At 37.9% G+C, this 72,089-nt stretch overlaps 3 protein-coding genes across 3 annotated transcripts; 2 read left to right on the forward strand and 1 right to left on the reverse strand.

Annotated features, from left to right (window-relative positions):
* Positions 1 to 26,521: 26,521 nt before the first annotated feature.
* On the forward strand, positions 26,522 to 28,494 carry LOC131605082 (uncharacterized). Its single transcript, XM_058877479.1, has 2 exons — positions 26,522 to 28,005; positions 28,398 to 28,494. The coding sequence occupies exons 1-2, from the start codon at positions 26,522 to 26,524 to the stop codon at positions 28,492 to 28,494; spliced, it is 1,581 nt and encodes a 526-aa protein (XP_058733462.1).
* A 19,359-nt stretch (positions 28,495 to 47,853) lies between these two features.
* LOC131605083 (protein MAIN-LIKE 1-like) lies at positions 47,854 to 53,427 on the forward strand. The gene is made up of 2 exons (XM_058877480.1): positions 47,854 to 47,967; positions 52,780 to 53,427. Exons 1-2 carry the CDS (start codon positions 47,854 to 47,856, stop codon positions 53,425 to 53,427), a joined length of 762 nt encoding a protein of 253 aa, XP_058733463.1.
* Positions 53,428 to 56,338: 2,911 nt separating this feature from the next.
* Positions 56,339 to 59,851, reverse strand: LOC131601895 (double-stranded RNA-binding protein 2-like). Its single transcript, XM_058873824.1, has 3 exons — positions 59,397 to 59,851; positions 58,827 to 59,046; positions 56,339 to 57,675 (listed from the first exon to the last, which is right to left on the reverse strand). Exons 1-3 carry the CDS (start codon positions 59,640 to 59,642, stop codon positions 56,732 to 56,734), a joined length of 1,410 nt encoding a protein of 469 aa, XP_058729807.1. The 5' UTR covers positions 59,643 to 59,851; the 3' UTR covers positions 56,339 to 56,731.
* Between the last annotated feature and the right edge of the window lie 12,238 nt (positions 59,852 to 72,089).

Here is a 72,089-nt window from a genome sequence, read left to right on the forward strand (position 1 = left end):
TGTTTATATAATCTTAATTTGATCACTGAAGGAGAAGATTGAATTGTCAATATATTAGAAAAGCAGTAAAGCTCTCAATTTTATCAAGTCTGCTGCAAAGTCTGTATGTACTAAATTTTATCAGTTTGCTGTATATTATTCACCAAGCGTATGGTATTTTTTTGTAAGAAAGTGGTTGTTATTTCTACAGGTGTTTGCAAATAGGAAGGGTTGTCTTTCTATTTGTATGAAAAGTCCATTGAATTAAGATGATTCAAAGTCCATCATTGTTTTTAATGTTTTTGGGAATCAAAGAAGTGGTGTGCTTATTTATTGTTGTTAGAAGATTTTAAGAAAAGTCTTAGTGGTAAGCTTGTACCAAGATCTAAAAATAAGTGAAAATGTCTCACAGGGTGTGTGTAACGCCACGAATTTAATTAATTATTTAATTAAATTAATTAAGGATTTAATTATTGGAAATTGTCGAAGTTGAGATTTATCGGTATGATTCTAAGAGGCGTAATCGGATTAGTATGTTGATTTGGAACTGTTAAGTTTAAAGTCGGATGATTTAATCGGTTGGTCGGGAAAATAATATTAGAAATAATATTATTATATTATAATATTTTATTTAATTGAGTTGGTTTGGTTAGTGTTAGTAATGTGGAGGTGTGCCAAGAGTAAGCCCAATGTGAATGATACAATTGATATTATTTTAAGTGGAATTATAATACTATAAGGAAAAATAAGAAATAACAGAGAGGTTAAGGTTTTAGTGCTATAGCAAAAAGAAGAAAGGAAAAGAGGAACGAGGTTTGGTGGTGATACGGAGAGCTTTTCCGTGAAGAAGAAAACAGAAGAATTATGCGAAGCCGGAAGCTAGGAAATTTGACCGGAAATTTTAGAGCGGTCTCCAATACAAGGTAAGGGTGGGGTTATTGCTCTATAAATATGGATATGATGAATCGTATATGGGGTTTGGGGTTATAATTTTATCTCTAGTATAATTTTTGGTGTTTGTTTTTGTGTAATTTTTCTGGAAAATTGGTACGATGAATCGTTGATGCGTTTGTATGATTTTGATGTTTTACTGTTATGTGATGTTTCTGAAAAATTATACGATGAATTGTGTTTCTGTGATGAACGTCGAATGACTATGCTTGATCCCTAATTCTGCTAAAGATGTGCTATGATTAATTGAATCGACGATTGTGTGAATGATGATTTTCTATGTTGTTGAATTACTGTAAAATATGAAGCGATTATGAGAATGAATTGAATTGGGATGAAGAATAGAAGAAGTAGGATTATGTGGTGGGTGCCACATGATTATGGGATGGGCACCCTGTATGATGAACAAATGAGGGTGGGGGGCCCATAAGAGTGGGGTGGGCGCCCTAGTCACAAGAAGAAGAAAAACTAAGAGTGGGACGGTTGCCTTAATATTAAGGGGTGGGGGCCATAGATATTTTCCATTAATAATTATCTACCTTAGTGGTAGTAGCCATGTTTAATATAATTTTGGTTATACTAAATGACTTAACTAATTTAATTAATAGCAATGACAACTATGCTATTATTTAGTAGAGTAGTTGGTATAGTCATAGGAGTTTGGACTTAATATATTCCCATCATTTTCTTTTAACGAATTCAGTAACAATAGAAAAATTAAAATGAGACTAAAAACGAATTTAATTAGGAGAATTGGGATGACTTAGCAGGATTTTAGATTACAACAGTAAATTACTCGTGTGATATTCAGTAGCGGATGATCAAATTCAAATAGTAAAATAAGTAAATTTAATATAGCAAGTAAAGGTGAACAATAATAGAAATGGAAGTATTAGTAGCAGGATTTGTTGCACATCCGTAAATGACTAGTTGCATAACAGAGATAGTAAGGGGTGGTAACAAGTAGCTGAAACTATCCCCAATTATTATTATAACGGAAATGAATAATAATAGCTAAAATAATCTGGGAAGGACCGTTTAGGGGTTAACACGCCAACCGCTATTTTCTTGTGATGTATTGCGATGTTTGTGTGGATTAATTGTGTTGATTTGTTATTGTTGAATTGTTATTGTTGATCGGTTGTTGGGATATATTGCGAGGTTGTGATGCGACTATTCTCGTGGATATTGTGAAGTGCAAGAATTATTATAACGATGTATTACCTCTAATTATTGGTAATAATTGTGATATAGGTGTATGCCTCGTGAAGATGTTATTGTGATTATGTATGTGACGTTGCATTCATCGAGTCACATACATATGCATTTTTGCGACGGCCTGGATTGGCAAATAGTGACGAAGGCTTATGTCTGTTTTGATGCCTCTAATAACTGGCAATTAGCAATTGGGGATGAAGCCCTGGGTACCACATGCATGTGCATTTGTTTGAGTCTCATTTTTTGTTGTGCATGATTATGAAGTTATGTGAATTCTCGTGATATGAATTATGAATTCATGTGAAGTATTGTGTGGCGTGTATTGTGAATCAAATCGTTTTGGGTGAAACAATAATATGAAGTGAAGTGTAACAATTATATCGCGACGTGATGAATTTTATGATTTCTAACTCTAATATTCTGTTTATCATAACTTTATCTATGTGGTTAGATATCTCACCCTTTCTTTTGTTTCGCCATTACCTTTATACTGGTAACGTGCAGCTGATTGCAGTGATGAAGATTTAGTTGTCGTGAGTTCTAGTCGGTGTTGTTGCTCTGATACGTAACACTCGAGGGGATGAACGGTTGATGTTTAGATGTTGTATTTGTTTTGCAATTCTGAATTTTAAATATTACTTGATGAAGTACCATGATGTTTTCAAGTTGTTTTAGTTGAATAAAATAATATGTTATTTAGACTTGAATTTTGTGATTCCGCTGCATAATTAAAATGAAGATGTTTAGCCTTAAAGCTTAAAGTATGATGTTATCGGTTCATCCGAATGCAAAGTGTTATGTATCGATTGAAATAAATGAGCAGGTTGTTTATGATGTATGTTTTGATGTCAAGTGTGACATCCCGTTGTTTGATAAAATTTTGTATAACTCTAATTTTTATTATAATTACTGTGGGTAGAATCGGGGTGTTACAGTGTAAGGGACTGAAGTACTCTTGTTTGGAAAGAAGAACCAAGATATATCTTTGAGTTATTTACTTTTCCGCACTTTATTCTTCTGCATTTCTTCCATTGTTAAACCAGAAAAATAAAAGAAATATCCATCTGCAAAAATAATTGGATAATTTCATAAAACCTAATTCACCCCTTATTAGGTTGCACTATGAACTTACTAAACCTTGAAACATAAATCTTCACGTGAATGTTGTTTGACCATGGTGTTGACTTCAACGGGATGACTTGATCTTTTAATAACATCTTTAAGAGGATAGCTTGATTCAATAGGATAACTTGATAGAACATCTTGAGTAGCTTTGATCGCGTGAACTATCTTTAATAGATAAGAACTTCACTGAACATCTTTGATATCAGGTTTTGACATCATCAAAACCAAACAGCTAATCAGTTGATTGCAGCTTTGCTATCAACAAACTTAACCACCTTGATAATACTTACAAGCACATAAATCCATATTCTTCATCTTTTTGATGATGACAACCCCTCCCACAGGAAGGTGGTAAAAGAGAAAACGAACATGTAAATTTTGGAGTGGTTAAACTCCCTCTCACATGAGTAGAGAGTATACTCTACTCTCTCTAAGAGTATACTTCTTCCCTTTTTGCATAATAAATAAGGTGGAAATTTTAAACACACTTAAACCAAACATGATTAACTAAAAACAGGAAAAATCAATGCTTTATTAATTTTAAAGAGAATTCAAAATATAAAAAAGTAGGAAAATGCATAAATTTAAACACACTTAATTGATAAAACTTAAGCACATAAGTGAGACTTCTATTTAGTATCCTCATCACCAATGGTGAAAAATCCAGAGGTAGATACTTTATGTCTTAGGCTAAGTGATGGGACAAAAAGTTGATCTTCTTATCACTCTACTTCTATCTCTTAATGATGTCCTTAAGTAGGTCTTTAACAAAGGATGCTTATGGGATACCATAGTCAAAATATTATAGATTTACATAAGCTGCTTACTTAGGATATGCATGTTGTTATATATATGTTTTATTTCATTTGGAAGGTTTTTGAAATATCTCCCCATTGACAATCTCGTATCGCATTAACCATGTACTTGCAAAAAAAGTACAAATAAGTGACACCTCAATGATAGTAGGGGTGGTAAGAGTTTATAGAATTTGTGGTTATTTAGGGAAAGATCTTGATGGTGAGAGGCCCTATTTTGAGGTGTTTTCGGTTAAGTGAGATCAAGCTCACAAGGGTGAAAAGCTCTGTATTTTTTAGGTATTTCATGGTGAATTCAGAATATTCTTCTCAATCTTAAGGATGAGGTATATATAGAGACATATGGGCCTGGATTTGGAGACTCCAAAGAAGTAGTAACCACTTCACCTTAACTAAGAAGTCTATTGGTTGCCTACTTCTTAGGGAATCATGACCAGAACTTATTTCACATGTGGTTAATAACTATTTACACGTTAATGTTTACACGTCACCGTCTATGTTCCATATCGAGGAGAGTTACTTGGTGTGTGAAGATCATGCGTAGGTGACGTACTATGGGATGAGCGTCGTATGGTGAATGGCCTCATATCGCCCTATTATGCATTTTTATGAATATATCACTACACATTCCCTCAAGCATGAGGACTTGCAAAGAGAAAAGTGATTTAACTCCTCCTCCACGGAATTCCAGACCCTTCATTCCCCTCGAGAAAATTTAATAATTAGAGGCGAGTCCCTCAATTAGGGGTGATTCATTCTGTTATGGGAGATTCCTTGTGTTAGGTGTAGATGTTTTTAGATTGGCTTTATGTTTGGTAAAACTAATTTAGCAGCAATATGATAAATAGAATTATAACTTGTAAGAGAAAGCAGGTTGAAGTTCTATTTAATGGAAAAACATGTTCTGTTGAAATGTTACAACAGCTAGAACAACATGTCGAAGACGATGTCGTGACATCGGAATTGAGCTGACAATTTGGATTATGTTATAATAGAAACAAAATATTCCTAAAACATTGAATCCTATGTGGAGCTATATCTAAGGATAACATTTAGGGAACTAAATGTGGAAAGATTTTATAGGAGAATCTGTTGCAAAAGTGTAACAATTTATTGTTGTTATTTGGAGCATATTTTATGGAGATATTTGTGGTAAATATCTTAGAGATATTTGTGGAGAATATCTTGGAGCTTATATTGTGGAGCAATTTTAGCAACAGTTTGTTATGTCAGTCTTTAACGATTTAAAGGTCAAAAGAATCAAGTCAGAATATTGAAGATTATGCAGTTTCTAGTTATGGAGATAATTTAGGAAACTTATGATTGAAGACCTTTCTTTTAGCAGAAGAATTTTGCTGATTTGTAAAAGCAAGGAGTGCTGCGATTTGTAAGCCCAAGTCCAACTGGGATCAGGTTATAAATAGAAACCTTTGTAACTTAGTTTAGCAAGCTAGCCGGATTTTAGAAAGATGTAGTCTTTAGGGTTAGCCGCGTAAGTGAACCACCCGGGTTGTGGGATGGTTACTGATTTGTGCCTCGAAGCCTGTAGGTAAGAGGTTTGTTTTACTCGCTCAGAAGCTGAGAAGCAATGAGTGAAGTTTTTGTTCTTGAAGAAAGCTTGTAAGCAACTTCAAGTTAACTTTATATTTAGTTGTGTTTAGATTGTTGGAAATTAGGCCGTCGATGCAGTGGCTGAGGTGTTGACTGCTAGATATCATTGCTATGATTGGGAGTGGAATGGAGATATTCCATATCTAGGGAGAACCTAGGTAGAGAGGCCATTGGGTAGTGATTAAGTGAGGAGTTGTAAACTGGGAGTTTAGCTCTGAATTGATACTGCTAATAGTGGACTTCATCCCTGGCTTGGTATGCCCCCAGAGTAGGTTGATTAAACCGAACTGGGTGAACAATTTTATTGTGTCCTTTATTTTCTGCATTGTGATTATGTATTCCTACCTTTTCTATTTTCTTAATGTCAGATCAGATGTCACGACATCCTATATGACATCTGAGTTCTGTCTTACCACAATTTCATTAGGGGCAAGACCTTCGGTTAGGAGCGAGTCCCTCAGAGTGGGATGATCCCTCAGTTAGAGGCGAGTACTTCAGTTAGGGGTGAGTACCTCAATAAGGGGGTGCATCATCAATCACCTACAAGGCCTCTCCCGTGCAGCTTGTGTGTCAGATGAAGGATATCAAGCATTAATCATGTGATGGAAGCTTGTGATTACATTTAATGTAAGCAATGATGATTTATCCTTGAGATGCTAAATCGACATGGTCCTTGCACATGTCAGGGGCATTTTGAGCTTTTTGAGGGAAATCCTAAAAGACTTATGAGCATAGTCCAAACACTCATGTAAAAGGACCCATTTTGTTTGCACAACCTTCTGCAAGTTTCTTCCATCTTTTTGCTATTCAAACCCCTTTTAGGTATCAATTATTTATCTCTTCCCCCTTTGTAATAACAATAGTTAGGGATTTAGAAAAATACATTTTTGTAGGGCTCTAGACTGGCGTGGAGCTTTTATTTCTATGACATTGAAGGTTTTGGTAGTCCTAGTAGAAATTATGACAGTGATGGTGATTTATTTTTGTCTCTTGTGTTCCTAAGAAATAAAGAGAATATGGTTGCCCTTTCCTTAGTGTCTAAAGAGGTCGAAGATATTGGATCCTCTTGGAGTATTGAGGAGAAAATAATATTTTTTTCAAAATAAGGTTGAGGTCTCTTCTTTAGAAGATGGAGAAATGGTTATTTTGGAGGCTTTTTCACCAACAAATAAGGTCAACATGGCCATCTCTCCAGACTCTTCCCCTCCTTACTTCTACTTCTACCTCCCCTTCATTGAGAACATGAGGGTTCTTGTCCATTTTTCCCCTTTCGAGGCAGAAGTTATGAGAGTCATTAACATCAGGCCTTCTCAACTATCACCCAATAGTTGGCGCTTTATTAAGGCATTCGAGATTGTGTGACAAGGGTTGGAGATTTCCTTCCACTGTAGGGGTTTTCTTTTCCTTATACGCCACTAAAACTTTCACAAAAGAGGGTTCGGTAACCCCAAGCTCTCTTTTTAGGAATGCCTTATTCAAACCCTACTTCAATCATTACAAGAATTGGAGAGACATGTTTCTACAAGTAAATGGGCGAGAGGGTTCCTAGGTAGTCGTAAGGGTAGATAGTTCCCCTATCTTCCTTTTCTCCTGGACAAATAACCCCGTGGTGATCGTGCGATACGACTATAAGTAACTTACATGCAGTAAGGTCAAGATGGTCCGCCTCTAGGAGAATTTGAAGTCATTGAGTCTAGTGTAGTGATTGAGTGGTGGCAAGAGGGCGGTGACTCCCTTAATGAATATGTGGGTAAGCTTTTAATATTTTGATGTTTTTAGAAGTATTTTATAGCTGTGTGTGACATTTATTTATTGTTTTTTCTATCACATGATTATAATCTCTTTAGAGGAACAAAAAAATAGGTGGGATAAAATCAAGGCGGTACGAAGGGAAACCAATAGCCTTCACAACCATCCCGAGGGTGTTGTGTAACACCCCTTTTCTAACAAAAAGTAATTACATATATTCACAGAGTAATAACATGCATATAATTAAATAGGGCGTCACATGTCGTTTCCATAGCAATGAAAACCAAAATCATACATACATATCACAACTTCATGTTTCATAACACAATTTGAAAACTTCATGTTTCATCAATACGCATATCGCAACGGAATAGTAATTTCTCCAAACAATTTCAATGAATATATCCCATACTATATCCATCTACCAAATCATCAACTCATATATATATATATATATATATATATATATATATATATATATATATATATATATATATATATATGTCATATAATTTCAACGACTAGGCAACATGGCCTTTAACATAACATATCCAAAACATCATGTCAAAATACAAGAAAGATAACAATAATTCAAAATCTAAAACAAGAGTTCAAATACCCCCAGTGTTACATGACCAGAGCATTGACTCACTACCTAGCTAAAAATGAAATAACCGATAAGCTCCTCGGCTAAATCTTTGTGCAAGCACGCTACTCGTCGGAACCTGCACGATGTCACGAATGAACATCATTCAAACAGAAAGGTGAAAAATTCAAATCATTATGAGTAAATATAACACGACAATAAATATAGTATACCATAGCATAATCATCCATCACACTTCCTAATTTGAACAAGTTCCACAAGTATTGCACAAAATACAATTTCCAATTATTACACAAGTAAACACATCAATTCAAACAATCACATAACATACAATGTGACTCGATATGCAATTAATGCGACTCATGCATGTGGTACCATGTGAGTGTCAAGCTCACCGCTCCCGATTCCATACTCAATAACTAAAGTCACGCTTCCGAACCGGACAAGACCAAAGCCCTCAAAATATGAACATAAAGTTCACCGCTTCCAAATCCACAAAAGAACAAAGCTACGCCTCTATTTCCACACAAGGATCAAATCCAACCGGAGTTACAACTCTCCATGAATCCATGTGCAACAATATTCATAACATATGCAATCAAGATTATCACACGACCTTACTTATCCAAGCATATCACAATAATTCGCACAACTCGAATTATCCATCAAAATGTTGCACAATACACATTTATCATTAAACAAGCATTCACATAGCATGTAATGGTCACATATAACATATAACACACAAGCAAATTCATGTTATCCACCCAATTCACAAATTCACAATTTCACATAACCAAAACACAAGTTTCATGTATAAGTTCATTTCCGATTCAAAACCTATCCAAACATCATTGAATAAATTATTAAAATACATGGAAGTCCATCTTAAATCATAAGCATAAGGTTCCCAAGTTAAACCATCAAAATCACAAAATTCCAAAATTCCAAAATTTCATACAGGTCGCGGCGCATACACACTTCGCGGCTTGAAAACAAGTCAGAAAGTTTTGCTCGCGGCGTCCAACCTTCGTGGCACGTTATGTGCGATTTTAGGCAAAATCCCTTTTTCACAGCACTTTAGGAAAACGATTCAAATGTGTCATACCCCAAAATTTTCCCATCATATTCCAAGATATTTTGACTCACCTGACTCTCAATTGCTCAAGACAATATATGAACTGAGCACACTTACTCCCTCCTAAGCACATGATCCAAAATTAGGGTTTCTGATTTAATCAAGGAAAATCAACTTCTGATGCCTCAAGTGAATTTCATGGTTTCTCATATGATTCAAAGCATACTCATGCCAAATTTCAAGCCCTGATTCAAAGGATTGCTCAGTCAATGGCCCAAATGATCAATAATCGACTGGTTGACCTAAAAGTCAAACTATGGTCAAACTACAATCAAAACTCCTGATTTTTGGTCAACATCCTCATTTTGAAGTATCATTCATCAGTTGATCAAGGATTGATCATGATTCATCAAGAAAAGCTCCAAAATTATCAAAAACCTAAGTTTCTAAATTAAGGGTTTTAAGGAGAAAGTCAACCCAACTTTGACAAGCCATAACATTCACATGGTACATCAGAAATTTCCCATCCAAAGCTCATCTTGAACGAAATTGAATTCTCTACAACTTTGTCTCTCACATGCCAAGGCCAAAAATGCTTCATTTGAGAGATATGGATCAAAACATTACAGGTCCTTCTAGAAGCTCGCAAAAAGCTGTTTTTTGTCAGGAGCCATATCATCAAGATAAAATCTCCAAATGCAAAATATGTTCCAAAGTGGCTTATAGAGGACATCTTGGGATTTCCAAAAAGTCCTAGATCATCTCCATATGATAAATATTGAATGAGTTATGGCTTGCACAAGTTGGACAAATTTGAGTGAAAAATGTGAAGTAAATATGGCCCAAAATGAGTTTTCTTGCAAATGGGCCCAAGTTTTTAAGATCCAATCTTGCAACTCAAGTTATCAAAAAGGTCCAAGTCCAAAGCCACGAATTATTGATTAATATTTTATTTTTTATTGAATTCAATTCATTAAAAAGTAATATAAAATCAAGTAATGTGGAAAATATTCAAAAGATTTGATTTATTTTTTGTTCTAATCAATTTCAATCATCAAATTACCCCATAATTAATCCAAATTCGTGCAAAATAATGTCATGAGGATTGGATTGAAATTGAGACCAAAAATAGAAAGAAACAATCATATTTTTCCAAATTTCCAAGTGATTGAAAGAGCCAATACCTAAGCCCAAGTCTTGCCCTAAATCACTCTCTATATATTGCACAATGATCTCAGTTACTAGGGGACGAAAATCCTAGCCGCCACAAGTGTTCCAAGCTTGCAAAATTTTCAAGGAACTTGAAAAATCACAATCTTCTCACCAGGTAATGTAGGACTCTACTGGACCATTAACATAGTGCCATGATGTGTAGAAAGCCGGTTTCACATTCATATTATTATATGCACTTTCACTTTTGTATTCATTTATTTAATGCATATTAACTGAATATAATGCCTTCTATGCGTTCATGATGATGTTTAGAGAAGCTTAGAACCAATGAACTGAAGCTTAGGCGTACAGGGCGTGATTTGCCATTATTAGGGCTCCAAACTTTTTTGTTTCGAATCTCAATATGCAGGGGTTTTTAGCCGAATCTAATGGTGAATTTGGATTCAGGAGGGTTTGTTTATGTAATCTGGATCCCCTTTATTTTTGTGTGGATCGTTCTTGCGTGTGTTCCATAGTTGCAAGTCTGCGTTTGGAAAAAGCAGCGAAATCCGCAGGTAATTCCGCGGAGAACCCCGTAGCAATTTTCGCAGGAACAAATGAAAGGGATGATGAATAGTGTAGGAGACTCTTTGAATGCACGTTGGAATAACGCTATTGGCTGGTAAAACGTGACGTTCTCTCTCCATGTGTTGGCACAACCTCATTCGCTGGTCAACTCACTGCAGACTCTTTCTCTATAACTCATTGGTCCATACGCACGCGTGTGGGGCCAGGCTGAGTTATTGTGACTTTTCCCATTAACTATTGCTTTTTATATTTATTTTATTTGAGGGAGATTAATTTCAACAAAGTAATTCAGCCCGAATGGCAAGTTAGAAGCATTCCCAGCTTAAAGGGGCTGGGTTTGAACCTGGCCAGTGACTATTATTTTTATCATTTGATTATTTTGCAGATCCAGTACTCATGCGCTCATGCACGCCTATGGTATTTCCTCTCATCCTGACCATCAGATGTCTATCATCCCAGATCTAAAGGCTCTAGAGAGTGATGCCCATGGTGGACCTTCAGAGCCTTGACACACTCAATTAAAACTCTGGTTTCTTCTCCTTTTTATTTTGTTTATTTAAATTGCTTGTTTTATACCCTTTTTTAAAAAACCCTAAAAATTTTTATAACATTTTATTTTTAGATTAGTAATTAACTTAGATTTTAATTTAGGTTTTTATTTAAATTTAGGTTTTAGTTAATAATTTAGATTAAACAATTTAGATTAATTAGGTTAAAAATTATATTAATTAATTTAATTTAGGTTTAGCAATTTAATTTAATTTTTAGAATTAGGGTTGTTTAACCAAATTTAATTTTAGGCTAATTATTTTTAGGTTTTAATAATAATCATTAGTTTTAGGTTTTATCACCAACCTTTGCCGTTAACCTTGAAAAATCATATTAGGTAGGTGTTGTCCATCAACTGGGATTTTACCCTTAGGTTTTTTTAGCCGTAATAGTTAATTTAATACCATTGGGTTTTTACCCCTTAAACTTTTAAACATTTGCTTTTATTTTTAAATTTCAAATTTGCCTTTGATTTATTATTTTTGTCCTTCCCTGGTGGCTTGTGATAATTTAGTCCTCCTTTTATTTCCGCGCCCAATTCTTCCTCTATATTGTATCTGCCCCAAAGCCTTGTAATAGTTTAGTTATATTTCTCTATTCCTCTGCAGGTGTTTATTGTAATAGTTTAGGTTTATAATTCCTGCCTTTATTTTCTGCATTTACAGGTGTTTATTGTAATAGCGTAGGAATATTAAACTGTTCTATTTTCTGCATGGTTAGTAATCCTAGGGAGTGCTAGCCTTGTTAAATGAATTAGATCACTAATTACAAGATAATATATCTGAATTTAATCACATGATTGTGCCACACACACACCTTTAGGGTAACCCTTCTTATGCTGCCTGTTGCCTTTTAATTACGATTCTAAAATAGTTAAGTCCCTCGATTTCGAGGATACCTAAGCAAAACAAATGTTACTCTCAGTTCATCATCGTAAGATCATAGTCCCTTCGAAGTTGCCTTAACAGTAAATGATCTTGTCCCTCGAAGTTGCCTCGGTAAATGATGATTGTCCCAATTGCTAAGGTATTCTCGCCTGTTGCCTAAATGACTATTCTATCCTTCCCTAAAGACTACCTACCCTCTATATGGTAGGGACCGTTTTATGGCGAACGATAATTTCTCGATGACCCTTTACATCCAATTGAAAGACTTCCTGCCCTCTCATGGTATGGATAGACCTTTTTGCCCGAAAGACTTAAAGAACATGAAAGACAAACTTAGGGTTGGTAGTTCTTAAATGCTTGCTCACATTCAATTCAAAATTCAAAATGCTTTTCACACCTCCTTTTCAAATCAAATTGAAAAAGACTATGCTTATTTACAAGCTAAAGTTCTTCTTCAAAGTTTTTACTATTCACACACTATACTTCAAACATTTTTGAAAACAAAGGGAGCTAAGCAATTAAGAGCCCATGGATAACCATGGATACAAAGGGTGCTTTAAAACTTCCCTTTGTATAACCTACCCCCCGAACTCAATCTCTTTCAAAAAGGTCTTTTCCTATTCTTTTAGCCTTTCCTAAAAATTGGATAAAATAAAAGTCGGTGGCGACTCTTGCTTACCGCGACATTTCTTTTAAGTCAGTTCACCGTATTACAAAATGCATCTAAATCCACCAAACAACCAACAAAACACATACATAAGGGTTCTTAAACATGTTTCTATCATGGGTCATCATTCATAACAACAAAAACATGGTTTAATCATACAATTTTATGAAATCAACACAAACCCTAGCAATTGAAATTATGAGGAAATGAAGAGATTGAACAACCTAGCATACTACTACCCATAGCATAAATATCAACCCACAATAATAAGGATTCTTCCCCTTACCTTAGGTTCAAAATCCCTCTTCTTCTAGTTCCCTTCAATTTCTCCCTTCTTTCTCTTCTTTCTTCTCTTCTCTTTCTCTCTAGCCTCTTTTCTTTCTTTTCTCTTCTAACTTAGGTTTCTCACATAACCCCTCTTACTATCTCTATTCTTGTTGGGCTTAACCCACCTAATTCCACATTTTAGTTATTTAGGCCCAATAGTTATTATCTCATTAGTATTAGTTCAATTAACCCCATTAGCATAATAACACACAATTAAATAATTATCACACCAACTAATAATTAAATAATTATGCTAATAATAAAATAACCATTAAATAAATGGAAATAGAAAAATTAGGATGTTACATGTTGTTATCAAGGGGAAAAAAGGTTGGTTGAAGGCCACCCCCTGACTCACTAAGTACCAAGGCCCAAAACCATGAGCGGTTGGGGGTTATTGTTAGAACAAGATTTGTTCTGGTCAATATTCTTGTTTTGATGATAACAATGTATATGAATTTTGTATAAGACAGTGTGGTACTCTAATCCTTTGCATTTTCCATTTCAGGAAATATATAAGGAGTATGCACAATTCAGCGTTAAGAAGCACTGACTCAGAAGGTTCAGGATTGCAACATCAGAACATGCTCTCGCAAGAAATCAGAAGATGGTCAAGCAGAATCAGAACATGGTCTATGAAGCATCAGAAGAACATGAGATCAGAATCAGAAGCACTAAAGTTCTTATGGTATCACGCTCAAGCACTTCAAAGTCTGAAGACAAGAAGATGCTCTGCACCAAGCTGTAACTCTGATTATCCAAACATTGTATTCACAAATCTGAGATCAGAAGCTAGTACTAGATGACAGGCTATTAAGTCTAATCTCTGACTGACAAAAGGAACGTTAGAAGCTACAAAAGGCAAAGTCAGTAAAAGCAGAAAAAGCATGGCTCGAGGTAGTTGACAAAATAGTGAAAACATTAATGCAAAGCTGTACTATTCACGCAATGCATTAAACGTAATTCAACGGTCATCTTCTCAAACGCCTATAAATATGAAGTTCTGATCAGAAACAAAGCAACAACTCTTGCAAAAATACTGAAACGCTGCTGAATTCAAATCTCACGAACTTCATCTTCAACCTCACAAACTCTTGTAATATTTAGTTAGTGTTAAGCTTAGAACTTAAGAGAAATATCACAGTTGTGATTATAGCTTTCTAAGAAGCAAATTCATACTCTTGTAAACATTTATTTTACATTGATTGTAAAAGGTTCCTAGAGTGATCAGTGAGATCAGTAGACTCTAGAAGACTTAGAAGTTTCTAAGTGGTGATTTCCTAGAGTGATCAAGTTGTGATCAGTATACTCTAGAAGACTTAGAGTGTTTCTAAGTGGATAACCATTTTAATCAAGATTAATTAGTAGATTAAATTCTCAGTTGAGGTAAATCACTCTAAGGGGGTGGACTGGAGTAGTTTTGTTAACAATGAACCAGGATAAAAATATTGTGTTCATTGTTTTTATCTTAAGAGTTTTTAAAGTCACACTTATTCAAACCCCCCTTTCTAAGTGTTTTTTATCCTTCAATTGGTATCAGAGCCTGGTTCTAGGTGCAAGCACTTAACCGTGTTAAAAAAAGATTCAGGGAGAAAAACACTAAGTCAATATGGTTGATCCATCAATAGCTGCATCAACTGCTACACCTGTTTCAAATGATCAACACAACAATGGAAACGGATATTCTAGACCACCAGTATTTGATGGTGAAAACTTTGAATACTGGAAAGAAAGATTGGAAAGTTACTTTCTTAGTCTAGATGGTGATTTATGGGACTTACTTGTGGATGGTTACACACATCCTGTAAATGCTAGTGGAGCAAAGATGTCAAGATAAGAAATGAGTGATGATCAAAAGAAACAATTTAAAAATCATCACAAGTCAAGGACTATTCTGCTGAATGCTATTTCTCATGCTGAATATGAGAAGATATCAAACAGAGAAACTGCCCATGACATCTTTGAATCCTTGAATATGACTCACGAAGGAAATGCCCAAGTCAAGGAGACAAAAGCTCTTGCATTAATCCAGAAGTATGAAGCCTTCAAGATGGAGGATGATGAAAACATTGAAACAATGTTCTCAAGATTTCAAACTCTAACTGCTGGATTAAGAGTGCTTGACAAGGGATATACAAAGGCTGATCACGTCAAGAAGATCATCAGAATCTTGCCCAGAAGATGGGGCCCAATGGTGACTGCATTCAAGATTGCAAAGAATCTGAATGAAGTCTCTTTGGAAGAGCTGATCAGCGCCTTGAGGAGTCATGAAATAGAGCTGGATACTAATGAACCTCAAAAGAAAGGTAAGTCTATTGATTTAAAATCTTTGAATAAAAAATGCACTAACGCTTTTCAGGCGGAAGAAGAAGATTCTGAAGAGTCAAAAGAAGGGTAAACCAACTCTGAAAGAGTAAACAAAGGAAGTTCAAGAACTTCAGAAGTTCCAAAAAGCCTGAAAGAGGAGAATCTTCTGGACTCAGAAGATCTGACAAAAAGAAGGTCACGTGTTTTGAGTGCAAGGAGCCAGAACATTACAAGAGTGAGTGTCCAAAGCTTCGGAGGGAAAAGCCCAAGAAGAAGTTTCAGAAGAAGAAAGGCCTTATGGCAACTTGGGACGATTCAGATTCATTAGAATCAGAATCAGACTCTGAAGATGAGCAGGCAAACATTGCGCTCATGGCCACTGTTGATGATGGATCAGAATCTACATCAGAATTAGACTCAGACTCTGAAGATATATCCTTGGCAGCAAAGAAGACAAAGCAAAACATGTCATGGTACCTGGACTCTGGGTGCTCGCGGCACATGACGGGAAAAAGGTCTATGTTCCAAGACCTGGTGCTTAAGTCTGCTGGAGAAGTCAAGTTTGGAGGGAATCAAAAGGGCAAGATAATTGGCTCTAGAACCATAAGTATTGATAACTCTCCTTCCATAACTAATGTACTTCTTGTAGATGGATTAGCTTATAACTTATTGTCCATAAGTCAATTAAGTGACAATAATTATGACATAATCTTCAATCAAAAGTCTTGCAAAGCTGTAAGTCAGAAGGATGACTCAATCCTATTTTCAGGCAAGAGAAAGAACAACATTTACAAGATTGATCTTCAAGATCTTATGAATCAGAAGGTAACTTGTCTTAAGTCTGTTACTGAAGAGCAGTGGGTCTGGCGCAGAAGATTAGGCCATGCTAGTTTGAGAAAGATTTCTCATATTAACAAACTTAATCTGGTCAGAGGACTCCCTAATCTGAAATATAAATCAGATGCTCTTTGCGAAGCATGTCAGAAAAGGAAGTTTTCCAAACCTGCATTCAAGTCTAAGAATGTTATCTCTTCCTCTAGGCCGCTAGAACTTCTGCACATTGATCTGTTTGGCCCAGTCAAAACAGCATCTGTCAGAGGGAAGAAATATGGATTAATCATCATAGATGATTATAGCAGATGGACATGGGTAAAGTTCTTGAAACACAAGGATGAGTCTTATACAGTGTTCTTTGACTTCTGCACTCAGATCCAATCTTAGAAAGAGTGTAAAATCATAAAGGTCAGAAGTGATCATGGTGGCGAATTTGAGAACAGATTCTTTGAGATTTATTTCAAAGAAAATGGTATTGCCCGTGATTTCTCTTGCCCTAGAATTCCACAACAAAATGGAGTTGTAGAGCGAAAGAATAGGACTCTACAAGAAATGGCCAGAACCATGATCAATGAAACCAATATGGCTAAGCATTTCTGGGCAGAAGCAATAAATACTGCATGTTATATTCAGAATAGAATCTCTATAAGACCTATTCTCAATAAGACTCCTTATGAATTGTCGAAGAACAGAAAGCCCAACATTTCTTATTCCCATCCATTTGGATGTGTATGTTATATTCTGAACACTAAAGATCATCTGCATAAGTTTGATTCTAAGGCACAGAAGTGTTTCCTTCTTGGATATTCTGAACGCTCAAAAGGCTACAGAGTATACAATACTGAAACATTGATTGTTGAAGAATCAATCAATATCAAATTTGATGATAAGCTTGGTCTTGAAAAGCCAAAGCAGTTTGAGAATTTTGCAGATATTGAAATCTCTAACTCAAAAGCTGAAGAACCCAGAAGCAAAGAATCAGAAGATCAAGTTGCTGCTTCATTAGAGAATCTCAGAATTTCTGAAGAGCCAACTATCAGAAGATCTTCTAGACTCAACTCTGCTTACTCAGAAGATGTTATCTTTGGGAAGAAAGAAGATCCTATCAGAACAAGAGCATTCCTTAAGAACAATGTAGAATGTCAATTTGGTCTAGTATCTCTTATTGAGCCAACTTCTGTTGATCAAGCTCTGGAGGATGCTGATTGGATAATTGCCATGCAAGAAGAACTTAATCAGTTTACAAGGAATGACGTATGGGATCTTGTTCCTAGACCAAAAGGATTCTACATCATTGGAACCAAGTGGGTCTTCAGAAACAAGCTAAGCTAAAAGGGAGAAGTTGTAAGAAACAAAGCCAGACTGGTTGCTCAGGGCTACAGTCAGCAAGAAGGTATTGACTATACTGAAACCTTTGCACCAGTGACTAGGTTAGAATCTATTTGTTAATTAATTTCTTTTGCCACTTAACATAACATCACTCTATATCAGATGGATGTTAAGAGTGCCTTCTTAAATGGTTATATAGATGAGGAAGTATATGTCCATAAACCTCCTGGTTTTGAAGACTCTAAGTCTCTAGAACATGTTTTCAAATTAAAGAAATCATTATATGGCCTGAAGCAAGCTCCTAGAACTTGGTATGAAAGATTAAGTTCTTTCCTTCTAGACAATGGTTTCACTAGAGGAAAAGTGGATACTACTCTCTTTTGTAAAACCTTTAAAAAGGATATTTTAATTTGCCAAATATATGTTGATGATATTATCTTTGGAACCTCTAATGCTACACTTGGAAAGGAGTTTGCTAAGTCTATGCAGGCTAAGTTTGAAATGAGCATGATGGGAGAACTCAAGTACTTTCTTGGGATCCAGATCAATCAAACTTCTGATGGAACCTATGTTCATCAAACCAAGTACGTGAAAGAACTTCTGAAGAAGTTTAATCTTTCAAAAAGCAAAGAAGCAAAAACTCCTATGCATCCAACGTGTGTCCTAGGTAAGGATGAGGTAAGTAAGAAGGTATATCAGAAGCTCTACAGAGGTATGATTGGATCTCTTCTATATCTTACTGCTTCTAGACCTGATATTTTATTCAGTGTTTGTCTGTGTGCAAGATTCCAATCAGATCCTAGAGAATCTCACTTAACAGCTGTTAAGAGAATTATGAGGTATTTGAAAGGTACTACTAATGTTGGTTTAGTCTACAGAAGATCTGAAGAATACAACTTAGTAGGATTCTGTGATGCTGATTACGCTGGAGATAGAGTTGAAAGGAAAAGTACTTCTGGAAGTTGTCAATTTCTTGGAAGTCACTTGATCTCCTGGTACAACAAGAAGCAAGCTACAATTGCCCTCTCTACAACAGAAGAAGAATATGTTGCTGCTGCTGGATGTAGTACACAGATGCTCTAGATGAAGAGTCAGCTAGAAGATTATCAGATATATGAGAGTAACATTCCTATCTTCTGTGATAATACTTCTGCTATATGTTTATCTAAGAATCCAATCTTACATTCCAAAGCTAAACATATTGAGATTAAACATCATTTCATTAGGGACTATGTTCAGAAGGGTGTCCTATCTTTAAACTTTGTTGATACAGACCATCAATGGGCTGATATCTTTACAAAACCTCTGGCTGAAGATAGGTTTAAGTTCATTCTGAAGAATATCAGTATGGATTTATGCCCAGAACGAAAGGATGAGAAGTTCTAACATATGGATTAGATTTGAAATGATAAGTCTTATTTTCTTATAAGAAGTTCTAATTGTTGATCAGTTAGATATTCTGATTCTGTTATTACTAACATTTCATATGTCTAAGTTGATTCAGAATCTCTTTTAAAGCAAAACAGCTGTCACCAGCTATTCCAGAAGATGAACATGTGTTCACTCTAATTGGACAAGCATGCGTGCAGTTGATGAGACGCCACCCTAGGTAACTGTGCAAATCATTTCAAATATCACGTTTTACCCTAACGTCACTCATCATTAAATGCTAACTGATTCGATCTCTGTAATCTTGTTCATTCAGAATCATATTGCATTTCATTTCAAATTCGTTCCTATATAAACTCATCTCCATAACATTTCATCTCTTTCCATTATCTCTCTTTGTTCGTTGTCTATAATTGTTCATCTCTCTCGTTTTGCATAAACCCTAGTTACTAAACCCTAATCTCAGTGTGTATCCATGGCTTCATCTTTGAATGTTCAACGCAAGGCATCATCGTCACATCAAGTTCAACAAAGGAAACCTGCAAATCTTCCTTTGAAGTCTTGTTCGATTACTTATGATGAATTGGAGGTTCTCTGCGAAACAATGGTGGATTTTGAAAATCTTATGGCACATGATTTCAAAACCAAAACTGCAATGCTAGTACAAAGTTGGTCAAATTTCTTTGAAAGGCTGATTGGACCAGTTTACCCCTTATTAGTTAAGGAATTCTGGACACATGCTACGGTTACTTCAACTGCCATCATCTCCTTTGTACTAGGGCATGAAGTTGTTGTGACTGAGAAATTGATAAGGAAATTCTATGGTCTTGATGGTATAGATGGTATCACTGGTGCTCTTCATGGAAGAACTTATTGGGATAAAATTGATCGAGAGTTTTTTTCTTCTGGTGTTGCCTCTCCCTACACTACTGACTTGAAGCCTTCCTACAGAGTATGGGCTGAGATCATTCTGGGATATCTCTATCATAGAAAACTATCAAACTCTGCTACCTATGTCAATCAGGATTAGAAGTATGTATTATTCTGCATTGAAAAAGGCATGAAAGTCAATCTACCTCACATTCTTTTTCAACATCAAAAGACAAATATTGAAGAATCAAGAGATGAAGAACGTCATAAGAATCCTAAACTCAAGAAGAATACTATTCCTTTTGGAATAATGATTTCAGATATTCTGATTGAGAGTGGCTTGATAGATATTCTGAGAGTAGCTGGCTTGTCTCAAAACTTGACTGCTATCCAAGGGAGTATTCTGAATGCTCTGTCTCTAAAAGGGATGCAGCTGATTGAAAAGGTGACCACTCCTCCAAAAGTGTTTCCAGATATTTTGACAAGAAGAACTCCTGTTGTGAGTTTCTCTCACATGTTCAAAGAGGAGCTAGACAAATCTGCTAAACGCTACCTGAAGTCATGTGTTAAAGCACAAACTTCTGTTAATCCTGCTTGGATCCGAGGAAGAACTCTTCCATCTCTGGATGAGTTAAGAAAGAAGGACAAGAAGAAGAAAGAAAAGAAGCTGAAGAGAAAGGTCACTGAAGAAGGACCTGATGCTAAGCAAGCAAAGAAGCAGAAGAAACCTACAGAGTCTCTCAAAATACCCAAAACCGAAGAACAGTTTGCGAAGCTCATTCGTAAAATTTACCATGCAGATTCTTCTGAACTTCCCCCTCAGAAAAAGCCTCCTCCTTCTGTAATTCCATCTTCTTCCACCACCATAACAAGAACTTGACTGCTATCCATGGGAGTATTCTGAATGCTCTGTCTCTAAAAGGGATGCAGCTGATTGAAAAGGTGACCACTCCTCCAAAAGTGTTTCCAGATATTTTGACAAGAAGAACTCCTATTGTGAGTTTCTCTCACATGTTCAAAGAGGAGCTAGACAAATCTGCTAAACGCTACCTGAATTCATGTGTTAAAGCACAAACTTCTGTTGATCCTGCTTGGATCTGAGGAAGAACTCTTCCATCTCTGGATGAGTTAAGAAAGAAGGACAAGAAGAAGAAAGAAAAGAAGCTGAAGAGAAAGGTGTCATACCCCAAATTTGTCCTACCCTTTACTTCTAACTGGCTTAGGTTTTGCATTCATGAACATACATCACCTAGGTCATAATCCACATGCATGCATCCATACCATGGGTACTATTCAAAGGCTAGCAAGAAAAAGCTCTAGTGCAAAGAAGTTTGATCAAGAGAATAAGGAAACTAAGATAATCATGTGGCTCTATGTTCATTGAAGTCCTCCTGGATTGGGGTGTCTCTCTGCTTCAAACCAGGGCATTGATTGAAGAGCGTAAGCTTGCAAATTATCTGGTTCCTTAAAACAGGGTTTCTTTGACCAAAGTCAACCAGTTGACTTTCTGGTCAACAGTTAATCAGGAATGGTTTCTTTGTGTGGAAAGCTTCTCATACTGACTATGTGGATGTGCTTGTTTGACTGGATTTAACTGGAAGAGATTTAATCGGGAATTTCACCAATAATCGGGAACATCAGAACAGTTGACTTTTTGGGTCAAAATTAGAAGAATTGTTCAAATATTGACTTTTGGTGGAAAATTAATCAAGAAAAGTCCGAGAATGGATAAAATCGGGAGTTTGACAAAAGGTTTCCAAAAATCGAAGCTTTCCAACACTTAGAAAATTTTTTGAAGCTTTGAATCATGATGAGCAGTCCACTTCAGCACTGATTTACACATGTCAAGTGGCATTTTTTGGGAAAATTTCCAACATCAAAGTTGTTCCTCTCATGGAGGTGAACAATTTTGTAGTTGGACATTTTTTCATTTGGAGCTTGGGTCAAAAGATATTGAGGTCTGATCTTTCTGAAAATTCATTTAAACCAAGTCACAATCCAGGTCACAAGTCAGGTCATGACCTGGCATTTTGTCAAACACATGGCACGCCAAATCTCCAGCCATTTTTAGAGCTCTACAGAAGTGCCATGAATGCAAACTTGGTATCATTCTCTTCTTTGCCATCCCCTATATCCATTGAAACAAGAATTGGGACAATTGAATAAATATTGAACAAGATACAAGACTCCAAAGGCACTCCCTCGCAAAGCGCAGGACGCGTATCCGGCCAAGCCAAGCTGTGAGGTCACGCGCGGCATTACCACAAACACGTGGTGGGCAGAGTTTGAATTTGACTTGTGGATTCCATGAGTTCCCATATTGACCAAACATGGTTCTAAGGGATTCCTTACCATGCCCTCTACATATTGAGACCAAGTTCATTGATTTTGGACATGTGTGGGCCAGGATAGAGATGTCCAAAGTCAGGCCCTGATCAAATTGCATCTTTGCCAAGGATACAAGCCAGAAACCATGTCACGTGTGCAACATCATGAACTGAGTTCCTTCCAAGTTCCAAATCATTTTGTGTGAGCTACAAGCCTCATCTCTCAGCACTTTCCACACCAAAATTGATCTACTCCATGCCCCCTCCACATTGATCAAAAGATCAAGTGTTTTAGTCGCTTGGTTAGCAAAATATAATGCCCTAAAGTGTATTGCATGGACATTCTTAGCACCAAGCAACACACAACTTCTTGCAACACAACCATTTCCATATCTCGCCATGCATAAGTCTGTACGTGAAAGCAAAGAAAAGCATCACCACAAGTGTCCAAACTTCTTCACTAAGCATGAGAAATATTCCTCTACACGAGCCACACCATAGGCTCCTACACACTCACTCCCTTATAAATACCAGATTCACTTTCTCTTCTCGGGAGAGACTCTCATTTTTCTTTCATTTCTCTCAAAGCCCTCTCTCCTCACTCTCCTTCCTCTCTACTCCACCTTCTCTCATCCTCACTTCCTCTCACTTCCATAACAAACTCTCCTCTCATCACTCTCTCTCACCGCTGCAACCACCCTAACCGTTTCCTAACTGCCATAACAACCTCCTCCCTCCACTCACCTTGAACATCACCACCATAAACCACCATCTTCATCCACCATAAACGAACCGCAACCTACTCCGATCAAAGTATCTTCATCACCTTCTCCGATCCGAGCTCCATATTCGTTCTCACTCGTGTGACTACAAGAAAGATTCTCTGCTTTTCTCAATACGCGTCATCTTTGAGAGATTTGGAGCTACTTCAGCACTATCATCGTCAACCTCTCGAGGTACAGGAGCTTTCTCAATCTTCGACACAAGAATTCGTTCAGGTGAGCTCTACGAACTCCTTTGCACGCTAGCTGCATGTAATAAATCATGCAGTGTTCATTCTTGTGCATTTTTCTGATTCTTGATGATTGGATGCGGTTTGCTCTAAACAATTGCCGTTTGAACGTTTAGCACGTATATTTGAGGTTTATGAATGAAGATGAACGCGCTGATATACTTAGATTTGATTTTAGAAAAGGTGGATGTTAGTGACGGTTTCATGTTCATCGTCGGTTATGATGTTAGAGGTAGGATTGGTAAAAAACTAATGTCGGATTCGTGTTCTACGTGAAAATCCGAGTAAGACAGTGGCGGATTTTTGATTTTTCGGGCGTTTTGGTGGTGGAGCCACGGCGGAGCTGGGTGAGGAAGATGACCGGAGCATCTCCGGCTCCGGTGATGCCCATGAGGGGTTGGGTTTTGTCCTTATTACGTGGCATAGTGCTATTGGTCCTCACTCCCAACTTATGGCCATTTTTGTTTATTATTAAATGACTGCAATACTGCGTGTTATGCTCTGATTGGCTGAGGCTCGTTCTTGTCATCTTGTGACTTAAAACTCATGTGACCAATTGATGCTAGTGTGTTTTACTTTTCTATGTCACGTTAACAAAGAGGCCATATGAGAAAAATGGTGAATACTTACTGAAGCAATAATTTGGAAATAAAAAAATGAAATAATGAGAGTGAACCATTTGTGGTAGTGACTGGGCCTTGGCGTGTTGGGCCCTGCTCTTTTCAGTATCGCACCTCCCAGATACTAATGCATGCGCATCATATATACTGGGCCTTAGCGCCCTAGCTTTTACCACCCCTTGTTCAGGCCCAGTTTCTGCCATAACACATTTTAGTTCATATTGAAAGTACTCTTGCACCCCCCGCCTGTTGTGAATGGTTTTGGTTAAATTTTGGTTTCTTTTCACATTTAATTCTTTTTTCCTCAATATTTTGTGAATATTTTTGTGAATATGTTGTGAGTATTTTGTGAATATTTTTGTGAATATGTTGTGAGTATTTTGTGAATATTTTTGTGAATATGTTGTGAGTATTTTGTGAATATTTTTGTGAACATTTTCGTGAACATTTTGTGAGTATCTTTAATAGCTTCAACAAATCATTTAGTTTTTTATGTGATTTTTTAGTATAACCCCTTTGTAAATAAATTGCTAATTGACTTTTAATTAGACTTTAACTCCTTTTAATTGATGGTGTTTGTATTTTGTTTTTTATATATTCCCTTTAGATATTAGTTTAGATCTCAAATAGGATTTAGTGTATAACATTAGATTAGAGACTAGGTTAGTTCCCTTCTCATTCTCTTTTTCTTTTCAACTTTTAAAATACTTAATAAAAATCGATGAAGATCATACCGTTGATTTATTTCATGGTAGGAAAGAAATGATTGAGGCGTAGGCCTCGATGTATGTTCTTTCCTACTTAACGGAGAAGAAATGATTGAGGTGTGAAGCCTCGGTGTATTTCTTAACCGTTATTTAGAGAAACGATCGTGGCGTAGGCCTCGATGTGCATTCTCTAAATATTCATAAAAAACTCTTTTTGTATCTCTTTTACTTAGCGGAGAAGAAATGATTGAGGTGTGAAGCCTCGATGTATTTCTTAACCGTTATTTAGAGAAACGATTGTGGCGTAGGCCTCGATGTGCGTTCTCTAAATATTCAAAAACAAACAAAAAACTCTTTTTGGTATGATCTAAGTCACAAATTAAAATCCCCGTAAAAAACACCAACCAAAAACACTTCAAAAAACCTAATAAATGGTCAGATTTAAAACAAAGTAAGGAAGTGATGCGAGACCTTGTGGTGGGTTCTCGTCATCATGGAATTACCCTAAAAGACACAAACCAATCATTTCTTTTTCTTTTGCCTGGTTGGCACCTAAGGGCACCGTTATTTCCGCTCGTAAGCATCGTAGGCGATCCCTTATGCAAGAGCGCGAACGTTAACGCCGCCCAACTAAAAAACACAAAAACAAACAGAAAATCGTGAGCCGAGCTACGGTAACTCTGATTCCTGAAAAGGATACGTAGGCAGCGGGGTAGGGCCCGTGCGAGTACAATTCTTTATTTTCCCTACATTTTGCATTCATTTCGCATATAGACATAGACATAGATATACACCCTTTAGATAGAAACAAACATAGGTGGATACCATCGAGTACGATGGGCGTGAGGGGTGCTAGTACCTTCCCCTCGCGTAACCGACTCCCGTACCTTGATTCTCTGGTCGAAAGACCTTGTTCTTACCCTTTGTTAGGTGTTCTGATATTCCTTTCCCTTATGGGATAAATGTATTGGTGGCGACTCTGTTCATTTTTCGCGAGCGTGCGACAGCTGGCGACTCTGCTGGGGATGTTGCTAGACCTGTTGCTGGTCCATCCTTAGTGAGTCGATCCTAGCCTGCGTTTGTTTGTTTATTTACTGGGTGTTTATTTGTTTTTATGTCTATACCTTGTATATATGTTTGCATGTTTACTTTTCTGCTTGCATATCATGTTTATTTCTGTTTGCACATCATGCATATGGATTATATTCTGTGTTCCTTGGGGTCTTCTGTTCTGTTTTGCAGGTTGGGTGGGTTGTTTTATGAGGTAAAAGGCCCAATACCCAGGCCAGAGTGACACATAGGATACCTAGGATAGAGTGGATAGTCATGACGCCGATGAGATGTCAGGTCTTGTCTAGTGCGATCATGAGACCCACGCCCAGTCGAGGTCCAAATGGGGTATCATTGTTGGCATGTAGATGCAACAACATTGGTGCCTCAGGAGGACTGATAACGCTGGTTGCCATTTTGACCTACCCTGACCTAGACTACACCCGTGAGCGGGGAGGGATATACATGACAGGTACCGTTGGTGACTATTTGGTTCTGTGGGTGACTATTTGGTTCTATTGATGATTATGGTTCTTCTGGTTCTCTGATCTATGCCGGACCTTTGATCCTATGATATCTTCTTGCTCAGAATTATTGCCTTGGTCCCTCTATGTCGTGGGGACCCAATCTGCATCATTTTCATCATAGCATGTTTACATTTCAAAAAAAAAAAGAAGAAAAAAAAAAGAAAGAAAAGAAAGAAAAGAAAAAAGTTAATTCTCATTTGCATGTCATTTTTCAGGGTATCCAGAAAATATCAATCTCTGTCAAGAATGGATAACAACGTGACCGTCGATCAAGGAGCTACAAGGCGCACACACACTTATACTTTCCATCGCGAGGGTATGGTTCAATTGGGACAATTGGGTGAATTGGTCACTGGTCATAATGAAACAGTGTTCAGTGGCAACTATGGCAACATATTATCTCTTCTGTACTCGCGTGTCGACGAATGGGCCTTATCTACTCTTCTTCAGTTCTACGACCCAGATATCCGTTGTTTCACATTTTCAGATTATCAGCTAGCTCCCACTCTCGAAGAGTACTCTTGCCTCCTCAACATCAAGATTCAACACAGAGTGCCTTTTGTTTGTGTCCCAGAGAAACCTAGGTTGGATTACATTGCCAACGCTCTTTATTTGAGCTTGGGAGATGTTCATGATAACTGGAAGAAGAATGGTGATACTCATGGCTTCTACATGAGTTTCCTGGTTGAAAAAGCTCAAGAATTTGCCGACAAAGGAATTTGGGAGGCTTTCAATGCTATTTTGGCCGCTCTGATCTATGGAATTGTGATGTTTCCCAACATTCACAAGTTCGTTGATTTGGCTGCTATATGTCTTTTTATGGACAAGAATCCAATACCCACCCTATTGGCTGACACGTATTATTCCATTCACTCTCGGCATGGTAAAAGGGGGGCTATTAGAGGTTACTTGCCGCTGTTATATAAATGGTTCAAATCTCACTTGCCTGCTAGTGGTCCGTTTGTTACCTCTACTCAGAAATGGTCTCAGAGGATCATGGGACTTACTGCAAACGATATCGTATGGTATCAATTCCGAACAGGCATATCTGAGGTCATTATTAGGTGCGGAAACTTTGGTAACGTCCCGCTCATTGGGACAAAAGGATGTATTAACTACAACCCAATTCTAGCTCTTCGTCAGTTGGGTTATACCATGAAGAGTGGGCCTTCGGATAGGGAGATTTACCAATCCGTGTACTTTGAAAAGGGAGCTGACCCTGTAGCGCTTGAGGAAATCAGGAAAGCCTGGAATAACATTCATATAGGTGAGAGATCCACTCTGGGAGCCAAGAATGCCATTGCTATGGAGCCCTATACCGATTGGGTTAAGGAGAGAGTCAAGACACTTCTGTTACCATTCCCGAGGGTCCCTCTCTTGTATGCACAACCTCCGAAGATATCGGAAACTATGGTATCAAGGGAACGTTTTGACCAGGTCCGCGTCGCCAATTTGAGACTGAAAGAGAAAGATAGGGATATGGATTTGAAGCGCTATTTCCTTAAACAGACAAAGAATGAACTGGCCCGTGAACTTAAAACTCTCAAAGGAGAGTCTTCTCAAGCCAGGAAGAGGGTTAGAACTGAAAAGGACGGAAAAGCTGTTGTCGCTCCTACTGAAGATCCTCAAAAGGTTATAGAAAAGGCTATAAAGGAAGAAAAAGAGAAGCTCAGACGAGAGTATCAAGAAGACCTGAAAGCCCACAAGCTCCGACTGGAGAAAGAAACCAAGTATGAGTTGAGGACCATGAAGAAGAAACTGGAAGAAGAGACCACTCAGAGAATAGCAGTTGAGACCCAACTGAAAGGAAGTCACCTTCGAGCCGCCCGATTAGCTGAAGAGAATGTCAAGCTCAGAGATCAAATGATGAGTGAAGCAAATGCACTTGAGAAGACCTATATCCCAGAATGCAAAGGGTGTGACGAACTTAGGGATTGCTGCAAGAATCTAGACACGCAGTTGTTCCGAAAGGATGAAGTGATCCAAAGCCTTGTCAAAGGAAGAGATCGGGAGACGACTAAGAAGCTATTTGACGAAACAAAGAAGTGGAGTGACGCCCATTTCAGACAAGGAGGGCCTTTGTTCTACATTGAGATGAATTGATAAGTGAATTTGTTTGTAGATCACCACCAGATTTGTTGGATGGGGTCTCTATTGCTCTTTATATTGAAACATTGTTATTTGTGTTTGAACCTACTCGCCTTAGGGGGCTATTATGAATGAAATGAATTGCTTTCCGTTTTCACTTGATATCTCTCTCGTCACGTTGTTATTTGTTCTTGACTATCAATCTTACTTTGGATACCCTGAAAATGACACAACATATCATATGCACACATGCACACATACATTCACATTGTCACATTGCATTTTTCAGGTTATTATACAAGACACTAATTGGGGTCCCTTACAACACAGATTTCTTTTCCGACGACGAAGCTGACTTTCTTACATCCTTACCGCACCAGGAGCAACGAGAGAATCATGGAACAATTTGAACAGAATCAAGCTGCCCTCCGTAGGGATATGGATGTTATGGGGGAAAGAATGACCCAACTTATGGAGACTCTCCATGTCGTTGTCCAAGGACAAGAAGAACTCAGAAAGAGCGTTGCTGGATTGATCAAGGATACTCCTACTAACTCTGCTGATGGGGGGGTAAAAACTAAGGAGATTCTTGTTGAGGGTATAGCAAAGGTAGTGGATGACCACCATGAGGTTATTGATCTTGAACATGATCTTACTGCTGAGTTGACCGAGACTGCCAAGATGTACCAAGCTCTCGAAGAACGCCTTAAGGCCGTTGAGGTTGCTAAAACTTCGAGTTTCGATACCGCTGCCCTGAGCTTGGTACCTGGAATTGTTATTCCACCGAAGTTCAAGGTGCCAGATTTTGATAAGTACAAGGGAGTTACTTGCCCAGAAACTCACATTCGTTCTTACTGTCGTAAGATGGCCGCTCACGCCGAGAACGAACCTCTGCTTATGCATTTCTTCCAGGACAGTCTCACAGGAGCTCCGTTGGAGTGGTATATGAAACTTGAGAGGGCCAATGTCAGTACTTGGGGAGGACTTGTTGATGCCTTTTTGAAACAATACCACTACAATACTGCTATGGCTCCTAGCCGTGCCCAACTGCAAAATATGTCACAAAAGTCTGAAGAATCTTTCAAAGAATATGCCCAGAGGTGGCGTGAACTTGCTGCTTGAGTTCAACCTCCTCTTCTTGACCGAGAATTGATTGATCTGTTTATGGGTACTCTGAAAGGGCCGTACCTTCAACACATGGTTAGTAATACTTCTCCGTCCTTCTCAGATGTGGTTATCATTGGTGAACGGGTTGAGAACTGTGTAAAAGCTGGTACCATTCAAGGTGTTACTAGTCCTAGTAACTCAAGTGGTAATGGTAAGAAGCCGTATTCTGGGTTTGTAAAGAAGAAAGAAGGTGAAACCAGTACTGCTTCAGTTGACCAAGGTAGAACTCCAGTATACTCTGCTGTTCCACCTCCTTACTACCCGATGCCATATACTGTTCCCAATCCGTATGCCCCTCAGGCATACGCTGCTGCATTTCCACAACCATAGATGGCACCCCAACAGCCTTTCGTACCACAACCACAAGTTGTTGCTCCTCAGAATCGTCAACAGAATCCTAGGCCTCAAGGTCAAAGAGCTTCACAAAGGCAAAGGTACCCTGATAGGCGTATAGATCCAATTCCGATGCCATATGCACAGCTCCTTCCCCAATTACTTGCTGGTCAGTTGGTGCAACTCCGTGAAATGGGCCCTCCGCCTAGTCCTCTTCCTCCAGGATATGATGCTAATGCTCGCTGTGAATTCCACTCAGGCGCTCCAGGCCATACGATTGAAAAGTGTAAAGCATTAAAATACAAAGTCCAGGATCTTCTCGATGACAAGCTCATCTCGTTCACTCCTACTGGTCCTAATGTGCAGAATAATCCTATGCCTCCTCATGCTGGTGCGACCAATGCTATTGAGTCATGTGATGATCAGATCCTAGTAAGTGATGTTAATGAGGTAAGGATGCCGCTAGCAGTTGTCAGAGAATATCTTATGCAACAAAAGGTTTTGTGTGAACTACATGACTACTGTTTGCAATGTTCTTCTGACCCCGAGGAATGCACTAGGTTGAGGGAAGAGATCCAGAAACTAATGGATGAAGGTGTTCTTAGAGTGGAAAGGGTCGTTCTTGTCGAGGATGTGGCTACTCTAGAGATACCTTACTATCCTGCTGAGGTGTCAGAGAATCAGAGTACTCCTTTGGTCATTCGTGCTCCGAGTACTCCCTTGGTCATTCAGGCTCCGAGGACTCCGTTGGTTATTCGGGTTCCAAATGCTCCTTCGACTCCTCCAACCTCGTCTCTTGTTCCTTCTCCTGTGAACGATTCTAAGGCTGTCCCTTGGAGCTATAATGCCGTGTATATTCGAGGGAAGAAATATGATTGTCCTCCAGTGGGTAATTCGAGCATCACTAATATTACTGGCACTAGTGGCATTACCCGTAGTGGTCGGATCTTTGCTGCCCCCCCTCCACTTCCTAAAGAGGCCAATAAAGAAGCTAGTACGCAAGCAAAAGGAAAGCAAGTTGCTGTTGATCCTCCTGTAACACGTAATGCACAAGATGCCGAGCAACTCTTGAAGATCATTAAGAAAAGTGATTACAAAGTGATTGACCAACTTGATCAGACCCAAGCCAAGATCTCCATCTTGTCTCTCTTGGTACACTCTGAAGCTCATCGTGATGCTCTGATGAAAGTTCTGGCTTCCGCTCACGTAACTCAAGATATTACTGTACCTCAGTTCGAAGGGGTTGTGACCAACATTGCTGCTGGTAATTGTTTGGGTTTTTCTGATGATGAACTTCCACCTGAGGGTAGGGCACATAACAAAGCATTGCATATCTCCGTCAAGTGTCTTGATGCTGTGTTGTCTCGAGTTCTGATTGATACAGGTTCTTCTCTTAATGTGATGCCCAAGGCCACTTTGTTTAAGCTGAGTATGGATGGGATTATGATGAGACCATGCACTATGAGTGTTAGAGCATTTGATGGTTCTAGAAGGTCCGTAGAAGGAGAAATTGATCTGCCTGTCTTGATTGGTCCTCACATGTTCTACATTGCCTTCTACGTTATGGATATAAACCCTTCGTACACTTGCCTCTTGGGTCGTCCTTGGATTCATGCTGCTGGAGCTGTGACATCTACTCTCCATCAGTGCTTGAAATTTTTTGTGAACGACAAGATTGTTGTGATCACTGGTGAAGAGGATTTGATAGTCAATAATCTGGCATCATACCGTTATGTTGAAGTGGAAGGGGAGATACAAGAGACACCTTTTCAGGCCTTAGAGATTGTGTCGGTTGATAAACTCCCCGTGGTTGAGAATAAGAGGGAACTCGGAGCACCACTCTCGTCTTTAAATGATGCTAAGGCCTTCTTAGAAGCTGGTACTCCCCATAGTGCCTGGGGCAAGCTGATTGATGTTCATGAGAAGCGAGACAAGTATGGCCTTGGGTACCAACCATCTTCTTCTACTCAGCTCAGCATAATTCCTGGAAAGAAAGTGATTCCCCCCATTTCTCAAGTGTTCGTCAGTGCAAGCACCAGTTCTGGAAGTCAGGTCCTCGCTGTGGATGATGGTGATGATGAAGAAGATCTCTCCAGATTCATTTGCCATGCTGCGCGTGGACAAGAGCTCAACAATTGGACTATCTTGGACATCCCCAGAGTCACTTTTATGGAGATGTAATTTTCTTGTTTCAATAAGTCATATGCTTCGCCCTAAGCATTCTGACCATTTGTACAAAGAAGGGCCCCCATGTTGTTTCAATTTGTTTAATATTGAATGAAAATCATATCTTCGCATGCAATTACTGTTCCATTCCTTTCATTTTTGTTTTTACTTTTAAAAAAAAAAACTTTTTTCCAAAAATGGCAAAGTTTTTCCCTTTTTCTTCTTTATGTGTTGCATTCTAAGGCATAAATCATCCATCGTGCAGATCCGGCTCGAATTCCATCAAAAATGATAATGTTACAGTTCCACGTCTTAATATCCTTGAGAATCCAATTGACCAAGCTGATGAGGATAGTGGGGAAGATTGTGAAGTCCCCGAGGAATTGGCAAGACTTTTGAGACAAGAGGAGAAATCTATTCAGCCACATCAGGAAGCCATAGAAATCATCAACCTCGGTTCAGAAGAAATAAAGAGAGAAGTCAAGATAGGTGCCGCTTTGGAAAGTGATGTAAAGAGAAGGTTGATTGAGTTGCTTCGAGAGTATGTTGATATCTTCGCCTGGTCATATGAAGACATGCCCGGTTTAGACACGGATATAGTTATGCACAGGCTACCTCTCAAACCAGAATGTCCGCCTGTAAAGCAAAAACCACGAAGAACTCGACCTGATATGGCTTTGAAAATCAAGGAAGAAGTTGAAAAACAGTTGAAGGCTGGTTTCTTATCTGTGTGTGAGTATCCTCCTTGGATTGCAAACATAGTACCCGTTCCTAAGAAGGACGGAAAGGTACGCATGTGTGTTGACTACCGAGATTTGAATAGGGCAAGTCCGAAGGATGATTTCCCTCTGCCTCATATTGATGTGCTAGTCGACAACACTGCTCAGTATTCGGTGTTCTCCTTCATGGATGGTTTTTCTGGCTATAATCAAATAAAAATGGCTCCTGAAGATATGACCAAGACTACTTTTACCACTCCGTGGGGTACGTATTGTTATAAGGTGATGCCTTTTGGTCTTAAGAATGCTGGTGCAACATATCAACGAGCTATGGTGACCCTTTTCCATGATATGATCCATAAGGAGATTGAGGTGTACGTCGATGATATGATTGCAAAATCCCAAACTGAGGAGGAACATTTGGTATACCTGGAGAAATTGTTTGCTCGTTTGCGAAAATTCAAGTTGAGGCTTAATCCAAATAAGTGCACTTTTGGAGTGCGATCTGGAAAGTTACTTGGATTCATTGTGAGTCAACGAGGGATTGAGGTCGACCCTGACAAAGTAAGAGCAATACAGAATATGCCAGCACCAAAGAATGAAAAAGAGGTCCGAGGGTTCCTTGGGAGATTGAATTACATAGCCAGGTTCATTTCTCATCTCACTGACACCTGTGAACCCATCTTCAAACTGCTGCGTAAAAATCAAGATATCCGTTGGGATGATCATTGTCAGGAAGCCTTCGAAAGGATCAAGCAGTATCTCCAAGAGCCACCAATTCTCATGCCTCCGGTTCCTGGGAGGCCGCTTCTTATGTACTTAACTGTGCTTGAAGGATCTATGGGGTGTGTGCTGGGCCAACATGACGAGTCTGGTCGAAAAGAGTGCGCCATTTATTACCTGAGCAAAAAGTTTACCGATTGTGAATCCCGCTACTCACTACTCGAGAAAACTTGCTGTGCTTTGGTATGGGCTGCTCGCCGACTGAGGCAGTATATGTTTACTCACACCACTCTATTGATCTCCAAAATGGACCCGATAAAGTACATCTTTGAAAAACCGGCCCTTACAGGAAGACTAGCCCGGTGGCAAATGCTTTTATCAGAATATGATATCCAGTATGTCACACAGAAGGCCATCAAGGGAAGTGTCCTTGCAGATCATCTTGCTCATCAGCCATTAGAAGAGTATCAGTCAATGAAGTTTGACTTTCCTGATGAAGACATCATGAAACTGGATGATAATGAAGGACCCGAACCAGGAGAGCGATGGACTCTCACGTTCGACGGTGCATCAAACGCTATGGGCCATGGTATTGGGGCAGTTTTGACTTCTCCTCGTCAAACTCACATCCCTTTCACAGCTAGAATATGCTTTGATTGCACAAACAATGTCGCAGAGTACGAAGCTTGCATAATGGGCCTCGAAGCAGCCATTGATATGAGAATCAAGATCCTTGAGGTTTATGGGGATTCTGCCCTAGTTATACATCAAGTAAGAGGTGATTGGGAAACACGACACCCCAATTTAGTTCCTTATAGGGACTATATCTTGGAGTTGTTGCCCGCTTTCGAGGAAATCACTTTCAATCACATCCCCCGAGAGGAAAATCAATTGGCAGATGCTTTGGCTACTTTGGCGGCTATGTTCAGAGTTAGCTCCCCTAAGGAAGTGCCAGACATAACGATCCTCCGTTACAAAGAGCCTGCCCATGCATTCCCTGCTCATTGTCTCACTACTGAAGATGTGTATGATGAAAAGCCATGGTATTACGACATCAAGAGGTATGTTGAGAAGCAAGAGTATCCCGAAGATGCTACGATTGGTGATAAGCGAACGCTTCGAAGGTTAGCATCCAAATTCTTCTTGTCAGGAGACGTCCTGTACAAAAGAAACTATGATTCAGTTTTGCTCAGATGCGTGGATAGACACGAAGCAGAATTGATCATGCGGGAAATTCATGAAGGATCTTTTGGAACTCATTCCAGTGGGCATTCTATGGCCAAAAAGATCTTGCGAGCGGGATATTACTGGATGACAATTGAAAGTGATTGTTATGTGTACGTGAAGAAATGTCACAAATGTCAAGTGTATGCTGACAGAATTCATGTTCCTCCGACTCCTCTGAATGTCCTGACATCGCCTTGGCCCTTTGCTATGTGGGGCATAGACATGATCGGACGGATAGAGCCACAAGCTTCAAATGGACACAGATTTATTCTTGTTGCTATCGACTACTTCACCAAATGGGTTGAAGCTGCTTCTTACAAGAACGTAACCAAGCAAGTCGTTACTCGCTTCATCAAGAAGGAGATCATATGCCGATATGGGGTTCCAAACAAGATCATCACCGATAACGGGTCCAATCTTAATAACAAGATGATGGCAGAGTTGTGTGAAGAGTTCAAGATTGAACATCACAATTCATCACCCTATCGGCCAAAGATGAACGGCGCAGTCGAAGCTGCTAACAAGAATATAAAGAAGATTGTCCAGAAGATGGTTAGAACGTATAAAGATTGGCATGAGATGTTGCCATTTGCTTTGCATGGCTATAGAACTTCGGTTCGTACTTCAACTGGGGCAACTCCCTTCTCTCTTGTCTACGGCATGGAGGCCGTACTACCTGTCGAAGTGGAAATTCCTTCATTGAGAGTCTTGATGGATGCCAAACTCGATGAAACAGAATGGGTTCAAACGAGGCTTGATCATCTCAATCTAATTGAGGAGAAACGCTTATCTGCTATCTGCCATGGCCAGTTGTACCAAAAGAGGATCAAGAAAGCGTATGACAAGAAGATTCGGCCTCGAGAATTCCACACAGGTGACCTAGTCGTAAGGAAGATCTTGCCAATTCACACTGATCCAAGGGGCAAATGGACTCCCAACTATGAGGGACCATACATTGTGAAGAAAGCATTTTCAGGTGGTGCTTTAATCCTGACAAAGATGGATGGGGAAGACGTTCCGCTTCCAGTCAATTCAGACTCAGTCAAAAAATACTACGCATAAAAGACCCGCTAGGTCGACGTACCTAGGCAAAAATAAGGGCATCCCGGCAAACCGAAAGGGTTTGGGCAAAAATTAGGGATAGAACAAAAAAAAGAATAACCCGCTAAGTTGAAAACCCGAAAGGGCGACTTAGGCAAAAAGGGGCATCCCGCTGGATTGAAAACCCGAAAGGGCGATCCAGGCAAAAGTTAGGGATCAGAAGCGAGAGGCTGCAATCTGAATATCCTTCACAAAGACCGCTATACGCCCTTGGCAGAACGGACAGATCAATCCAACCATTTCCCCTCTGAAGCAAAGCATTGAGAGGATCGAGGATATGGGAACTGTAGCAATATCGGTTTTAATGGAAACCCGAGCATTTCTCTTTGCCATTTTGCTCTTTGCATTCTATTTTCTTTTTCGCAACTACCTCATTTAGGAGTTGCTTCCTTGTACAGAAGCCTATTCATAGGCATTCCATCAATAAAATGATCTTTTGATAAAAAGCTTTCCTTGTTACTTTTCTTTTTTCGCATGCGAGATGTGATTTAATTCGTTATTAAACGTTGCATTGAAAGCATGGGGAATAATAATCACAAAATCAAACGAAACATGATGTTACATAAACATAAAAGTGCTCTAAGGGGCACCGTTTGCGTCCGAACGTTGTTCTCTGTGCAGGTTGCAGGTTCTATGCGTCATCTTGGCTCATGGTATGTCACAAAGGTCATCATCATCCCGCATAAAAGTTCCAGGGTATAATTCATCAGCACTGGTAAGCATGGAGCACATGAAAAGGTCCATATCCTCCGTCCATAGGGCAGACGAAGAATGGTCTCTCAGAATCCATGATTCCCCAAGCAGCATAGGATGTAAGGAAAGTCGAGCAAAATCATTTCATCCCCAGCAGGGCTATGCTCCAACCCTCAACGCAGTTACCAATAATCTTTGGTACTGTAGGGTTTCCAGTATCAATTCACAATGATGGTTCAAGATCACAAGACAACGGACCCCAATGATCCTTCTTCTGTTCCCCCAAGGGCCTTTATTTGGCACTCTTTGCATATAGAATCCATTGCATATAGCATTTGCATCCTCAAAAGCGTAGCATATCCGTCAAAAGCGGAACATTACGCCACAGAAAAGTCAAACATGCATACAAAGAATAAGCCAGATAATGCAAATCATCCCTCAATCAAGACAATGATACACCCCCACATAAAATGTCCTTACAAACTCCCATTGATATCTGCTACTCCATTACAAATCTCCTCCATCCACGGTGCCGATACTTGGTTTTACCAATCCCCAATCTCCAGTCTAAGTGCTTCAATAATTTTCTTGTGGATCGTAGGTCCGTTGACCTTATCCTCATCTTTTCATTCTTGTGGATCGTAGGTCCGTTGACCTTATCCTCATCTTTTCATTCTTGCGGATCGTAGGTCCGTTGACCTTATCCTCATCTTTTCATTCTTGTGGATCGTAGGTCCGTTGACCTTATCCTCATCCTTTGCATTCTTGTGGATCGTAGGTCCGTTGACCTTATCCTCATCTTTTCATTCTTGTGGATCGTAGGTCGGTTGACCTTATCCTCATCCTTTGCATTCTTGTGGATCGTAGGTCCGTTGACCTTATCCTCATCTTTTCATTTTTGTGGATCGTAGGTCCGTTGACCTTATCCTCATCCTTTGCATTCTCGTGGATCGTAGGTCCGTTGACCTTATCCTCATCTTTTCATTCTTGTGGATCGTAGGTCCGTTGACCTTATCCTCATCCTTTGCATTCTTGTGGATCGTAGGTCCGTTGACCTTATCCTCATCTTTTCATTCTTGTGGATCGTAGATCCTATCATCCCATCGAACCCGTATTTTCGAATCACAGTTTCATACAACAATCATTTCCATTGAGAACCTTGTATTGGCACCTCAGGCTACGTTACAAGCTATCACCCTTCTTCCAATTACTCACCATAAATTTCCACCAGAAAAACAATAAATTTCTCTTTCCCCAGCAGATATCAAAACAAAAATAAGGATAACACTTACACCATCTTCTCTTCAGGACAAATTTCTGGTCTTGGTATTTAATCTTCTTTCACCTTGAATGTTCGAAAGGCTAACGCCAACCTCGCCTTCAAGTGTAAGACGATTAAATAGGGGCAGCTGTCATACCCCAAATTTGTCCTACCCTTTACTTCTAACTGGCTTAGGTTTTGCATTCATGAACATACATCACCTAGGTCATAATCCACATGCATGCATCCATACCATGAGTACTATTCAAAGGCTAGCAAGAAAAAGCTCTAGTGCAAAGAAGTTTGATCAAGAGAATAAGGAAACTAAGATAATCATGTGGCTCTATGTTCATTGAAGTCCTCCTGGATTGGGGTGTCTCTCTGCTTCAAACCAGGGCATTGATTGAAGAGCGTAAGCTTGCAAATTATCTGGTTCCTTAAAACAGGGTTTCTTTGACCAAAGTCAACCAGTTGACTTTCTGGTCAACAGTTAATCAGGAATGGTTTCTTTGTATGGAAAGCTTCTCATACTGACTATGTGGATGTGCTTGTTTGACTGGATTTGACTGGAAGAGATTTAATCGGGAATTTCACCAATAATCGGGAACATCAGAACAGTTGACTTTTTGGGTCAAAATCAGAAGAATTGTTCAAATATTGACTTTTGGTGGAAAATTAATCAAGAAAAGTCCGAGAATGGATAAAATCGGGAGTTTGACAAAAGGTTTCCAAAAATCGAAGCTTTCCAACACTTAGAAAATTTTTTGAAGCTTTGAATCATGATGAGCAGTCCACTTCAGCACTGATTTACACATGTCAAGTGGCATTTTTTGGGAAAATTTCCAACATCAAAGTTGTTCCTCTCATGGAGGTGAACAATTTTGTAGTTGGACATTTTTTCATTTGGAGCTTGGGTCAAAAGATATTGAGGTCTGATCTTTCTGAAAATTCATTTAAACCAAGTCACAATCCAGGTCACAAGTCAGGTCATGACCTGGCATTTTGTCAAACACATGGCACGCCAAATCTCCAGCCATTTTTAGAGCTCTACAGAAGTGCCATGAATGCAAACTTGGTATCATTCTCTTCTTTGCCATCCCCTATATCCATTGAAACAAGAATTGGGACAATTGAATAAATATTGAACAAGATACAAGACTCCAAAGGCACTCCCTCGCAAAGCGCAGGACGCGTATCCGGCCAAGCCAAGCTGTGAGGTCACGCGCGGCATTACCACAAACACGTGGTGGGCAGAGTTTGAATTTGACTTGTGGATTCCATGAGTTCCCATATTGACCAAACATGGTTCTAAGGGATTCCTTACCATGCCCTCTACATATTGAGACCAAGTTCATTGATTTTGGACATGTGTGGGCCAGGATAGAGATGTCCAAAGTCAGGCCCTGATCAAATTGCATCTTTGCCAAGGATACAAGCCAGAAACCATGTCACGTGTGCAACATCATGAAGTGAGTTCCTTCCAAGTTCCAAATCATTTTGTGTGAGCTACAAGCCTCATCTCTCAGCACTTTCCACACCAAAATTGATCTACTCCATGCCCCCTCCACATTGATCAAAAGATCAAGTGTTTTAGTCGCTTGGTTAGCAAAATATAATGCCCTAAAGTGTATTGCATGGACATTCTTAGCACCAAGCAACACACAACTTCTTGCAACACAACCATTTCCATATCTCGCCATGCATAAGTCTGTACGTGAAAGCAAAGAAAAGCATCACCACAAGTGTCCAAACTTCTTCACTAAGCATGAGAAATATTCCTCTACACGAGCCACACCATAGGCTCCTACACACTCACTCCCTTATAAATACCAGATTCACTTTCTCTTCTCGGGAGAGACTCTCATTTTTCTTTCATTTCTCTCAAAGCCCTCTCTCCTCACTCTCCTTCCTCTCTACTCCACCTTCTCTCATCCTCACTTCCTCTCACTTCCATAACAAACTCTCCTCTCATCACTCTCTCTCACCGCTGCAACCACCCTAACCGTTTCCTAACTGCCATAACAACCTCCTCCCTCCACTCACCTTGAACATCACCACCATAAACCACCATCTTCATCCACCATAAACGAACCGCAACCTACTCCGATCAAAGTATCTTCATCACCTTCTCCGATCCGAGCTCCATATTCGTTCTCACTCGTGTGACTACAAGAAAGATTCTCTGCTTTTCTCAATACGCGTCATCTTTGAGAGATTTGGAGCTACTTCAGCACTATCATCGTCAACCTCTCGAGGTACAGGAGCTTTCTCAATCTTCGACACAAGAATTCGTTCAGGTGAGCTCTACGAACTCCTTTGCACGCTAGCTGCATGTAATAAATCATGCAGTGTTCATTCTTGTGCATTTTTCTGATTCTTGATGATTGGATGCGGTTTGCTCTAAACAATTGCCGTTTGAACGTTTAGCACGTATATTTGAGGTTTATGAATGAAGATGAACGCGCTGATATACTTAGATTTGATTTTAGAAAAGGTGGATGTTAGTGACGGTTTCATGTTCATCGTCGGTTATGATGTTAGAGGTAGGATTGGTAAAAAACTAATGTCGGATTCGTGTTCTACGTGAAAATCCGAGTAAGACAGTGGCGGATTTTTGATTTTTCGGGCGTTTTGGTGGTGGAGCCACGGCGGAGCTGGGTGAGGAAGATGACCGGAGCATCTCCGGCTCCGGTGATGCCCATGAGGGGTTGGGTTTTGTCCTTATTACGTGGCATAGTGCTATTGGTCCTCACTCCCAACTTATGGCCATTTTTGTTTATTATTAAATGACTGCAATACTGCGTGTTATGCTCTGATTGGCTGAGGCTCGTTCTTGTCATCTTGTGACTTAAAACTCATGTGACCAATTGATGCTAGTGTGTTTTACTTTTCTATGTCACGTTAACAAAGAGGCCATATGAGAAAAATGGTGAATACTTACTGAAGCAATAATTTGGAAATAAAAAAATGAAATAATGAGAGTGAACCATTTGTGGTAGTGACTGGGCCTTGGCGTGTTGGGCCCTGCTCTTTTCAGTATCGCACCTCCCAGATACTAATGCATGCGCATCATATATACTGGGCCTTAGCGCCCTAGCTTTTACCACCCCTTGTTCAGGCCCAGTTTCTGCCATAACACATTTTAGTTCATATTGAAAGTACTCTTGCACCCCCCGCCTGTTGTGAATGGTTTTGGTTAAATTTTGGTTTCTTTTCACATTTAATTCTTTTTTCCTCAATATTTTGTGAATATTTTTGTGAATATGTTGTGAGTATTTTGTGAATATTTTTGTGAATATGTTGTGAGTATTTTGTGAATATTTTTGTGAATATGTTGTGAGTATTTTGTGAATATTTTTGTGAATATTTTCGTGAACATTTTGTGAGTATCTTTAATAGCTTCAACAAATCATTTAGTTTTTTATGTGATTTTTTAGTATAACCCCTTTGTAAATAAATTGCTAATTGACTTTTAATTAGACTTTAACTCCTTTTAATTGATGGTGTTTGTATTTTGTTTTTTATATATTCCCTTTAGATATTAGTTTAGATCTCAAATAGGATTTAGTGTATAACATTAGATTAGAGACTAGGTTAGTTCCCTTCTCATTCTCTTTTTCTTTTCAACTTTTAAAATACTTAATAAAAATCGATGAAGATCATACCGTTGCTTTATTTCATGGTAGGAAAGAAATGATTGAGGCGTAGGCCTCGATGTATGTTCTTTCCTACTTAACGGAGAAGAAATGATTGAGGTGTGAAGCCTCGGTGTATTTCTTAACCGTTATTTAGAGAAACGATCGTGGCGTAGGCCTCGATGTGCATTCTCTAAATATTCATAAAAAACTCTTTTTGTATCTCTTTTACTTAGCGGAGAAGAAATGATTGAGGTGTGAAGCCTCGATGTATTTCTTAACCGTTATTTAGAGAAACGATTGTGGCGTAGGCCTCGATGTGCGTTCTCTAAATATTCAAAAACAAACAAAAAACTCTTTTTGGTATGATCTAAGTCACAAATTAAAATCCCCGTAAAAAACACCAACCAAAAACACTTCAAAAAACCTAATAAATGGTCAGATTTAAAACAAAGTAAGGAAGTGATGCGAGACCTTGTGGTGGGTTCTCGTCATCATGGAATTACCCTAAAAGACACAAACCAATCATTTCTTTTTCTTTTGCCTGGTTGGCACCTAAGGGCACCGTTATTTCCGCTCGTAAGCATCGTAGGCGATCCCTTATGCAAGAGCGCGAACGTTAACGCCGCCCAACTAAAAAACACAAAAACAAACAGAAAATCGTGAGCCGAGCTACGGTAACTCTGATTCCTGAAAAGGATACGTAGGCAGCGGGGTAGGGCCCGTGCGAGTACAATTCTTTATTTTCCCTACATTTTGCATTCATTTCGCATATAGACATAGACATAGATATACACCCTTTAGATAGAAACAAACATAGGTGGATACCATCGAGTACGATGGGCGTGAGGGGTGCTAGTACCTTCCCCTCGCGTAACCGACTCCCGTACCTTGATTCTCTGGTCGAAAGACCTTGTTCTTACCCTTTGTTAGGTGTTCTGATATTCCTTTCCCTTATGGGATAAATGTATTGGTGGCGACTCTGTTCATTTTTCGCGAGCGTGCGACAAAAGGTCACTGAAGAAGGACCTGATACTAAGCAAGCAAAGAAGCAGAAGAAACCTACAGAGTCTCTCAAAATACCCAAAACCGAAGAACAGTTTGCGAAGCTCATTCGTAAAATTTACCACGCAGATTCTTCTGAACTTCCCCCTCAGAAAAAGCCTCCTCCTTCTGTAATTCCATCTTCTTCCACCACCATAACAAGAAACCGTCCACTTCTTTCTACACCAGTTCTAAACCCTCAACCACTAAATGCTATCTCAACCACCTCCACCGCAGTTTCTTCATCCTCCTTATCCTCTTCTACTACCACTGTCTTGTTCTCAAGAAAATATAAACCCTATAGTCTTCTTTACCCTGACTATCGTTTCACCTTCAATCCTTATGAACCCTCTTTTGATACCTGTTATGACTTGTTGAAGTATAAGGTCAGAATATGATTGGATACTCTGAGAGCTGCTCATGACTCCAAGATGGATCATGTTGCTACTGGTAAGTTGTGGAAGAGTTTTAAGAAGAATATTCAGACTGATCTTCTGAACATCTAGAAGAGATGCTTGGCTGATGCATCTGGACCTTCTGGTTACTTTTTGGAGTTAGATGATGGTAAGTGTTATACCCCAAAATTTGCCCGCATCTTTTTTCAAGAAAACTCCAATCTGAAAATTAAGAGTCTCATATGATCATGGATTTTTATTTCAACAAATATCCTGACATATGAAATACTTAGTTTTTAGAATTTTTCTTATACAGTAATTTGGCTTGCAGTTGAGTTTATTCTTACGCAAACGCCAAATACTGTTTATTACTTCACACATGCTATTTATTTATTTACAGATAAATAGTACTGACACAATTGGTATAGAGTTAAATCTTTTTGCAGGCGCAGAATCAGGAAACTCAGACTGTACTGGTAACAAGTAGATTATTATTATCTTTTGTTTCCCACTAATTTTTGTACTATATTCCATTATTTTCAAAAATCTTTTCAAAATCTCTTTTTCAAAATCAAATCTCTCTTTTTCCCAACACTATCTCCACTTTCTTTCAAATCTAACTTCCACTCAAATTTTCCTTTTGTACGGAATCACATCATTCCCTAATGTCTCTATCCTTCTTTCCATTCTATAAATACCTCCCATTTTCTTCCATAAAATCTCACATCAAATTCTAATTCATCTCTCAAATTCCTACCTCATATCTATTTTCTCTTCTTCCCTGACAAGAATGGCAGAGTGGATAGAGACACTGTTTCTTACAGTCATCACCATTGCTACGGTGATCATGACTTTCTTCTGCCTGCATAGTCCTGAAGAGTGTGGACCTGCAATGGTTGCACTCCCAATCATCTACATGTTATTGTTTATAGCATGGGTTATCAATCGTCATTCTTAAAATTTGCCGTATTTCTTATTTCTTAAATGTACCGTTTATTCGTCGTACTGTTCAATATAGTATGTAATATTTGTACTGTCAGTATTAAATGTTGTACTATTTGTCATAATATTGCTTAATTACTCAGATAATATTTTATGTGTTTTCTGCCAGTCAAATATTCATTTTTCTGTGCATTAAATGATTTTCAGGGTTATTATCGGTAATTTTGCCCGCATACCGTAAATATTAGTTATTTATTATGTCTATGTTTTTTTTAACAAGTCATGTAAATAAACTTTCATTTTTCACATAAAACAAAAACAAAAACAAAAAAAGAAAATTAACTTTGACTGTTGATTTTTCACTCTAACTGCTACCTGAACAGTCAGTCGACAGCCAAACTGTTGGCAGTACAATTCTCAGTGTTTTGTACCATCAATCAAATCAATCTTTCACAATTCAAAATTCCAAGATCTTTGTGCTAGAAGTCTTCTGAATATCACGCGATTAGCAGAGACTCAACACTGCACAAAAATCAGGTACGCTTAACTGTCTCCTACACAAACAGTCCCTAATCAGGGTTTTTCTTGTTTTTACAGGAGCAACAAGTTTTTGAGAGCTCAAATGGATTTCATACACATCCATATATCTCAAAGTACCATCATACAAATTTTCAAACTTCAATTCACTCAGACGCACCGTCAGCAGCTCAAACAGTCAACAGACGACCCGTTTGACCAAAAAAGTCAACAGACAGTCAAAAATGAAATTTTTTGTCAAAGTCCATATTTTGTCAAAGGATTCATCATTTGATCATTGGATGATCATAATTCATCAAGGAAAGATCAAAAATCAACAAAACCCTAAGAGTCAAAATTAGGGTTTTTGCCTGAAAAGTCAACTCAACTTTGACTGATCATAACTCTCTCATCCTTCATCCAAAAAATTCAAACCAAAGCTTATTTTGAAGGAAATTCAATTATCTTTCAAATGCCATTGATCCCATGGTCATTGGATTCACCATTTGAAAAATATGATCAAAGACATTACAGGTCATTTTCAAAGTCAACAAAAAGACACTTTTTTCAAAAGGACACACAAGGAGCTTCAAAAATCATTTTGACATGAGACCAAAGACATTGGTTAGAGGACTCTTTGAGGTTTCCAAAAAGTGCAAGATCTCCTTCATATGACTAAAATTGAGGGATTTACACCTTGTTGAAGTTGGCTAAATTTTGGGAAAATGCATGAAATCAACATTGCTCAAAAATGTATTTTTTCCAAATGGGGCCAAGTTTTCAGCATTCAAACATCATTTCCATGATATTATGGGCCTCCCACGACCAAGACTAAGCCCACACCATTTTTATTCATTTTTTGCTTGATTTTATCTTATTTTAAGATTAAAATTAAAAGGAAAATGGATGGATAAATGGTAGCTTAACTTCCAAGCATGACTCACCCAAGGAATCTTCATCTTTCTGCAGAGAATTGAAGAGCAAGGCAGGTGCATTGAAGGCAAGAAGACTTGGTCAATAATTCAAAGCTTTTTTAATATAAAAAAATGCAAGAATTCCACAAAGGCAACTAGTTGCTTCTTAGCTTCAATTCTAAGCACACAATGCTTATAAATAGGCTAGCATGCTTCAGTAACAAGAGAGACACGAATCAGAAACAAAGCCTTGCTCATATACACTTGTAACCACTTGAAAAAATTCAAAGAAAATTCAAATTCGAGTTTTTAATTTCAGTCCATTTCAATACAAACTAAGCATTCAAACATCATCTCTGAGCTTCACTGAAACTATTCCAATCAATTGCAAGTCTTAAACCTCATTGAATCGAGCTATATAGGCCACGGTTTGTTCAAACTAAAACCAACTTATATCTCATAACACACGCATATTTAACAAGATGTAGATGCATAATTGTGTTTGGTTTGAAGCTCTGGTCGTTTCTGGAGCTTCAATTGGATTTTAATGGCTGTTTGTAGCATATACCATTTTAGGGTTTTCTTAGCTCAAAATTAGGGTTCTTCATTAGGGCCAAAATTAAAACAAATTAAGGGCAGGGTTACATTCAGTAGAACAAGACGAATCCAATGGTACCATCGCGCCTGATTTCTATGCTTGTTTACCCCTATTCGTTATTTTGCAGATTTAGGGTTCATCAATTATAGCGCTTTTGCATAAAAGCGCTGTTAAAAGTGGTGTCTGGAGGTTGAAGACAAAGACGTGTCCTCCTCCTATTGGCCAGCCAGCGCGCGTACTTTTTAAAATTTCCTCTAATTCTGTGCTTTGCAGGTGTACTGATCACCACGTGCCTCAATTTCTGGACCATCTGATCTCATTTAATGAATCATCCAACGCGCCAGATCAAACAATCCTTATCATGGACCCTCAATCCAACCACACATGATCAGTATCCTTTTATTTTCTATTTTATTTTAATTTCTTTGTTAAATTAATTAAAAATAGTTTAAAAAATCCAAAAAATACACAAAAAATATTTTTAGACTTCTAAAATAATATATTATTTTCTGAAATAAAAATATTTTATTTTTCTTCAAAATTTCAATATTTTGCATAATTAATTAGTATATATTTACATATTTGCTTTTTAATTATTCTAACCAATCAAAAAATCATAAAAAAAATTGTTCTTCATGTTAAATATTGTTTATATATTATAAACTAATTTTGTACATATTTTGAATAATTTTATCTTTAAGTTTTAATTATTTGTATAATTATTTGTATAATTATGTTTTAATTAGCTTAAATCAATTTCAAATCAATTTCAAAATTCCAAAAAATTAGTTTTGTTTTTTAAATTAATTGATAAATATTTTGTACATATTTTAAACTTAATTTCTAGGTTTAAATTTATTTTCATTTTTTTTTCTTCATTTTAATTTAATTAATCATGCATTAATCATAATTAAAATCAATCATAAAAAATCCAAAAACATGCCTTTTATTTTTCTTGCAATTTAAATTCCTAGATAAATGTATAGGATGTCAAATTCATGTAAATAGGCTAGTTTACATTTCCTGCACAATCGATGTAATAGCGTAGATTTACTTTCCGCACTTTACATTTCCGCATTTTAATTTCCAGCAAATATAAACTGCGTGTATGTCAAAGATAAAATTGAACCGTTAGATCACTAACTTCAAAGATAAAATATCTGAATCCAATCACAATCACACTTGCACCTCTTAAGGTAAATCCCTTCTCATTCTTTTCAAAATCAAAGTCAAAATTCTACTATTTTGAGTACAGAATCGAACCTTGCGTTTATATCCGGTGAAAGGATATATTTTTAAAGGAAATAGGATAAAGACCTTACAACTCAGGGTAGACCTCCTAGTTTGTTTGCTCAAATCAAAACAAACAAAATTCTCATACACTGTTGTTTTTCAAAACAAAACTTTCAAAAAAGACAATACTTTGTATACATCCAAACACGGATTATTACAAAGTTAACGTTCTTTTCAAAACATCTTTCGAAAGATAAACAAGCATTTTGTATACATCCACACACGGATCATTACAAAATTCAAATTACAAAGGTATTTGAAACCACATATGAGCAATTTCAGAGCAATTGAAAAGTGATCGAAAAACAAGTGAGCTAAGCAAACTTAAGAGCCCATGGATAACCATGGATACAAAGGGTGCTAACACCTTCCCTTTGTATAACCTACCCCCTTACCCAGAATTTCTTAAAGGTCTTTTTTCTGTTTCTTTTATAAACCTTTCCTTAATTGGATAAAATAAAAGGTCGGTGGCGACTCTGTGAATTTTCAAAATGCGAAAGCATTAAGCGATAAAAAAGAGTCAGTTCACGTATCTCTACAGAACAGAGGTATGGCCCGGGATTAAAAAACGGAGGTCCACAGTAAGTACTATCACCCCATCAGGAACTGGAAATCTCTTGAAGAGAAGGAATTTTATGATGAGCTTGAAGAGGTGCATCCTCTTGCTATGGTTGTGTGGAAGCCTCAACTCCACGTTCTGACTGGAGATTTTCAGTTCTTATTCAACTAGTTAAGGGAGAATCCCTCTGCTAAAGCACCAATTATGGTATATCCAGAAGTTGACTATCCATCAGAACCTGTTGCTCCTACACCTCCTCAGAATTCGGCTGCATTTCTTCTGGCCCTTGAAAATTCAGATGCTGAAATCCCTTCTCTGGTATATGCTGAAGTTGTTTTTGTATCAGAAGCTGTTGTTGAGAATCAAGATGCTGAGAATCATCCTGCTATGCAATCTTCTGCTAAGGAAAATCAAGCTGATGTTCTCATGGTCGATGCTGCTGTTGAGAATCCTACTGTCTTGGACAATAGTTTTGATGCTTCTTCTGCTGGACCTTCTGTTCAGATAGACACCATGAAGGCTCTTCAACAGAATCAAGCTGATCTAGCTTCTCGTTTGGACAAGCATGAGGATACTCACAATGAGTTTAGATCTTTATGAAGACGCAAATAGAAAGCACTACTGAGATTAAAACCCTTCTGGCCCTCTTAGCTTCTAAGCTTGGCTAGTCGTAGTCTGTCTTGGTCTTAGATGTTTTCTTGTTTTATGCATCTGTTTCTTGCATCTGCTTTTATCCCTTGTGTACTTCTGATATTTTGTTTATTAATGAAATCATTATCTTCTTCACTTTATGTGTCGTTTTTCATCTGAATCTTTTAATGTTTTTTGATGTTATGACAAAAAGGGGGAGAAACATGATAATTGATTTGGTTTATTATATCAGTTGCTGGGATTAAGTCTCAACATTTCCTAACATTATTTGCAAGTTCTATGTCTTTGAGATTTTTTGTAGGATTGAAGATATTCTGAAAAAGCTCAACATGAGAAGCAAATACATGGGGAAAAGCAATTCTATAAAGAAGCTTGTTCTTGGAAAATTGAAGCAAGCTTAGTGCTGTGAAGCTTCAAGATCAGAAGCAAGAAGAATGTTCTGATATTCTCTTTGTAGAATATGCTCTAATACATTTTCTTCTCTTAAATGCTCTGATACATGCTATTTATTAAGAATGTTCTGATACATTCATACGCTGATATTTTTTGTCTAGTATGTTCTGAAACATTTCAGGATGTAAAGATGCTCTGATGATGCTCTGATACATTCAAGAATGTTTTGATTCAAACAAACATGCTATGACAACAAAGAAGAAATTCAAAGCTCTGAAGCTGTCCTATGGAAGCAACAAGCAGAAGCTCTGAATATTTCGAAGTTTTAGGCGAAGTGAAAGTCTATGCTGAAATGAAAAGTACTCAGGGAAGTCTTTTATTTATAAACTCTTCGAGTATTTATTTCAGGGGGAGACATATTCACACACTCTGATTATATGCTTATGCTATATCTGTGTAATTGTCTTTTGTCATCTGATATTCTGATTGCAAATTCATATCAATTATATATATTTTTGTCATCATCAAAAAGGGAGATATTGTGCGAACAAGATTTGTTCTGATCAATATTCTTGTTTTGATGATAACAATGTATATGAATTTTGTATAAGACCATGTGGTACTCTAATCCTTTGCATTTTCCATTTCAGAAAATATATAAGGAGTATGCACAATTCAGCGCTAAGAAGCACTGACTCAGAAGGTTCAGGATTGCAACATCAGAACATGATCTCGCAAGACATCAGAAGATGGTCAAGCAGAATCAGAACATGGTCTACGAAGCATCAGAAGAACATGAGATTAGAAGCAGAAGCACTGAAGTTCTTATAGTATCACGCTCAAGCACTTCAAAGTCTGAAGACAAGAAGATGCTCTGCACCAAGCTGTGACTCTGATTATCCAAACGTTGTATTCACAAATCTGAGATCATAAGCTAGTACTAGATGACAGGCTATTAAGTATATTCTCTGACTGACAAAAGGAATGTTTGAAGCTACAAAAGGCAAAGTCAGTAAAAGCAGGAAAAGCATGGCACGAGGTAGTTGACAAAACAGTGAAAACATTAAATGCAAAGCTGTACTATTCACGCAATGCATTAAATGCAATTCAACGGTCATCTTCTCAAATGCCTATAAATATGAAGTTCTGATCAGAAGCAAAGCAACAACTCTTGCAAAAATACTGAAACGCTGCTGAATTCAAATCTCACGAACTTCATCTTCAACCTCACAAACTCTTGCAATATTTAGTGAGTGTTAAGCTTAGAACTTAAGAGAAATATCACAGTTGTGATTATAAATTTCTAAGAAGCAAATTCATACTCTTGTAAACATTTATTTTACATTGACTGTAAAAGGTTCCTAGAGTGATCAGTGAGATCAGTAGACTCTAGAAGACTTAGAAGTTTCTAAGTGGTGATTTCCTAGAGTGATCAAGTTGTGATCAGTATACTCTAGAAGACTTAGAGTGTTTCTAAGTGGATAACCATTGTAATCAAGATTGATTAGTGGATTAAATCCTCAGTTGAGGTAAATCACTCTAAGGGGGTGGACTGGAGTAGTTTTGTTAACAACGAACCAGGATAAAAATATTGTGTTCATTGTTTTTATCTTAAGAGTTTTTAAAGTCACACTAATTCAAACCCCCCTTTCTAAGTGTTTTTCTATCCTTCAGTTATTCAATGGATACTAGGGAAGGAATTGTTCTTCCTACCTCAATTTAATGCCATTAATTTGAATCAATTTATGTTACAAGATTTTTCTCAATTATGTATATGAAATTCTATAGATCCAAAGAGTTTAAATTTTGTTGATCCAAAAGATTTATGAATTTGTGGTCAATTAAAAGTCACAAAAATATGTTGATATGTTCAACATGTTATGATAATTTGTTCAAAATGGGTTAATCCAAAAAGTTTTAACAATTTTTATTGCCAAGATATAGCAGAATTTTAGCATACTTTATGATCTTGTTTTAACATAGTTTTATAAACAGTTATATTATCAACATTATAAATCAGTTTTAGCATAATTTTAACAAGCTTTAGACTTTATAAACGATAGTTATAGAAGAGTTACAACAAATTTAATCAATATTAAAAAAAAATTCATTAAACCAACACAACTTTTACATGATTTTCTTATGACGGTAAATCATTACAACTTTTACATAATTTTCTCATGATATTAAACCAACACGTCTCTTAAACTAAACCTATTTAAAATACATTTTTCAAAATCACTATATTCACCCATAAACTAAAAATCTCAACCACCATTAACATTTTCAACCATCATTTTGTATAGATAACTTCATTCTTCAATTTGAATTTTTTTCTTATGCCTTTAATCTTCAAATTCTTTTAGTCAACAATTTCATCACCTAATCACTTGAAAAATCACAACCCTTTTTCATGTGATTTATGTATTTTCTACAATCCCAAATTTTATTCCCAAAGTTCAAAATGTTCATGTATATCATAATACGAAGAACACATTTCTCTTGGCAAAAACATTTTGTCTTCGTGTTTCTTCTAAGTACAAATCTAAGTATCTCAAAACTTTGGTTGTTTGACATTCAAGCACAGGTATAAATCTTTGACACTGAAGAGAAATTTTGAAGATGATGAAGATGAAGAAGATGAAGGTGGAGCCCTAGAAAATGCATGACACTATATTTTTTTACGATTTTCTTCTGAGTGGAAATGATTATGCGTTTATAAAATGTTTGCCTCATCATTACAACTTAATACTTTTCTCAAAATTTAACAAAAGAGATCACATTTCTAAAGAAACGGTTTTAAGGGACTAAAATGAAACGTTTATTTGATAAGTGACTAAGGTAAAACATTAAATTAAATTACGGTACTTCGTGACTAATTAAGTCAATATCCTTTTAACAACACGATTACTATGTTTGAATTGAAAAAAATGTTGGTAGTGGAGTGTATAGAAAGAGGGGATTTCTTTATACACCTTTTAACCTTCTTAGGGGCCTCAGGCTAAATTCTTGTTTTAACCCCTGAATTCGGAGATGCACCTCCGAACGCACCACGTTTCATTTTGTTAGGGGTGTTTTCAAAGATGCATCTCTGAAACACCTTTTTGGTCAAAATCAGGGGTGTTTCGGAGATACAACTCCAAATTCACCCACTTTTTTAAAATTTTGAGGCTTTTCGGAGATGCTTCTTTGAATTAGGGTATATACGACAAACCAATGACAGAAACCCCTCATTCTATTTTGTTTCAAACCCAAACACCTAAACACCCCAAAACCTCAATCAAAACTCATTTGAACTAATTTTTACTCATTTCCACTCAGTTCAACTCAGTTCAATTCCTTATTTCAACACATTTCAACAACTTTCAAAGCTCCAAGTTTGAGTAAGTTTATCTTAATCCTTTGTTCTACTTTGTATGTGTATAATAAATTGATTAGAATCATTTAAATTTAATAGGTTGAAGTATAACTTATAAAATGTGTCTATTTTGGTGTAACTTGTAAATAGGTTGAAGGTTAAAAAATGGCACTCGTAGGTGTTTTCAGAAGTGTATCTACAAAAACACCTTTGAGGAGTTTCGGATATGCACTTCCGAAATAATGCCTGAGTTATTTTTTTATAAATATTTTCAAACCTGATTTGGTTCCTTCCCTTTGAGTATTGATTATTCTTTTTCTATGAAAAATGGTTGAGATCCCGAACAAAATGAGACTCAGCGGGCCAAGCCAAACTGCTTTTGCTCGGCGTGAGAGAGCTAAGTAGTCTATAGGGGTTTGAGGACGCGGTTGGGTACTGCGGGAGGAAGTTGAGGGAATATCCACTTCTGCTCCGAGGAGTCGCCTGTCACGTGTGTCCTCATCTAGGGATAATAAGGAGGAACCCGAGGAGGTTCATGTTCCAGAATTCGTGTAGGTTAACCCGGCGTATCCAGGAAGGCCCTCTAATACCTCCTTCTTGATCTATTACTCTGATCATGTCGCTCGACATGTTTCTACTGGACAAGTATATTTTTATTACACTTTTCATTTAAATGATTTACGCATGAATATGTTAAAATTGATATTAATTAATATTTAGGTTTACAGGAGCAACTGCCACTAAATTCCGTGAACCACGCGCATAAAATATTTGATTTGTATCATCCTGATGCAGATTGGCTTAAGGAGGCCATTTTTGGCTCGGGACTTGCCAGACTTTATTGTTATGGTTTCATCACTATCACCCACAACAAGCAGGGGGCATTTGTCGAGAGATGGCACAAGGAGACGTCATATTTCCACTTTCTTGTTGGGGAGATGATGATCACACTTGATGACGTCGCCTTCCTACTACACCTCCCTATCAGAGGGAGGTTACTTAACCACTCCCAAATCACTCATGATGTCACCACTAAATGGATGGTTGACTATTTGGGAGCTCAACTAGAAAAGGCATATGAGCAATATTCCTTGACTGATGGAGCTCATGCCAAGTTCTCATTCCTGAAGGACCTTTATCACGACCACCTTGTTATGGAAACTGATTGCGAGACTAGGGGAGATGACTTCTTTGTTCAGTATCACTGTCAGTGTGCTTTGAGGTGTTACTTCATGTTATTGTTTGGCACGTCCCTTTTTGTGGACAAAAGTGCAAACTACGTGGATGCAACATACCTCCGGTACTTCATGGATTTGGATACAGTGAGGGAGTGGAACTGGGGGCCGGCTATTTGGGATCCCTATACCAAAAGATGAATGAAGCTTCTAACGGGATTCATATTCGTATTCGTTTTTCAGGGATGGATCATTTTTCACTTCCACTGCATTCTAGGTTTTAATCTTGATTTGCTTTATATGGAGGAGATTTCGAGTGCTTCCATGTATATCCCCATATAGGGAATCAAGTTGTGCTGCCGTTCCAGGTGTATCTTGATCAGACTGTTCATGATGACATCCCGTGAACACCATTCGAGGATCACATGGAGATTATCCCATTCGACTCTATCGCATTGTACTCTGGCTGGTTGGCATGTGGAACTGTCACTATGGTCAGGTATTTACCAGAGCGATGCACGCAGTAGTTTGACTATGTTCAGACCATACCCAGATCTCCATTTCAGACTGCTTCCGACACCATTATCCTTTGATATCTCGATGACATCTTTGAGGATTGGGAGCATCATGGTTCCAAAGGAGTATTTATTGATGCAGGCACCCAACAGTTGACATTGTATAGAGGGATACGTGACATGGTTCTACATAGTGTCACACCCTATCATGACACCAGATGCTCCTGGACGTCTACCTAGGCCAACTCATAAGGATATCTTGGAGAATCAGCAGGCCGAGGATGACCATGCCACTAATCTCTTGATGGTCTATAGGCGGATACAGTTGATTGTAGGGGTGTTCAAAACCAAACTGGCCCAATAGAAAACCGCAAAATTGAACCAAACCAAACCGAAACCCTAAAAATCTGTATTTGGTTCGGATGTGTTTTGGTCATTTTTTAACAAACTGCGCGGTTCGGTTTGGTTTGCAGTTTGTATTTTACAAAGCGAATTAAACCTAACCAAACCGCATTATGTTACAACCTTCAAAACTTCAATTAACGTATATCCAACCCAAACTCAAACCTATTATGCCTAAGTCTTACGATTACAAATAATTTTCTCTTCCTCACACTTAAAGTTTTAGTTTAAGTCTTCTGAAATTTCTCATAGCGGTATTGCACCTTCTTCTCATCTTCTTTTCCAAATACGTATCGTATCACATATTCTTTTCTATTTTTTCATCTCTTAAATATTTTCTTTTTCATCTTATTATTTTTATTTTACTGTTCTCATTTTCAATTACGTTTTTAATGTTCCTCTTCTTATCTAATCGTATCTCTTCTGTTCTTTCTTTTTCATCTTCTCTAATATTTCATCTCCTCTTCTTTTATTTCATTATAATATTTTTGATATTACTTTATGCTACTAATTTAGGTTTTTTATTCCATTTTTATCTAATATATATACAAAAGTTGTTATTCAAATATGATGAATTTTGCTGTTATTTGATAACGCATAAATAACTAAATACAAAGTTATGTTGTCATCAATATGTGTATGTATGGCTCAATAAATTTTTGTAAAAAAAATCGAACCAATCCAAGCCGCATTGGTTTAATTCGGTTTTATTTCTAAAAGCCAACCAAACCAAACCGAACCGCACACTTTTTCCGCTTGCGATTCGGATGGTTTTTTTACGTTAAAACCGTCAAAATCGCACCGCAAACACCCCTATTTGATTGGGCATTATGAGGTTTGGACTTAGGTATCATCGAGAGGAGCGGTCCTGAGGCGGTGGCCTTCGTAGAGAGGATGGTTAGGGAGGTAGCGAGTGCGGTGGGATAGAGGAGGCAGAAGAGGGGTCAGGGGGTGAGGATTAGGCATACACAGTAAACTATGCCTTTTTTTATTCCAGAATAATTTATGAACAATTTATGTATTAGTTTTTACTATTCCAGAACAATATATTGTGTTTATTATCGTTTTTTATTTCTTATCATTTTTCGTTTGCATTTTTGTTATTGTTTTAATCTAATAATGTATCAAAACTTTGATGATTTAAAAAAAATATCATTGTCCAGAATTTCGGAAATGCATATCCAAAACACATTTCTCATGCATTAAGGGTGCTTTCGAAAATACATCTTAGAAACAACTTTTTTTTGTTGCGTTCGAAAATGCATCTCCGAAGGATATTTTTAAATTTTTAAATTTTTTTTCATTCCTACAAGGTGTATAAAGAAATTCCCTTAAAAAGATTTGTAATGGAGTGTACATGATTGTTGGGCCTAAGTATAAGAGAGCCCGACAATGAAGACATTAAACTCTTACTACAAATAAAAGAAGCACGTTACTTTCTTAGCACATTAGTTTCATTGATTGTACACATTCAAAATGGAAAAGTTGTCTTGTGACATAGAAGTTCCAATTTAGTCGAGAAGATCATAGAAATTCAACTATCCTGCTTGAGGCGGTTGCATCTCATGACTTGTGATTCGTCATGCTTTCTTTTTTTGGATACTCTAGATTCAAACAACGACATCAATATTCACATATCCAACATTTTTCAACCTTTTGATTGGAGATGCACCCAAAATGAATCCCATATAATATAGTGATTATCCGGAAAAATATCTTAGCATGACATGATTGTACCATACCTTAATTACACTAAAAACTTTTCTTTGTATACATAAAATTTGTCATAGAGCTTTATAAAAGAGACGGAAGAAACATATTTTTACGTATTATATAAAGTAATTAATTAATAAATAAATTTTAATTAAAATTAAGTGAAAATAAAAAAATAGATAAATTAGCTGGAACAAATATAAATTGTTTATTATCCATTAGAATTTAATTGATTAAAATTGTTTATAAATTACTTAAATGCTATGTGACATTTTTGTACCATAACAAGTAACACAAGCAACCAAAATAAATTTTCCCATTGAAGATACTTTTATCAACTATTATAAATCAATGAAGTAATGAACAACGGTGATGAAAGTGACTTGACAGGTAATTCAGACTGTTTAATGTGATTTCACATTTGAACTAGTCTATGAGTGTGTCTTTCAACTCATTGAATGCAACTTAAAGAAGATATAGTACTAATTCTGAAAATAATTAAATTAATAAATTGAAGTGAGTGTTGTCACCAAAAGGTTTGAGAGTGGTATTATACCAGAAATGTCTATTTTATAATAGCTAACGTCCATTATCTTCCATCTTCACTTTGAATTTGTGGTTCTCCTGAACATGTTAAAGGGTTCACTATTATATTTTTTTATTGAACAATGATGTACTAACTTTTAGTAACCATATTGAACCATGCTTGGGAAGTGAAAAATATAAAAATCATCACAAAAATATGAGCAAATTATGTGCTAAACTGCTATTCAATTTCACATATATATATTCATTCCACTGCTCATGCTAACCTTCACCATGTTTTACATCACTCATTGTAAGATATATGAGAAACAAACTCTAGATTCTCATGATCAAATTTTCAGCTGCTCCAATCTCTGCACTGCCTCAGATTCTGCTGGAATATTCTCAGTTTTGGTGTCGGTTTTATCTGTGCTACCAGTTGGTGCTGGATCATCTTTGCTGATGAGAAGAGGTTCGTCTACTTGAACTGCTGGTGCTGAAACATCTTTGCTGATGGGAATAGATTCATCTGCATAGAGTAGGGGAGCAGGATCGACTTTGCTGATAGGAAGAGGTTCGTCTACTTGAACTGGTGGAGTAGCATTTTCTGCTGGTGCTGATGCTGGTGCTGGATCAACTTTGACGCTAGGAACAGTTTTGTCTACTCGAACTGGTGTAGTGGCACATGGTGTTCGTGCCAGATTGTCTTTGCTGATGGGAACATGTTCATCTTTGCGAACTTGTGGAGCGGCATATGCTGGAACTACTTGTCGAATGTTGATCGGAGGAGCAACTCGCACAGGATGAGGCTGCATTACTTGAGGAGACACTGCGGCTGGTGGCGGGGAGAATACAGGTATTGCAGTCCTTATGGTAACTGGAGGTGCAATTCCCTGGCAAGGTGATCGCATATGTCGAATCGGAACATATGGTGCTGCTCCTGCTGCAGGGAATTTTGGGCGTCGCATCCATCTGTTTTCTGGTGCAGAAGAAAGTGGTGACATATTGGAATTATGATCGCTGCTGGACGATGCCATTGCAGGATGCCTGTTACGAGGTGATGTCTTTGGGCAAATTAGGGGAAGTATCTTCGATGTCGCCGGTCGAGGTTGAGGACTGGTCGGTCTGGGATTTTGAAACTGGAACTTCTTTGGAAATGGAATCAGAGCATTTGGATTGGACATTGCCATCTTTTCCTTCAGACGGTAGTTTAGTAAGGCTCGTGCTATGGTGATTTGTTCTAGTTCATCGTTGTTCTCCGGTTCAGTTGAGGAGCTCGCAGTTTCTTTCGCCACTGTCAATGAACAAAATTCTGGTCAATTTTACATTAATCACATTAGTACAGATATACTGTAGCTGTTAACTCTGGTTAGTGGCATGGCGTTGTAAATTTCCAAAATGCTATGACAACTGACAAAGAAGTAATCGGGAAAATTAACAGGCTTAGTTGGAAAATGATTGAATTGCAGAATAGTAGTCGGAAAACAATAAGAACGTTGTATGCTAAGAGAGAATGAGGCTTCGGGGTAGAGAAACAAGACCTAAATCCACCGCCCCTGCACAGTGCAATACCTACTACAGGGAGAGATTTTGACCATATACAGTGGCCATATCTCAGTTGTGATCTGCCGATTTAAAAGCAGGATGCAACAAAGAACTTAAAATCAATGTTGTCAAATAGCGGCTATAGTAGTGCTACAGCGCAAATAGCTTAGCAGAATTCAAACAAATCACTATTGTTTCATGATACGCTGATTAGTACAAAGTGTAGTTAAATAGTGGCGCTATTAACTAGCATTGCATAGTTTGAACAAAACACAATTTCTTGTAATCTGCAATTGACAACAATGCTTAAAACCATTTTGCATTGCGACTCTAGTGGTGTGATTTGCTACTATCAGCATAAAACTCAGCTAAAATGGACTTCATACTGTCAAAAAAGAAGAGGCAAAACTATCCGGCACGTAATAGTACGTGTTTTGAAGGAAAACTACTTGCGAGATGGGATCAAAATAAACATGTACTTAAAGGAAAACTACTTGCGAGATGGGACCAAAATAAACATGTCCAAAGCATAAGGAAGCTGGTTATTGACGTGTTAAAGTTCATATTCGCCCTTACCACAAATTAGATGTGGAAATGCACGAGTATGTTATGACCGAATTCAAATGATGCATGCCTTATAAGAATCACTAGAATAAAGGAAACATAATTAGACTAAGGATTGCTAGGGCTTTAAAAACAAGTAGGCAAAATCTACGACCGCGATAGTGGCCTCAACATCCGGTTTTTAAGGCCTCCAAACTACAACACAAACCACAATTGAGATTACATCAACTGTATTTCTTTGATTCTCCGCAATATCAAAGATCACAATCACAATATAAACCTTTGATTCTTTTCATCGAACAAAACCTTTTACACAAAATATCGGTAGCCACTTACATTGCTTTAGAGACGACCAAGCAGCCATAGCTGCATTCTTCTCTGCTTGTTTCTTATTCTTCGCATGTTCACCTGTAAACGTAATCCCAGCTAACTCTACCGTCCCCGTAAAAACAGGTAGATGCCCTAAGCCTGACCGGAAAGTCGTGTATTGCGGCAAAGGCGCACCAACCCTTTGCGCAATTTCCTGTAACAGATTCTTGTACACTCCCGTCTCATCCTGAAAATTTAAACTGATAAGTAAAATATACACCGAGTTCATATCAATTTTACTCGTTTCCAATTTTACCCCCATTCAAAATACAGCAAATATTCAATGATAAATCGATAATCATAAAATCAGCATCATCTTTGTTGAACAAACATAAGAACAAAAAATCAAAATCACGAAAAACAGAAGAAAACAGCATTGAACAGTCACAAATCAAAATCATAAATGAAGTGAAAAAAAGGAGCAAGGACAAGGGCATTTACGTAATTGTCGAAAACAAAAACAAAAATAGAAACCGAAGCAGAAGCAGAAGCAGAAGCACCGACAGTGAAAGTGCGAAGTAACACAAACAAACTCACAAGGATTTTTGCAGCGAGAGAATGAGAGGGACCACGGTGGGAGAGAGAACCGAGTGCCACCTCAGCAGCGGAGTGTTCGGCTTGACGGAGAGTTGAACAATACTGCGGACACTCGAAGATCTCGCCGTTAAAGTTAACGGTGGCTTTAAACCGCGGCGCGTGATCGGGACCTTCTCGAATGCACGTGTAGGAAGGGAGGTTGAAGCAGCTTCTTTGTGCCAGCTCTTGAAGCTGGTTCTTGTACATTTTTCTCTGTTAACAGATCCGATCCGGGAATGGATTCGGGTCGGGTTTAAACAGTAGAGAGATTTGGAAGAGTAAGGTTAGTGGAAATCATTGGTGTTAACGGTAAAGGATTTATGGGGTTTAGGGAAGTGGGAACAGAGAAAACTGAAAGGAAGAAAGAGAAAGTGAAGAAGGAAAAGAAGATGAAGAGTTTGAGAAAAAGGAAGAAAATGTTTATATTTGATTTAATATTATATTATATTATATTAAAAGGAATATTATAATGGTGAAAAATGAGTAAATTATTTATTGCTTTGTTTTTGTTGCTGGGGAGTCAACTGAAAAAAGTTTGGTTGCATGGATGTGATTTTGTCCTTAGATTTTCTAATGTTTTTCTTGAGTCGGAATCTGTTTTTTTCTATGTTATGTGCGTACGGTGTAGTTGCAACTTGCAGAGTGTGTTTTAACACTGAAAATAATTTTGATTTCGGCTTAGTGTAAAACTTTATTCCGTGAATAAAGAAATAATTTTTATAATTAAAATGGAGTTGGATCCTCTCCTTCAAATTTTTCTCTCAAACTCTCTTCTTTCTATTTTTATCTCTATCTCTCTCTAATGTTTTCTCTCTCTTCTTCTATTTAATATTTTCTCTTAATTTCATTAATCATATTACACTTAATTTTGGTGAGGGAAGGAGATGATCCAAGGTGAATTAAAATGGTGTACTAACGTACTCATTTTTTATTTATTATATCTAAAAATAAATTACTTAGGTTTAAGAATAATTGGATGAGATGGTAAGGCCAGGTTATGGGCACATAACAGTGTTAAATTTATTTTGAGAGAGAAATAGCTCATGACAAAAACGGGTCAAAGCAATTGTTGGAGTATGATGTGCTCTCAAGTCGCCCAACTCGAACATATGCTCATGTTCCATCTTTTTTATCACCCCTGCAATATTTGATGAAGAATCAGTCTTCCTCTACTCTTACGTACTCGTTAAAAAGTTGGAAAAATTGTTTGGCTCCTTGTTACCTAACCCAAAAAGCCATCAATAAATACTCTAATCTCAGGGCTTAAGGATTCTTTCACTAATTCTACGAAATGCAGCATACAAAGTCTCTTGCAATCAAATACGCGAGTTGACTCTCCCAATATTGTATTTCACAAGTACAATTAGCTCTCATCGCGGGGTTTCGATAAAACTAACATATACCACACTCAAATCCAATTTTCAACCTCCCAACCTCGCTCTTAAACATGGTGATACGACAAGACGCCACCACAACAAGCAATGTTGGCCACAACGACCAAGAAACCTTAGCATAAATGCAAACTGCTAAGGACGAGCTACGTCGTTCCAATCAAACGCTGGAGGTGAATGTCTTAATTAGGGGTGGCAAAATGGGTCCGGCCCGTTGGACATGCTCGTTTTGCCTGCACTTTAGTGCGGGGCGGGCCAAGGTTTTAGGCCGTAACCCTTTAATGTGACTGCTTCGCCCCGCTCCGTTTTTTATGTGGACTTTTGTGGGCACATAAATTAACATAAATTTTGGCATTTTTAGGCTTAAAAGGTGTAGCGCCCGCAGGCGTAGCCCTCCCCGCCCTCACTTTTACGGGACAGGGCAAGGTTTTAGTCCCGCATCCTTAACTATGTCCGCCTCGCCCTGTCTTTTTGCGGGCTTTTGAGGGGCGGGCCTAAACGAGGCGGACATGTCCTTTTTCCACCCATAGTCTTAAACCTCCGAGAGAGACACTATGGAGATTTCTAAACACAAGACGATGTACCCGACCCTCAGCCTCTTTCGAATCGGATTTGAGGTGCTCCAGTGCTAGAGAACTTCAAATCGTTGTCACTGGTGAAATTTGATAGAATGAGCAACCCTAAGAACATGTCGCCACCATCAACACTCACATGGCGATCATTGGCGCATCTGATTCTATAAAGTATAAGATATTGTTTAGCACTTTCAAGGAGGGGACCTTGAGGTGGTCCATGAACCTCCCCTATTTTCAGTAACCAGTTACCAAGATCTCTCTATGAAATTGGTCACCCAATTTTTGGAGAGTAAGCACCAAAAAGTGTCTACTTCTAGTATTTTTAATGTCTTCCAGGGATACTCCCAAACGTTAAGAAAGTACTTAGCCTGTTTCATTGAGTTGAGACAACCATCAAGGTAACTTACCCAAACCAGAAGATGTTTGTGAGAACATTCAAGAACGGTTTGAGAGTCAAGTATTTCAATGAATCTTTTGCTCATAAGTCTGGGCTCCATGAAAGAAATCATGACACCGACTAAAAGTTACATCAAGTGTGAATAGAGCAATGCCGAGAAGAAGGCTAGATACATCAAGGAGCGAGCCTCTGACGTATCTGACTCATTGCAGTAGCATTTGTAACACCCATAATTTCAGTTTATTAATTTAATTTGGATTTAAATTAAATAATTGGAATTTGAGAATTTAAATTGGATTTAATTGGAAAATGAGGGAGTAAGAGCTATTGGGCTTATGGTGTGGTGATAGTAAAAGAGGGGTGCTAATTAGTTAGGCCTTTTACTAAGTTGTGGTTAATTTATTTTATTTTATTTTTCATAAAATAAGAAAAAGGAACCAATTGGGGAGAATGGAAGAACACGTGAAAAGAGCAAGAGAAGAGAAAGAGGCAAGAACGTGAAACCGGAAGGAGAGCATTCAAGAAATTCATCGAGGTAAGGGGGACTCTTCCTTTTAGTATCTCTTATGTGATCTTAGGTAATAGGTAGATTGATGTATGGTTTGGTTCAATTCTATATTGGGATTGTTAGGTTAGAGTACTCTCATTTGGATTGAATTGATGATGATGGTGTGAACTATTTGGCTAATAATGATGTTTTATGGTGTATAATTGACTGTGTGATAAACATGATTATGTTTTGGTGAACCGTTTCCTAATGAAGCATGACTTTGACCTTAGTTGATTTAATTATTTTGAATAATTGTGGCACCCTTGTGCATATGTTTTACTCTGATTAATTATTAAAAATTGTCGCGGGGTTTAGAAGGGTGTTACAATAGTGGTATCAGAGCATAGTCGGTCGTTTGAGTCAGAGTCTTAGTGTCAGTTAATCCCTCGTATGCGAATAGTGTAAGGTTGACACTATCGATACATCTTGTTCTAATGAATATTGTTTTATATTTAGCAGAACAATGGCTGGAAGAGGAGGAAGAAATGACGATGCAATTGCTGAGGCTCTGGGCATGATTGCTGGTGTACTGGGAGGGAATGCCAATGGGGCTGGTATTGGTGCTGATAGGCAGCTGAACAGTTTCCAGCGGAACAATCCTCCGTTGTTCAAGGGCACACATGATCCTGAAGGTGCTCAGAAATGGCTTAAGGAGATCGAGAGGATTTCCAGAGTCATCGATTGTGCTGAGAACCTGAAAGTGAGGTATGGTACTCATATGTTGTCCGAAGAAGCTGATGACTGGTGGATGGCTACCAGGGCTGAATTGGATGCTGATGGTGTAGCTGTTTCCTGGGCTGTGTTCAAGAGAGAGTTTCTGAGGAGGTATTTTCCTGAAGACGTTCGAGGCAGGAAAGAGATTGAATTTTTGGAGCTGACTCAGGGTAATATGACGGTACCAGAGTATGCTTTGAAATTTGTCGAGTTGGCGAAGTACTACGTTCACTACAACAATGACGAGGCTAGTGAATTCTCAAAGTGCATCAAGTTTGAGAATGGTCTTCGTGATGAGATCAAGCAGGGGATCAGGTACCAGAGAATTCGGCGATTTGTCGATTTGGTGGACTGTAGTAGGATTTTTGAAGAGGATAACCTTAAGCTGAAGTCATCTCACTCTCGCGAGCTGGTTGACAAGAAAGGTAAGAAGCCTATGGATAGAGGTAAGCCATATTGTAGAGGAAATCCTAGAGCTGGGGATTGGAAGAGGCCTAGTGGGGGAGATTCTGGTGCTCCCGTTAGGTGCTACAACTGTGGTGAGACTGGGCATAGAAGGAATGAGTGCAAGAGTGGAGAGAAGAAATGCTTCAAGTGTGGTAAGGCGGGTCATATTGCTTCAGATTGTAGGATGAAGATTGTGACTTGCTACAATTGCGGCGAAGAGGGTCACATCAGTCCGCACTGCACTAACTCGAAGAAGGATCAGGTTGGTGGAAAAGTCTTTGCCTTGTCTGGGTCAGAGACTACTCCAGAAGATCGTCTAATTAAAGGTACGTGTTTTATCCATGACACACCTTTAGTTGCTATTATAGATACTGGAGCGACTCATTCGTTCATTTCATTAGATTGTGCTAAACGATTGGGATTAGAAATATCTGTTATTCATGGAAGTATGGTTATTGACACTCCGGCGTCGGGTTCAGTAACTACTTCTTCTGCTTGTTTGAACTGTCCTGTTGACATATTTGGTAGAAAGTTTGGAATGGATTTAGTGTGCCTTCCTCTTGAAGGATTTGACGTCATTCTGGGGATGAACTGGTTGCAATTTAATCGAGTTCATATCAATTGTTTTACGAAGACGGTTATCTTCCCTGAAGAGGTTAGTGTTGAGGATTTGACTATGTCAGTCAAACAGATGAATTCAGCTGTCAATGATGGAGCAGTGGTATTTATGCTGTGTTCTTCGATGGAAGTGAAAGGGGGCGATAGCACTGGTGAGCTACGGGTAGTGAATGAGTATCCGGAAGTGTTTCCAGAAGATGTTAGTGAGTTGCCACCTGAAAGAGAAGTGGAGTTCTCTATAGAATTGATTCCTGGAACTAGTCCTGTGTCGATGGCACCGTATCGCATGTCGGCATCAGAATTGGTTGAACTAAAGAAACAGTTAGAAGAATTGTTAGAGAAGAAGTTTATTCGTCCTAGCGTGTCACCGTGGGGTGCGCCGGTACTGTTGGTTAAGAAGAAAGAAGGTTCAATGAGGCTATGTGTTGATTATAGACAACTAAACAAAGTGACAATCAAGAATCGATACCCTTTGCCGAGGATTGACGACTTGATGGACCAGTTGGTTGGAGCTTGAGTGTTTAGCAAGATTGATCTGAGGTCTGGATATCACCAAATTCGCGTGAAGGCAGAAGATATTCAGAAGACGGCATTCCAAACGAGGTATGGACACTATAAATATTCTGTTATGCCATTTGGTGTTACTAATGCACTTGGTGTTTTCATGGATTATATGAACAGGATATTTCACCCGTATCTTGACAAGTTTGTGGTAGTGTTCATTGACGACATTCTGATTTACTCGAAGAGTGATGAAGAACATGCAGATCATTTAAGAGTGGTGTTGGAATTATTGAAGGAGAAGAAATTGTATGCGAAATTGTCTAAATGTGAATTCAGGAAGTAAGTTTTCTTGGCCATGTAATTACGAAGGACGGTATCGTAGTGGATCCTATGAAGGTAGAAGCAGTATCTCAGTGGGAGACGCCGAAGAATGCTTCAGAGATTCGTAGTTTTCTTGGTCTGGCAGGTTACTATAGAAAGTTTATTGAGGGATTTTCGAAGTTGGCATTACCAATGACTAAGTTAACAAGAAAGGGGCAAGTATTTGTATGGGATTCAGAATGTGAAAAAGGTTTTCAAGAGTTGAAGAAGAGGTTGACGAGTGCTCCGATCTTAATTTTGCCTAATCCAGTGAAGTCTTTCAATGTGTACTGTGATGCTTCACTGATGGGTTTAGGTGGTGTTTTGATGCAAGATAAGCAGGTAGTGGCCTATGCTTCAAGACAGTTGAAAATTCATGAGAAGAATTATCCGACTCATGATTTGGAATTGGCTGCTGTGGTGTTTGTGTTGAAGTTGTGGAGACATTATCTCTACGGTTCTCGATTTGAGGTATTCAGCGATCATAAGAGTCTGAAGTATCTCTTCGATCAGAAAGAGCTCAATATGAGACAGAGAAGATGGTTAGAATTTTTGAAGGACTATGATTTCGGTTTGAATTACCATCCTGGTAAAGCAAATGTTGTTGCTGATGCATTGAGCAGGAAGTCATTGCATATGTCTATGCTAATGGTGCGAGAATTGGATTTAACTGAACAATTTCGAGATTTGAGTTTAGTATGCGAAAGTACTTCTAATAGCATTAAGTTGGGGATGTTAAAGTTAACTAATAGTATCCTTGAAGAAATTAGAAACGGACAGAAATCTGACGTTGGATTGGTAGATAAGTTAACATTGATTAACCAAGGTCGAGGAGGTGAATTCTGAATTGACGAGAATGGTGTCATAAGGTTTGGAGACCGAGTGTGTGTACCCGATGTTGCTGAGATCAGAAAGAGTATTCTGGAAGAAGGACACCGAAGTGGATTGAGTATTCATCCTGGTGCTACCAAGATGTATCATGATTTGAAGAAGTTATTTTGGTGGCCTGGAATGAAGAAGGAAATTGCTGAGTTTGTTTATGCTTGCCTAATTTGTCAGAAGTCGAAAATTGAGCATCAGAAACCGTCTGGATTGATGGAACCGTTGTTTGTTCCGGATTGGAAGTGGGATGGAATTTCTATGGACTTTGTGTCTGGGTTACCTAGAACGAGTAGGAATTGTGATTCTATCTGGGTTATTGTAGACCGGTTGACAAAATCTGCTCACTTTATTCCAATAAGAATGGATTATCCGATGGAGAAGTTGGCTCAGTTGTATATTGAGAAGATAGTGAGTTTGCATGGTGTTCCAGCTAGTATTGTGTCGGATAGAGATCCGAGATTTACTTCTAAGTTTTGGGCAGGATTGCAGGAAGTCTTAGGTACTAAGTTGAGGTTGAGTTCTGCTTATCATCCGCAGACAGATGGACAGACGGAGAGAACGATTCAATCGTTAGAGGATTTTCTACGAGCTTGTGTATTAGAAAAAGGTGGTGCTTGGGATAGTTATTTACCTTTGGTTGAGTTTACCTACAACAATAGTTATCATTCGAGCATTGGTATGGCTCCGTTTGAAGCATTGTATGGTAGGAGATGTAGAACACCTTTGTGTTGGTACGAATCTGGAGAAAATACGGTGGTTGGACCGGAGATTGTGCAACAAACTACAGAAAAGATCAAGATGATTCAGGAAAAGATGAGAGCTTCTCAGAGTCGTCAGAAGAGTTACCATGACAAAAGAAGGAAGGATATTGAATTTAAGGAAGGAGATCATGTATTCATGTGAGTTACTCCGATGACTGGTATTGGGAGAGCCTTGAAGTCGAAGAAGTTAACTCCGCGTTTCATTGGTCCATTTCAGATTACTAAGAAGATTGGAAAGGTTGCTTATCAGGTTACTTTACCGCCTGCACTCGCTAATTTGCATGATGTGTTCCATGTATCCCAGTTGAGGAAATACATTGCGGATCCGTCTCATGAGATTCAGGTAGATGATATACAGGTGCGAGATAATATGACTATAGAGACGTTACCTATGAGGATTGAAGATCGTAAAGTGAAGCAGTTGCGAGGTAAAGATATAGCAACGGTGGAAGTGGTTTGGGGAGGACCAGCCGGTGGAAATGTCACATGGGAGTTAGAGAGCCAGATGAAGGACTCTTACCCGGAACTTTTCGTCTAAGGTATGTTTTCGAGGACGAAAACTCTTTTAGTGGGGGAGAGTTGTAACACCCATAATTTCAGTTTATTAATTTAATTTGGATTTAAATTAAATAATTGGAATTTGAGAATTTAAATTGGATTTAATTGGAAAATGAGGGAGTAAGAGCTATTGGGCTTATGGTGTGGTGATAGTAAAAGAGGGGTGCTAATTAGTTAGGCCTTTTACTAAGTTGTGGTTAATTTATTTTATTTTATTTTTCATAAAATAAGAAAGAGGAACCAATTGGGGAGAAAGGAAGAACACGTGAAAAGAGCAAGAGAAGAGAAAGAGGCAAGAACGTGAAACCGGAAGGAGAGCATTCAAGAAATTCATTGAGGTAAGGGGGGACTCTTCCTTTTAGTATCTCTTATGTGATCTTAGGTAATAGGTAGATTGATGTATGTTTTGGTTCAATTCTATATTGGGATTGTTAGGTTAGAGTACTCTCATTTGGATTGAATTGATGATGATGGTGTGAACTATTTGGCTAATAATGATGGTTTATGGTGTATAATTGACTGTGTGATAAACATGATTATGTTTTGGTGAACCGTTTCCTAATGAAGCATGACTTTGACCTTAGTTGATTTAATTATTTTGAATAATTGTGGCACCCTTGTGCATATGTTTTACTCCGATTAATAATTAAAAATTGCCGCGGGGTTTAGAAGGGTGTTACAGCATTGCATGAATTATTATACCTTATTTGTCAGAGACATGACGAATTTCTAGGGAAGTGGTAGGCCCATTGACAAACTCACACCCCTTAACACTCGTCGGAAGAAAATATGGTGTGAAGTGCTTCACAGTCATGATATACCACATTCGTCGGCCTATAAGTTAGATACAATTGGGCTCGAAATCGACATATAGTGCAAGTATTACAAGGTAGAAGACTCGCATGAGATAAAAGGTTCTCTAGAATAGGAAAATCTATCTCATCACGCATGAGATATGCCTGCCAAATTATGGAGGTAGAAGACTCGCCCATTAAGTCTAAGGCAAACTCAAAGTATTACGCAGATATGGAAATATTTTTTCTAAAATAAATGTCACATGAATTATCCTTCATGATAAGGACCCCATGGTCATAAACGTGCAATGTGATGACTGAAAAATCAACGAATTGTAGATCCATCTAGGAAACTCAATTGATATCATGTTTTGTGATTCCTTGTATGGGCTGAAGTTTGACCCAGACGAGCTCTGGCCTTTCAGGGGCTTTTTGGAAGTCTACTCTATCGAATAAGCCGTGATGAAATAAATCAACACACTTAAATCATTGACGACATAGAGATGCATTTAAAAGAATTTCTTTAAGGATCCAGTAAGGCTGACCATGTTAACCAACTCCTTTTCAAAGCAAAGTTCCAAGATGACATCCCTCTCATTTCTTGTTCCAAGCAGGTTTATGCCTTTTCAAAAGGAAGCCGCTCTTTTCCCAGTTGTGTAAAAAAATTGTAGTCCTCAACTCCCAAACTTTTTATAGTAATTGGTCACCATCAATAATCTAGAATCTCATGGGAAAGAATAGGGAAAAAAGGGTCACCATCACTACTAGAATCAAAACTACTCTTATAAGTTCCAAACGTCCCTATTTTGAAAAGTTCGTATTCAGTCGTCCCATCAGGTTACTTGGAATTTCTCAAACAATATTCCCACATAGTTATACGCTCCAGAGTAGTAAAGAGCTCAACTACATTACCCATCTCATCTAAATCCCTAGTTATCGCCATTTGTGGAAAAGGAAAAAAATTAATACTTGTGCTTTGGATGATGAACGATGGAAGGCAGAGAGAAACTTGAAGAAGATTGAGGAGAAGCTTGAGGAGAAGCTAGTACTTAATAAGCATGGGAAAGATGAAGGAAGTATGAATGTAAAAGGTCTTAGAACTCCCTTTTCATAAAACTCAATTACTTAGGTCTCGTAGTCTATCATTGCCTAGGCATAGGTACACACCAATAGTTGGTTTGTCTGCATGGAATTCCATCGAGTATTATTTCGGGTAGAGATCCGAGGTTTACTTCTAAATTTTGGGAAGGTTTGCAAAGTGTTTTGGGTACTAAGTTGCATTTGAGTTCGGCGTATCATCCGCAAACTGATGGTCAAACCGAAAGGACTATTTAGTCGTTTGAAGATCTTTTGATGTCTTGTGTTTTTGAACAAGAAGGAGCTTGGGATAGTTTCTTACCTTTGATTGATTTTACTTAAAACAACAGTTTCCATTCAAGTATTGAAATGGAAACATTACTTGAGAACTCGAGGATAAGATGAAGGAATCTTATCCGGAGTTGTTTGTTTGAGGTAATTTTCGAGGACGAAAATCTTTTAAGTGGGGGAGAGTTGTAACATCCCGATTTTATTGGTTATTTTATTACTTATGTTATCTTGGGTGTTTTGATAATTATTTATTTTAATTAATTATTATGTGGTATAGTGATTATTTAATTATATAATTATGTGTGTGTTTGTGTAATTTGGGTTAATTAAGTTATTTGGGAGATATAATTAATTGGGCCTAAATAGAATATGAGATTGGTTTGTGGGTTAAGTCCATTATGAAAAGAGATAGTAAGAGTAGAGATTAGGATTTTAGAGTCATAACTCATTTGGGAGAAAAAGAAATAAGAGAAAGAAGAGAAAGAAGAAAAGAGGCTAAGAGAAGAACAAAGAGGAGAGGATTGTAGATTTCATCAAGAGGGTGGATTAAATCAAAAGGTAAGGGTGTGAATCCAAGTTATTATAAGTAGATATAAGTGGGTAATGATGATTGAGTTAGAAAATGCATGATTTGGAATGGGTTAGATATCATGAAGTTAGGATTTGGAGATTTGTTATATTCTTGAAAATCCTAACATGAATCTATGTTTCAATCTATGAAATTGATGATTTATATATGCTATGATGTTTATATATTGAATTCCATGAATGGGTATGTGTATAGAACATGATTTAGTGCATATATGTATTATTAAGTTTCACTTGAAAATGGTTGATTTGGAATTTTGGTGAAAATTAATGGAGCTTATAATCTTGTTTTTATGATCCTAATAGTTGCTATATAATGTATATAGGTTGTATAACTATTTATTTCATGAAAAATGATGGATTAACATGGTTTTATGGTGAAAAATATGGGCTGGACAGTAGTATTTTCGCAACAGCAAACAGTATTTTCGCAACAGCAGACAGTATTTTCGCAACAGCAGTTTTCTGGTTTTTGACAGTATTTCCGTAACAGCAAATTTTCTGGTTTTGACAGCATTTTGAAAAACTTATAAATTCAATAACTTTTGACTCGGGTGTCCGTTTTATGCGCCGTTTGGACCGTTGGAAAGCTAAAATAAATTCTTATCTTATTAAATTGAATTGAAAACCATTAGATAAAAATTTAATATAACTTATATTTTTTGTATGTGTTTGATCGGTATGAATTGATAATGATGTTGTATGCTACATGCAATTAGTTGTATGTATTCGAACTATATGAGCCAATGATGATGCCTTGTGATGAATTAACAATAATATGCTTTTATTAAGAAGTTGAATTAACTATGTCATGTTAATGTGCCGTTTGCAGCATTAGGAAGCCAATGTTATTATCTATGTGATAGGATAGAATTGGTTGACACTTATTGAATTAATTATGATGTTGTTGTGTGAATAACATGTAATTACGTATATGTGAGTTATGAATCGATGAATTATGAATAACATTTGTTGATATGTTATGTGGTATGATATTCATGAGGTGTGTGAGTGAGTGTATGCTATTTAAATGCAATTGTGGAGAATGATTACTTGATGACTTAATCATTATGTGATAGTGTATGTCATGGATTAATGTTAATTGTGGATAACATGTATTAGTATTTTGTACCATGTGCTAATTGTGATATTTGGAAATGATGAATGCTAATTGTTATGCATTGTTGTAATTGTCGTATGATAAATGTGTTTTGTACGATGGCGGAATAATTTAATTAGTTGAATTTTGGTAATATGCTTGGATGTTAAGATTATATGGATAATTCTTAATTGCATATGTTTTGGTAATTGTATGTATACATGATGCTTAGATTTAGCAAATGTATATGTTGTTTTTGGAGAATTGTTGAGAATGACATTGATTGGCTTGTATGCTATATGTTATTGTGATTGATAAATGCTATGTGAATACTTTATTGATGATATATGCATGGTGCAACGTTTGGTGGATAATTCGAATTGTGCGAATTATTGTGGTATGCGGTATGTTAAGATTGTGTGATAATCTTAATTGCATATATATATATATATATATTGTAAGTCTTGTTGCACATGCATACATGGTGGCTTTGAAATAGAAGCAGTGAAACTTTGGGTTCACATGGTTGACCTTGATCCTCGATCGGAAATAGAGGTGGTGAAACTTTGGGTTCATATGTTGGCTTGGATTCTAGAGGTAGAATCGGAAGCGGTGAAACTTGGGTTCACAATGGTGGCTTTGGTCTTGTCTGGATCGGAAGCGTGGCTTGGATTCTAGATATTGAATCGGAAAGCGGTGAAACTTTGGGTTCACATGGTACCACATGCATTGAGTCACATTTATTACATCCGAGTCACATTGTGTGCTATGTGATTGTTTTTGTATCAATGTGATTGTTTCGTGTGATAATTGATATATGGTGAATGAATGTATGTTTTGAGAAGAGTGATGAATTGTGAAATGTATTCTTGTCGTGTTTTGCATTTCCCATTATTATGTTTATCTATAATAATTTGAATTCTCACCCTTCTGTTTGAATGATGTTCATCGTGACATCGTGCAGGTTCCAACGAGTAGTGAGCTTATCCGAGGATTTAGCTGAGGAGCTTTCGTTTACCTTTTGATTAGGTAGAGAATCAAATGCTCT

Source organism: Vicia villosa, linkage group LG5 (assembly GCF_029867415.1).
Source record: "Vicia villosa cultivar HV-30 ecotype Madison, WI linkage group LG5, Vvil1.0, whole genome shotgun sequence".
NCBI classification, from domain to species: domain Eukaryota; kingdom Viridiplantae; phylum Streptophyta; class Magnoliopsida; order Fabales; family Fabaceae; genus Vicia; species Vicia villosa.

Bases quoted from the DNA above. Each gene is read 5' to 3' on its own strand.
- LOC131605082 (XM_058877479.1), top strand. From the start codon at position 26,522: ATGGATAACAACGTGACCGTCGATCAAGGAGCTACAAGGCGCACACAC. The intron at 28,006-28,397 runs GTATGAGTTGAG...ATTTGTTTGTAG, and splicing joins CGACTGGAGAAAGAAACCAA to ATCACCACCAGATTTGTTGG.
- LOC131605083 (XM_058877480.1), top strand. From the start codon at position 47,854: ATGGTATATCCAGAAGTTGACTATCCATCAGAACCTGTTGCTCCTACA. The intron at 47,968-52,779 runs GTATATGCTGAA...TTAGGTTTACAG, and splicing joins ATGCTGAAATCCCTTCTCTG to GAGCAACTGCCACTAAATTC.
- LOC131601895 (XM_058873824.1), bottom strand. From the start codon at position 59,642: ATGTACAAGAACCAGCTTCAAGAGCTGGCACAAAGAAGCTGCTTCAAC. The intron at 59,047-59,396 runs GTGAGTTTGTTT...TTAAATTTTCAG, and splicing joins CTCTCGCTGCAAAAATCCTT to GATGAGACGGGAGTGTACAA. The intron at 57,676-58,826 runs GTAAGTGGCTAC...GTTCATTGACAG, and splicing joins TTGGTCGTCTCTAAAGCAAT to TGGCGAAAGAAACTGCGAGC.